Below are 72,089 nucleotides of genomic sequence, written 5' to 3' on the forward strand. Positions count from 1 at the left end.
TTTTCCTTAGAATTAGCAAAATAAATTCTATTAACTATATCCAACTGGTCTTCATAGTTTGGGATGCCTGCACATTTGACGTCAGTGCTCCTGAAGTTAGTAGAAGTACAGCAAGTACAGGGACAGCAAGTACAGTTTGTCCATGAATTCAGACTAGAAGTAATGTATGTCTCTGTCATTACTGGAGTGTGTACGATACAACTGACGAAGGTGATCTAGAAGGAAACTGCTTACAACATCTGCTTTGTGAGGAAGTAAAGGCTTGTGCAGGAATCCATCAGTTCTCTTTTGCACTGTAGACCAACGTATGTGTTACAGAAAAAGTCTGTAACTTAACAGGTCAAGAAAAAAGGCACCACAGCCTTTTGCTTAGGACTGCAATAAACTATTGTAGAATGGAGAGGCTCATAATAGAGCATGCCATGATCTTAACCAAGCCATAATTAGCAAATAGCATATAGTGTGTTTAAGAATATCATGAATATCATGACTATCTGGTCTAGTGGAATGTGTCCCTGCCCATAGCAGGGCAGTTGGAACTAGATCTGTAAGGTCCCTTCCAACCTAAACCATTCTATGATTGTACGATTCTATGAAAGTACATATATTGTGTTTAGCATTGTAAGTGGGTCTGCTTTTTGTACTGAAGGATAATGTTAGCATCACACACTGTAACTATTTGCTCAAGTTATTAATATCAAAGTCAATTCCAAATGTATTTGAATGATTTTTGTTAATGATTTTTTTTCCTTGACAAATAATTATCTAGTGGAAATTTTTGTGCACTTTAGAGGAGGTGAAGTACACTTTACACTTTAAAATGTATCTATTTTATAGCAAAACTTTTGGTCGTGCTAGAGGTGAGACTAATCTGGAACACCTAAATGCATAAAGAAGAAAATTAGGAATAACTTCAAATTAAGGAAAATTTTGTGCTGGAGTGGTGTTGAATTGCACTCAGAAGTCATTAAAAATCATACATACATGTCTACATAATAGCTCTTCAGTATCTCCTCTGGTATAAAATTAGTCCTGCCTTATTGACAAATATGAATAACACACATAAAGGAATAGAAATAGATTGTAATGAAGAAACATAGCTGCTTAAGGTATCCAGTTTCCAGTAAGGAATTCAACAGCAGTGCTGCTGTAAGGATGGAATGGCATGTCGGCTGGTCCTGGCTCAGGACTGGTGCCTGCTGCCCATCTAGCAGTAAAGTGATAAAGCAGCAACAGCTGCTAAAGGGCATGGAAAAGTTAATTTGAAGAGATATGAATGCCTGAAGTAGCTGGTGTAACTGCTTGAAGAAATACTATATGCCTGCTACTCCATGGCTGTAGCAGAATGCCAGAAAGGAGACAGAGGAGGAAGGATAACAGAGGTGACCCTCCTACCATTCTTGACTAGAAAAGGCAGATGTTAAGTGTTAGCACTGGGACTGTACAAAATGATGAAAGCTAACATTTTCCTAAGGATAGATCAGGTGTCTGTATATCAACATACCATGCTATTTCATGAAGGAATGCAAACAACATTGAAAGAATGATTTCAGAATATGTTAAGGAAACTGTGAAAAGCATGAAGAAAATTTTGGGAACTTCTGTTGCACAATCTTAATTTTTAAAAATATATGATCCTCTAATTTTTTTTAAGAGAGAAAAAGAACTCACAAAAATCTAAATTGTATAATAGGAACAAACTGATTTCAAATCCCAGATTTGGAGCAAATTCCCTTTCTGTCTAACTTACCTTTCTGCCTTATTTCTGATCACAAGAAGTAAAAAAGCAAGCAAACACTACATACAGGTTTTATAAAGAGAGCAGATTTAATGTTGGAGAAAGCTTCGTTGCTCTTTCAAATAAGAAGAAATTCTCTACCTAAGTTAGGACTTGATGCAGTGGTTCACATGATCAGTTCTGTTACTTTGGGAAGAATAGTAGGGAAAGACTGTATTTTGAGGCTGAGATCATCTTCCTGGGATATCTGATACACTGCTGATATGTTTATTTTCTAAGGGTATAGCTGGGTTTGCAGGCTGCCTGTTTGGTGTGATGACTTGGAAAGCAGTTTAGAGCAGATTTAATCAAATGTACAGTGTGTTGGATTTAATGTATACATATTTTATAAAGGTAATTTTAAGTCCTTCAAGGGACAGATAGAGGCAATAAAAGCAGTGCAAAGTGCTTATATAGTGTTTTGAGGATGCAAAGTACAGGAGAGCCAGACAGTTAAAAAAATTGTTGTAGCCCAGTGAAAACTGTTGAAATTGAAACTGTTAGAATGAAGAATGAGCAGCAATGGTATAGATGGCTCAAACCCCCAAACAACCACCTTCACAAACAAACTTTAAGTCCAGGTAAAGACTTGAGCTAAGCAAGAGATGAGCTGTAGAGCCTATCAATGGTAGCCTCTTGATGCTTTCAGGTTTTGTGGATGTCTTTGCCTGAACATGTCTACCAGTCACACGTATAACTTTTCAGCTGTTTATAATATTCCTTTGGTTTTTATTGGTTGCAGAAAGCACAGTTTTGTCCAGGATACAGTCAACAGAGGGCAGACCAAAGTACCTACTTACATGACTAAAACCCATGTGTTCCTATGTCTTTGCAAGATCAGGTTTGCAAACATTTCTCTGATTTTATCTAACAATACAATTTGAACCAGGTTTACTAAATAACTGCAGTTTAAACACATGCTTTTGGGTATCAATGTATAAGCAGTTTAAGTCATTCTCAAAGTCAATAAATAGTTTCAACATGTTGAAATATTTTTAAACACAGCTATTATGACTCTGTTGAACCTGGCAAGAGGTGCAATTTAGGAATGCTTGTATCTGAAAGTCCTACTTGCCTAAGCTGTGTGCCCTATAGAGATCTGCTCTATACACAGGTTTCATGTTTAGCAAACACACTAATCTTAATTACTGTGTGCAAGGCTGTCTCTTAGAGTGTTAGAGGTTCCTTCTTCTTGCTAGGGAAAAGCTGCCCTCAGGTGCAGAAAGGGGTGCATGGAGGTTGCCTTGGATAGGGTGGTTCTGGGGCTGATGGGAGCAGTCATGTACAGACCCTGTACTTCTACCCTGTTTCTCATACCTTCTCTTGTATAACTCCATTTAAGTAGTACTGAAAGATTATGTACAGCACCCCTTGTTACTGGGGGAGCAGAGAAATGGGACTGAAAAGAACACACAGCCCTTTTTCTTGTGGTTTCCTATCAACACTAATATTCTTTAAATCCTGTCATCCCTCTCTATCACATCTGACCATTTATTTATTTGTGTTCTGTGTCTATCTCTAAGCTTCCTGATGTGAAACATATGAGTTCCTGAGGGCACACTAAGCCTGCTGAGGACTACTGAATACTTCAAAAGAGAAGACACTCCAAGCCTTTGGCAAAATATTTATTTCAAACCTAATGAATTGCTGTTCGTTCAGCTCCAGTGTGCCCCATGTCAGCTGCTGGAGCAGCGGTGCAGACACCAGAGCCTAGAAGAAGCAGGCAAGAAGTGGAGTTTCCATTTTGCAGTCTTAACACATAAGAGGTGAGACTGTGAACTGTTTTCCAAACTCAGTCATATTCTGCCTCTCCTTTAAACTACACAGCAGAAGAGAGCCAGGCTGCCTATACAACTCTGCCTTTTGGGGATTCTAGTTAAGATGCTCTTTTGCCTGGTGCTAGGGCCATAACAGTTAGCATGGGAAGTAAATTAGGCTTCAAATCATGTTTACACCAGTGTTTCATATAAAATGTGAATGTTCCCTTAGAGGAGGTTTGTAACTCATCAGTTAGTCTAGCTGGAAACTAATAAAAATATAAAATTTAGTAGATACGCTACAACAAAGATTGTAAACATGTAGACCAATGTATTCGAGCTTTGTTGCAGAAACAGTGCCTGATAAGTAAGACAAGTGTTCTGCCATTGATTTTAGAAGCTGATATTTATTCAGTCCTCATCCTTCTACGGAGGCATAAAGACTTGCTATGTTCAATGCCTGCCGGCAGTTACCACATTGTGGTTTCTCAGTTAAAGGAATAACAAGATGAGAAAGGGCTGCTAAAACTTTGCTATGTAAAAGCTAATTATAAATCAAGACAACATGAAAACATAAATCCATGAGCTTCTTTCTGATCTTGGACTGCTGTAACTGAGATCAGTCACCTGCTTTGTACCAGCAAACTTAAACGTGTTTGTTTATCCAAGCCACAAACTCAAATACAATATTGTGCTTCAGTGCTCACTTGAAGCCAACTGTAAAGCTGCTTGATAAAGCTTAATAGTAAAATTAAGTCAAATATTACTGTGGTGTTAATAGAGAACCTTTGGATTTTGGGTTAACCTTTAATGTTAAATATTTTTTACAAAAATCACTGATGTAAAAATACTAGGAGAAACTAACCTCCAATTCATAACCTGTTAGGACTACACCCTTGCCATGGAATTAGTGAAAATGCAGTCTACTTTTCTTTGCTTTGAAACTTAGTCCAGTAAACTTTAAAAGTATATACATATATATATATAAGTGTATAAAGAGACAGATACAGCTTTTACAAAGGGAATTGGCTAAAATGCATTGCTGATGTATCAAAAGGAATGTGACAGTTTGTTGAAGAATATCAAAGTATACTGCTAGAAAGACACAGATGCATGGGAACTGATGAAAACATGACACTAAAGATATGGTAACATTGCCATTTTCCTAAACTCGTGCCACTAAAAAGTGCCCTGAGCATGGTATATATTTAGTCACACTTCTTTTAGTCACTTTTAAGTGGTCTTTCTTCTATAGCTTATCATTTCCAAGGTCTGCAAAGCTAGTCTAGTCCTTATGTACAGTTCTGTGACTTCCAAACTTTAGCCTACTCTGCATTACACCAACAACCCATGACTAATGTGGCCTTTTGGCAACAAGGCCACCATTTCATAGGAAAAATTGGCGGAAGTTTCTTCTGTCAATCTAAGGATATCCTTTTGCAAGGAAGAATCCCATGTGAGTCTTTAAGATGAATTAGCTTAAGTTTTCCATGACTGCAACAGTTCTAAGCAGCTGCAGAAATACTAAATATATAGCTGTATTTTTGCCTTATGTATAGGGATGATTAAGGTTTCTCACTTGCTGTTTCTGGGCTAGGACAACTCTAAGGAATATCATGCAAGACATCATAAATCCTCAGTTCTACTGGAGTGGACTTGTTTAAGATGTGTCACTATTTATATAATAACTAATGGCAGAGTGATGTCTCAAACTCTTCCCTTTAATGTAAATATTTCAGCACGTTGCTTATTGTATTTAATTTCTGTTCATGCCTTACATACAGCTTTAAATAAAATCTGCTTGACATGGTTCTTGTAAAATTATGTATTAAACCATATTTTTTATGTGTAAACATGTATGAACATAAACAAATTCATATTCTGAATTATGCAAATTTATGATAGTATATAAAATTCAATGTTTTTAGCATGATTGTATGGCTCTTATCTGGGAGGCTGGGACTATAAATAATGAAGTTTCTAGTCCTATATGTAGACACCTAATGAATCAAGCTGCAAAATAACACTGTCTGGATTCCCACTCTAAGACTTGTAGTACTCTTTAATAGATATATTTATTGAGTTTTATTGACTCAATAAAGGACATGTCCTTTTTTTTACGACTGTGTCTTTTATTTAAAGATCTTTTCTAATCTAGATAGCTCCGGGTGAAAGCAATACAAGCTCTGCTCCATCTTGATTGATATTTGTCCAAAGAATTAAAACACTGAAGCAATCCTAAACTAATAGTAGTGCCATTTCTTATCTTACACCTCCTGTTTCTGAAACAGCAACTTCAGAACTATCACCTTTCACTGGGAATTTAACCAATCTCATATAAAGCTACCTGATAGATTATTTTCCTTCAGCATACTTCTCATTCACTTTGATTAAACTGTGAATTAACACATTTAAAATAACTACCCAAATTGTGGTGCTCAGGCCCTGGCACCACTGGCAGAATAATTTCTCCAGCCATTATTATGATCTACCAGATTAATTTCTCTGGTCATGGCTTGCTCCTTGCTAATATCTTCCCCCAAATGCTTGCAACTCATTCTGTGTTAAACAGCAAAAAGTATACTTCCTGCATGAACAAAGTGTATTCACCTCCCTTCATATGGATGTAAAGGAATGTACGACAAGGAGTACTGCTGCAGATAAGATGAAAGTACTTCTAGTTACAGCCTGCTGTGGCCAAAGAATGGTTACTCCTGACAAAATCAATGTTGCAGTTCCCACCAAAGGACCTTCACATTAACACTGATGGAATTAAACAGCAGAAGCATGTAGAAGTACCTTGGAGTTACAGCCTTTAACATCATCTTCTCAAAAAAGTCCTGCTTCTTCATCCCAAAGAGCAATTCAGAAATAAGTAAGGCAAGTTTACAGAACCTTGCAGAATATTTTGGCTCCTGATTTGTGGCTTAATCACAGAATTACTGCACGGTTTGGGTTGAAGAAACCTTAAAGGTCATCTAGTTCCAGCCTGCCCTGCTGTAGGCAGGGAGACCTTTCACTAAACCAGGTGGCTCAATGCCCTCTACAACCTGGCCTTCAAAACTTCCAGGGATGAGGCATCCATAACTTCTCTGGCAACCTGTGCCAGTGCCTCACCACCCTCTAAAAAATTTCTTACATCTAATTTAAACCTATCCTCCTTAAGACTAAAGCCATTACACTCTGACGTATCCTACATGCCCTTGTAAAAAGTCCCTCTCCATCTTCCTTGTAGATCTCCTACAGGTAGTGGAAGACTGCTCTAAGAACTCCCCAGAGCCTTGTCTTCTCCAGGCTGAGTCCAACTCTCTAGCCTGTGTTCATAGGAGAGGTGCTCCAGCCCTCTGGTCATTCCCATGGCCCTCCTCTGGACTTGATCCAACAGGTCCAATGTATCCTACTCTCTTGCTTCAGGACCCCTGAAGTGTGGACCAGTTGCATGGGCCTAAATGAGTCATGTCTTTCATTTCAATAAGATGACCCACACAGTTAGCTGGGTGTGTTCGCATGCCAATATTCTTTGAAATAAAAAATGAGACAGGAGAAGCAGAGTTTCAAAACACAAAATAGTGTTGCTCAGCTTTGCTCATGCTAGGTCAAGGAAATATCCTGGATCTACAACACAGACCTGGAAAAAAACACCACATGGCAAAAGTTCTTCAATATCCACAACAATCTATGTAATTATGAGAGCATCTTCCTATAGAAACGCCTTTTCTTGAAGCAGAAGAGTCCTCTGGCTGTTACCCTGTGCCTCTCAGGTTTTACACTGGTTTATTGGCAAATACCAAAATTATATATAAAGAGAGGTAAGAAATTAGTTCAAATGACAGATGAGTTTAATGAGAAACTAGATAACTCAGGAGCAGTTTTGAGAACCATTTAAACCCATACGTACTAGACCTGTAATTTTTATCTCCATTGCTTCAAATAATTTCTGAAGCTAACCAAGGCAGCAGTGCTTTTTTATAGAACAGGTTAGACAACATTTGTTGGAGATTATTCACTAAATCAACTTAACTAACCTACCCGAGGAAAAAAAGTAAGTGCCAACAAACAAAAATCAGTGCTACCTTTTGGAGCACAAAATGTTTGTCCAGGAGCTGTGTATTCAAGAGCTTGTCTGTTTTTCTAAGTGTAGTGATTGGTCTAGGAGAAGGTAACTGCTTTTCCTTACAGAGCTTGCCTTGCTTATATCATCAAACCATTGCAACCGCATCACACATAGTAAGGGAATATATTATCAATCACTGACTAGTAAGGGCGAAAGGTGAACTGTTTAGTCCAGCATTTTGTCCAGCAATCTGCCAATTTGGCACATTTTCAAGGATGTTGTGAGGTTTTTTTTTTCCCCCTTGAGATGGTAAGAGCTTATTGGGAAGGCTCGCAGGTGCCAGCTGACACTGCTCTCAGCTCTGTAGCTGTATCTGCTATGTGCAAGGGAAGGGCTCCCAGCTCCACCCCAGTCCTGCTGAATTCCTGTGGACTCACTTGGATGTTTATCCAAAGATGCTTCAGCTCTTACTCCACATTACTCTAAATCTGACTGCCTGTTGTTTTTCCTCCCTGACCTATTGCTCTAGGGATCTATACAATGCCAGGGTTAGCTATTTTAGGGGAACCTAGAGATTTTTAAGGGAACCTAGGGACATTTTAGGGATTGATGAGATCAAGAAGTTTCAGCCTGCATACTCTTAGAGACTAGAAAAACATCTCCCCCAGCTAACTAGTTAAAATATTTTTATAGTTTGGAGTGTAATCTCAGGATTGTCAGTTAGATAGACTATGATGTTCGTCTTGCAAGTATGTTTTCTGTGATTACAAATACAGACCCTGAGGCTTTTAGGAGCAACAGCAGGCAATTCATTCCAACAAGGTTATACACTTTAAATACAGAAATGTAGGGGCAGCGTAAAGTGTGGAACTCTGATAGACATTTCCACTCAGGCTTTTTCATATTCTGTGAAAGCAACTGCACTGAACAAAAATACACGCAACCTGAAACCACATCAAAAACATACACGCTCTTAATATAAAACCAGAATATTTTGTCTTGGTTTTCTACTAAACTTCCAGCCATCCCCAGTTTACTGAAATGCCTTACTGAATGTACAAGCATGTCAACCACCCTTTACAACCCGCAGTGTGGGGCATTATTGTAATTACAATAATACTATTATTATCGGATGTATGCCCTGTGTTTGCATTGTAAGGAAGGAGAACACACAAAATCAAATGCTCACACTGGGATACAAGTGACAGTAAGAAAGCAGATTATGCTGGAGATATTTATCTGCAGGTCCCTGTTGTACAGTGTCTCCCAGGATTGTTTTATTCTGCTTTGGTACTCAAAGACATCTGATATTTTCTTAGGCTGATTTGTTGGACTACTCATGCTGTATCATTTCTAAATGGCATCCTTGGCAAGTGAATGTATCTGCAGTATACACAAGATATGCTCTTCATTTTTTTTCCAATCACTCTTTAACCTTTACAGCTCCCACACACAGTCTTGTTTTATATATGCATGCAAATTTCCTAGTGGAGGAATGTAACGCTACTGGAACGCATAGTACGTTTAAGTGTTGTAAAGGAAACAAAACCCTTTCTGCACTATACAGCTTCTGTCATTAGTAACGCCAGAGCAACAGCCATCTACGAAGCTGCCGAGCCTCGGTGACGCTTCAGAGAAAGGCCCCCTGTGCACTGATCTCCGTATTCAGGCTGTTTTATTCTACCAATGGCTCAAAATTCAAGCTCGAACAGTCCGAAAGCGTGTCTGAGCCTTCAGGCATGTGAGCTAAGCCGTCGGGTGGGTCAACCCGCCGCGATGCGAGTATCTACTCAGAAGCGCTTCAGCCACCCGCTCCTCTCACACAAAATCACCGGCTTCCCAGCGCGGCTCCTCTCCTCGCTGCTGCCTGCAGCTCTGGACGAGGGCTGCCGGGAACAGGGCAAGGAACCACCACCCAAACCCTCCACCGCCTTGCTCCCTCGGGCGAGGAAAGAGGCCCGCGCAGACACACCCGCCTCGGGGCGGGGCGGGGCGGAGCGGGGGGCGGGCCGCGGCGCTGCCGCCGAGCCCCGGAGCGGGGCTGGGCTGTGCTGCCGCCGGAATTGAGCCGCCTCCTTCTTCGCTGCGAGCGGCGCCCGGGCTGCCACATCGGCACCGCCGCTGAGAGAACGCGTTTCGCAGAGGGGAGACCAGCGCGCCGGGAGATGGAGCTCCGCTGCTGCTGCTGCCGCCGCTGCCGCCCCCCGGGACTCGCGCTCCGCCAGGGCCGCCACTGCCGGGACGGAGAGCGCGGCGCTGCCGCTGCTGTCTAACTCAGGGGGGAGGCAGCTCGGAGGCCGCCGCGGACCGTCCGCCTGCCGGGCCCGCGCGGCGGCGAAGCGCGGTCCCCACCTTCCCGACCGCCCCGCTGCCGCTTCCCCGCCCCCGCCCGGCCTTCGGCTGGGCTCCGCCGCCGGCAGCCGGGCCATGGCGGGGCGATGAGGGAGCAGCCGCCCCTGCCCGCTGGCTGCCTGCGGAGGCGGGAAGCGACGGGGCTGGGCGGCTCCGCGGCGGTAGAGCAGGGCGGCGGGGTGGGGGTATGTGGGGCGCGGGGACCGCGGCGCTGCAGCTGCTCTCCCGAGCCGTGAAGCAGGCGGCGGCGCAGGGGGCCCGGCAGGACCTGGGCCGCTGGTTGTCCCGAGCCGCTGGGACGGCGGCAGGAGGCGGCGGCGGGGGTACCGTCGGCTTCGTCCCAGCAGAGGCGGCGGGAGCTGAGGGGCTGCTGCTCCGGCCATACGTGGAGCAGGGCGGGCTGCCGCCGGCGGAGCTGCTGCTCTGCCAGCTGCCCGAGGCGGGCGGCGGCGGGTCCGGGCTGGCCGAGGCCCGGGGCTGGCGCTGCTCCTGCTGCCTCCTGGGCACCTGCTGGTGCAAGAGCTGCCTCAGCGTGTGCGTTCTGGCAGCCCTCTGCTTCGCCTCGCTGGCCCTGGTGCGCCAGTACCTGCGAGACCTGGTGCTCTGGGCCGAGAGCCTGGACAGCCTGGCAGGTGTGCTGCTCTTCACCGTGGGCTTCATCATCGTGTCCTTCCCCTGCGGCTGGGGCTACATCCTGCTCAACGTGGCCGCCAGCTACCTCTATGGTTTCTGGCTGGGCATGGGGCTGATGGTGCTCGGCGTCCTTGTGGGCACTTTTGTCGCCCACGTGGTCTGCAAGCGGCTGTTGGCCCACTGGGCGCGGACCAGGATCCAGGGCAGCGAGACACTCAGTGCCATCGTCCGCGTCGTGGAGGGCGGCAGCGGCCTCAAGGTGGTGGCTCTGGCACGGCTGACCCCGATCCCCTTTGGGCTGCAGAATGCTGTCTTCGCGGTGAGTTCCCGTGTGGCCAAGGAAGAAGCTCTGGCTGGAAGGGTGGCGGCCGGTGTCAGTGGTGGAGGTTGCCTGCTTTCCCTGGAAGAAACCTTGGTTTCTTTCTTTTCTAACAGCATTAGAAGTAATATTCCCTTGCCTGCTTTTGCTAGTGGCTCTTCTGTGCTTGTGGATTGATGTCAGGTTTTCAAGGTGCCTTGTTCGGTGTCACTGTGTTAGAGCTGCTGTCTGTGTTTCAAGACCTTATTCTGATATTGGAGAGAAGCACCAGTGTGCTGGTTAGCAAAATCTGTGGAGAGCACAACAGTTTTTAAGTGCCTGTGTTTTCAAAGTGATTGGAGTGGGAGGATAAGTTGTGTTTTTAAGTGGTAATGTCAGATCTCTCTGAACTACTTAATATAATTACATTGGAAAGAAAGAAATTGACAAAATTTATCCTCTGCTTGGTGTTTGTAGGATACATGTGGCAAATCCATACGTGGTAGGTCCATGCACATCAGAGAGGCCACATATCTTGGGCAAAGTAGGACGATGTAGCTTTAGAGCTGAAAAGACTGTACACCACAGTGGTATTGAAAGTTGGTTTAAACTTTGACAGGGGGTTATTCTGGATGAGAGGGGGTTATTCTGGCTTTTCTTTCTACTTTTAAATGCCAGTAAGAGCAGCCATGTAAAATTTATAATCTTACTGTTCTCTCTGGTAATCTTAAAGGAGGGGCCCCTTTTTGAGCACCATCATGCTGATGATGGCAATTTCAGACCCTCATCTCTTCCTGATGCTTTGTCTGAAGGTTTTGGTTTTGGCTGTGTGTTATGCCTTAGTTGTGTCTGCTAACTCTGTGAAATCAAAACAAAGCAAACCAGATGGTGAAATATTTTAAGCGTTTAACAGGAAATCATAAGTTCTTTAGTGTAAGAGACCCTCTAAAACAGGGGTTTGGTCTGCCACTTTGTTACAGTATACTTTCCTTCCCCCCTTCTGCAGTCCAGGTCCTGTACCTTTCTGAAGTGCTTGCTTAATTCTGACAAAATCATCTGATTGAAATGCATAGATCACTGAATACCAATTTTTTTATTTAAGAAAAAATCCACACAATTTTTAGGGGTTAACACCCCCATCAAATATTTGAAGTTGCTATGTATAAAGCTATATATGCTGAGGCGTTCATCTCAAGAGCTGCAGTCTCTGTCCTTAAAAGCTGTAGCAACTTATAATTTCTTTTTAAGCAGGTCATTTAACTATTTCCTTGTCATTGAGAAGAAACTCAGCTGTTTTATTTCCCTATATTACTGCAGGACTGAGGAAGCTTAGACCCATGCATCTGGGAGCAGAGTCCCCCCGGAGTCAAAGTTCCCGGTGTTGCAGATGAGGTTTCTGCTGTAGTGTGACCCTCCTAAAGTGGGGAGAGCTGTTGTGCTCCAGTTGTTCACAGCTTCTGGATGTCACTTGAAGTAGTTAGCAGATGTAGAGTAGTATTGAATCTTGAGAACTGGCCAGAGAATTACTGGGTTAAAAAGATTTCCTTCCTGGCAAACCATTTGGTTGGAAACACAATTGAGCAGAGCATTCAGCCCAGTGCAATATTAAAATGATGCTGTAAATCAGCATTTTGTATTCTCTGAGTACTGCAAGCTAAATAATTTTCTTTCCAAGGGGAAGGTTTCAGTGTTAAAATAACAGATAGGAAATGAAATGAAACCAGATTCTTGATATGCCAAGTACCTTGGATATTCCCTGCTAAAACTACTTTGGGTTACGTTTATTACTCTGGATTTACTACTGCACAGCATAGTCAAAGCACAATGTGTTCAAATTTTAACTGAGAACGTTTAATATGAACTGCTAGATAACTGAAAATTAAAGAAGTTGCATGCAAATCTGGGAATTCGGGGCAGTTTCTCGCTGTTAGTCAAGTGTAAACTATGTATATAATACAAAATTCTACCTGCACAGGTCAAGTTGTTAATTTCTTTGAAATCTGATTTATTTGAAAAGTTAAAATTGCAACGGGTTTTGGGGTGCCCTAACCATTTATCCATTCCCCATCCCAGCAGCTTTAGAATGAATTTGAAAAGGATTGCTCTTAATAGTGGAGAAGAGACCAGTGGTCTTAAGAAAACCTATGCATCTTTAATTTTCCAGCAGTCTGGTCTGTGTGCATACGTATAAGTAAACGGGAGATACTGAGAATGCTTAAATGCGAGGGAAGGGAGGAAGTGACACATGAAGTCCAGGGCAGAACATAACCTTGATGTGGGAGTGGTCATCTGCAGAGCTGGGATTAATGGATTTCCACAAGTATTTATTCAGTGGTGTGTACCACCTGCGGAGGGGATTGAGGAGGTTGAATTGCCAGGGAGTGTACAGTAGAGAGGAAGAGCTTCCTATCATTTGGCAAGTGATGGGATTATATTAGCTGAAACAGCACAAGAGGAAAATTAACACAAGTTCCTTAGTCTTTCACCAGCCAGACATAAGCATCTTGTTTAAGTTCATTCTGCTGCTCTTTGGGAAAGTGCTGATAGTAGGAGCAGTAGGGTAATGCATTTACTTGCCTTTATGAAGACCTAGAAACTTGTTAACTGAAAGCATGTTCGTATTTCTCTTTGAGTGGGTATTGTTTAATTGTTGCTTCTGTGATGCGAGGTTGGCCTCAGTTGCTGGGGTGGGCTGATAGCTGTTACTGGTGTGTTTGCCCACCCACAGCCGTCTTCCCTTGGCAACTCTTGAGTGCTTTGAAGGCAGGTCCGTAAGGAGCCGTGGTATGCAGGTTATCACCTCCTTCTTACTAGTAGCCCCCTGGAGCAAGGTTTGTGCAAACTGATTATTTGTAGTGCCAGGTGTAGGTTAGATCAGAATTTATCTTTCTTTATTTCTTCTCCTCTTTGAGAGGAGTATCACGTGTATGAAATAATCTGTCTAAAAAAAGAAATCTAGAGTGTCCAAGTGAACATCTCTGGTTCTAGAAACACACAACGTGAAATCAGATGTGAAGAAATGGTACCTGCTTTGCAAGAACAGGCAGGTTGCTTACTCTGCTTCTTGAAAAGTTGATAGCTATTTTTTGTCTTGTTTTTTGTTTACTACTTGGTGGCATTGCAGGTTTTATTCTTCCCCCCTCTCACAGCACATTGAACCTCAACCCCCACCCCAAGGAAATAAAAGAGCATCAACACTGTCCTTTGTACTCAGTTGCTAGGCCTACCAGATCTGAAACACACAGGTTTGTAAGCTGAGGGGAGAGAAATCTACTGCAGTCCCTAAAGGCATGTGAAACCCCCAACAAAGTCCCGACACAAGCATTTATTCTTTGATAGTACTGAACCAAAGTTGTGAGCTGCAAAGACTACAGAGAAATTTTACCAGACAAAGCCTGTCCAAGGCTTACTGGGACATTTTCTGGCTAATAGTCTTGTTACCAGAGCAGTTAGGTAGTTCTTAATTTCATTTAAATATGTCAGTTAGGCCCATAACACAGTTATATCCATGCACACTTTGGGATTTCACTGTTAATTTTTCCTGGCTTGAGCTTTCACTAGAAATGGAGTTTTGGTAGCTTCTGCCTGGCAGAAGCTGTGTTTGGTCACACAGACCCCAGTCCAGCAGGTTTGTAGAATAAGTCAAGTTCATTAAAGGAAAGAAATGGAAAGCTGTAAGTTCTATTGCAGATTTCTTTGCTTTTTTAGGCAGGGACACTGTTCACCTCTTGTGCCTGCTGGGGGAAAGAATACTACTGTAGGTCTAAGCCTTGCAAACCAGTGGTTAAAAGGGCACCTACAAGATTGCACCCTGCTTTCCCTAGCTTTCATTTTAATGGAAGCACAGGTTGCAGTTCAGTGTGTTCATTGGCAGCCTCTCCTTTGGAGCCTCTTTCATGGCTCAGGAGGTCCAGTTGCTTCAGGACAAATCCAGGTGTGCATATGTGTTGCTCTGCAACCAAAGTGTCCTTAATGTGTGTTCAGAAATGAGAGAGGTGCCTGGGAGCATTAAAACAATCTTTGGGAAGTTTCCCAGCTCCATTACATGTAATGACAATGCCCTACTTAGCAAATCTTGCCTCAGCATTAGTATTTCAGAGACTTTTAATAGCAGCTCCTTCATTCCCTTGGCAATATGTTAAATTTTGGTTGTGCATTCTTACTGCATGGCCCAAATTACTATTCTGTTCAGGGGGAAATAAAAAAAGTTTCAAAGCATTGGTCAAATTAAGTTTTGACATAATTGGAGAGGGACTTTTACAAGGGCATGCAGGGATAGGAGAAAGTGTAGTGGCTTTAAACTTAAGGAGGATAGATTTAGATTAGATGTGAGGAAGAAATTCTTTACTGTGAGGGTGGTGAGGCATTGTTAACAGGTTGCCCAGGAAGTTGTGGATGCCTCTTCCCTGGCAGTGTTCAAGGCCGGTTTGGATGGGGCTGTGAGCAACCTGGTCTAAGTGTAAGGTGTCCCTGTCCATGGCAAGGGGTTGGAACTAGATGACCTTTAAGGTCTAAGCATTCTGTGATTCTATGAATTATGTAGAGCTTTTTCATTATAAACCTAAATTAATCTTGTGTAGAGAGGAACTGTGTTATTTGCGCTGCTGGTGTATATTTCAGTCTGTGGGAAGAAGAGTTTGCGGCATGACGTTTTGATTTGAGTTACTGGATCTTGTTCCAGTGAATCAATCTTTACGCTTCAGTGCATTTGCCTCCTCCATTGCCCTTCCTTCCTCCCCAAAACTTTCCACTGATGGTGCTTAGAGCTTTAAGAACTCAGCACTGTGACTTTCATAGTAACCAAAGTTTATTTTAAGAATAGCATGATGAAATGAGTAACTTTGCTGCTATTCTCTTGTCTTTGACATTGTACAGAACTGTCAAGGTCAATAATTTCCGTGTAGGCTCCCAGTGTTAGGGGCTGTTCTTAATTAGAACTTGTTTTATGACTATGTGATATACTGAATTGTCTGGAAAATTCCTTAGCCTGCTTCTTTCAGAATCACCCTTTTTGTACTCGTTTTTAACCTGTAGTTTTCTCCTGTTTCTGGTTTTCTGAGTAAATATCCTTTGGCCTCTTGGTTCTTTCATTTAATATTTCCTAATGGCTGATGATACTAATTTAGCTAGTACTGTGTATTTTTTCCCATGTAAACTGTCCACATATTGGCTGAGAACAGAAATTTCAGCAAAGAGAGGAAAATATTTTGATGTATTGTTAGTGTTTTTTTCCAGAGAAATTAACAAAAGCCGTAACTGTGTACTAAGTAATGAAAGTGTGATGTAAAACATCTTGGGTAGAGATTCTTAATGATACCCATATATCTCAGGGCAGATACAGATAAATATCACTGATGGAGATCACTGACAGATACATGTATCTGGATGAGATATATAACTTCCTTTGCAGAGGCCAATTGTATCTGCTGCTCTGTTTACCTAGATATTTAATACAAAAACATTTTAAGCAATTGCCTCTTATCAGTTGCCATATGTGTAAAATGCAAAGCAAATAGGCTTTTGCTTTAGACTGTCACATTTGATAAAGTAATTTCTTCCTGCAGGCAAATGCTCATAAATTATAGGCCTCTGTTCAACATGAAGAAATAAACATCTTGAATGAACAGTGAAATTGCATCCTTAGTTAATGACTTCTGCACAGAGATGTTTTGTACAGTAAGGTGAAACAAAATAAAACCTAAGAACTTTTAAAAGGCTGGATGAAAACTAGCCCTGTACTATTTTGACTCACACACATTAGAAACTTTCAGTGAAGGAATGTGAGAAATTCTTTCATTATTTTGCATGGGAGTGGCAGTCTGGCTGTTTGTGCACATAGACTGTGTTGGAACTGTGCTCCATTTCTTATGCTCTCTTTTACTCAGATTACAGATTTGTCACTACCCAACTACCTGATGGCTTCCTCAGTTGGACTGCTTCCTACTCAGCTCCTGAACTCATACTTGGGCACTACCTTGCGCACCATGGAGGATGTGATTGCAGAACAAAGTGTTAGTGGCTATTTTATATTTAGTTTACAGGTAAGTTAAAAGAATAGCTTTCATAGACCTTGGTACCAATAATGTCAGTTTCTTTATGACTCCTTGGGTAAGCAGTTACTCTTGGCAACAATCATCTTTTTGAGTTGGTTTTTTTTTTTTTTTCTGTATCCCCCTGATTTCTCACCCATCTACTGTACCAGTGGGATTCAAAGCAGAATCTTTCTTCTGGAGACAGTAGACAAGTTTCCTTCCTGTAGCTTTTTCTCCTCAAATCATTCAGTCTCTGCTTTGGAATGCATACAGGAATGTGTGAGACACAGATTTGTCTTTCACATCGTACATCCTCAAGTAAAAGGTGTGTGTTGCAGTTGGTTTGGGGGGAAATGCATGTCTTGGGGGTTAAGAACTGTTCTCTGTTGGCATAACAGATCCCTAGTCTGAGATAACTGACCTTGTACAGGCTGAGCCAAGTGAATATGGCATGTGGTATTGAAAAGTAGTGGATATTAAAAAGTGTTTGTAACCGTTTTTGGTATTTTCAGTGGATTATGTAAAGCTGAGCTGGCGTTTCTTTTTTTGCAGCCTTATTTACTGCTAGGTACCCAGAGATACTAGTTTCCAGTGTACTGTTTTCTTCTGATTTTGTTCTGTTAGCAAAGTTTTATTCTCTCATACCTTATATGATGCAAGCAGAACTTGCTCAGTGTTCTCTTTTCTGCCACAGTTTTGTCAAGTTTTCTTCTTTTGCCCTCTGTGGTAATCTGATGGATTTTAGTTGTGTCAGTTCCCTGCTACACAAAATCCCATGTGCCACCAGCTGTGAAGTAGCATGTTCAGGGTGCATGGACCCAACATGTGTGCAGTGGTCACTGTAAGCACTGAACACTCCCAATTTTTGCATAGGTATTCAGGATAGAAAGTGTTGTAGAAATAATATTTTCCTAAAGCCAACATCAGAATATCCTAATTTTTCAAGTGAGTAAATTCATAAGTATATAGTGCCTTTACGTAAGCTTAGCTGATGAAATAATTTGTCAGTAAATCTTTGGGGTAAGTGTTAAGTCTGAGACTATTACAAGCATAGAGGTCATGAGTATTTCAGAAACAGATTATATACTAAAACCTCCTCTCACAGTGTCAGTACTTCAGGGTATGTTTGGCTGGCAGTTACTGTGTTTTGCAGACTTTGGTACTGCAGTCATTTATCTTCCTCTGTTTTTACAATTGTAAAGCTGATGTTTTAACAATGCTGAGTTGTAAAACTAAGTCTAGGAGGGCCATTTTAATACTCCTTCCTTCCCAACTTTTGTGTTCTTAAATGGAACATTTAATGTATAGGCTTCATAGAGCAGGGTTATGAGTATTAAAATGCCTTTTAAAATGTGGGGTAAATAGATCAAGGATAAAATAAATGGATACTTGATAATCTTTCGTTTTAGTTGTGAAATGTTATTTCCAGACTAGTAGACTAGATATGCAGAGTAGATATGCTAGCAACAAAGCTAGCATATCAGAACATAGCCATTATGTCATCATTATTTATCTAGGGAACTAGGCTACTGGTAGTAATATTTCTAAAACCAGTAAAATTTAAATATTTGGATAAGCTTTTAGAATAGGATTTTTACTATGTATTCAGAATTTTGTCTTCATAGTCTCCTTTTGACTCCTACATTGGCCAGCTTTTGAACTGTATAATTTGAATTAGTGAGAAACATCTTTTTTTCACCACAGGGATAGGCGAAGTGGTGAAACCTTTATCCTTGGAAGTTTTCAGCACCTGACTGGACAAAAGTGCTGAGCAGCCTGGTCTGATGTTCCAGCCAACCCTGCTCTGAGCAGCAGGTTGGGCTAGAGACTGCCACAATTCTCCTCTGACTGTACTTGTGAATCATCTTACTTGGGGATATTCTAGCATCTTTTATGCCATGCCAGCAGATGTTTTAAGTGGTAGTCCTCAAAGAAAACATAGCCTTACCAATTAATAATGAAGTTCAGATGTTTGACTCAAACCTTTAGGTTCTGTTATAAACAATACAACCTTTGTTCAGTGTTTTTGGAGGTTTTGTTTGTTTGTTTATTTGTTGTAAAGTTGGAGACTAGTTTCATAAAATATTCTTTAAAAAGGCAAAGCAGTTCTTTCAAAGGCACTCTCACTGTGAGACAGCTTGATTTTTATTTAAAGACATTATTATTTTTCTTAAGGAGGATCTCATTTGTAGAGCTTAACTGATGTTTTATTGAAACCAGAGGCTTCCTCTGGGGAGTGCAGTGCATGCTGTTGTCATTGAATGAGTAATTTCTAAGAAAAAATTGTCCAGGTTTATTCCTGACAATAGTTGTGGTGGAAGTTTAAAATTCTTAGTAGTAAAACAAAGAGCAAAACCCTGAACAAAACCCTAGTTTTGGACAATATTTTCTTCTTAAAACAAACAAAACCCACACCACCAATGTTCTGTCCCCCTCCCCGCGCCATCGTCTAGAAGCCAAGTTCTTCCCATACAGACTGCTGTAAGTTGCTCAGTCGTGTTTAGTTGTTATAGCCCAGAAGCACAGTGATAATGCTGCTCTCTGCACTCTTCCACACCAGAGGGGCAAGGACAAGAAGCTTTATTTCCTTTCATCTGCATTATCCCCTGTCTGTTAATTTGCAAGTTGCAGATGCCCAGTACAATTTTGATCCATTATTCACTTGGTACATGGGAAAAGAGCCCTTTTGACTGACAGAAATACACCATGTTGTTTCTTCGTGGAAGTATTTTTGCCAAGAGAGAAAGTGAAGGGATTGTTTTTTAAGAAGTATTTGGATGTCAATGGAAACAAAAAAAAACATATTTTCAATTTGTATCAATATTTGAGGTCCATGTAATGTCTATGTTCTGATATGCTGTTATGTTGTTAGCATGTGTAGATTTAGAGCTGCTCACTGACCAAGTCCATCTCCTACCTGATGTCTTGACATGGAGTCAACAGATGCCTCCATGAATCTTCGCATCAGTGCCTTTTTTTTTGTTCCGAACAGTTGGTTTGTATTCATGCTTGCAGTTTATGTAGCCTACAACAGTCTTTCTTGGTTTTTTTGCAGATTATCATAAGCATAGGACTCATGTTTTATGTTGTTCACCGAGCTCAAGTGGAACTGAATGCAGCTATTGTAGCGTGTGAAATAGAAATGAAGACATCTCTTGTTAAAGACAGTCAACCAAGCATCAGTGGTTCAACCACATACTGCAACAAAAGGACAGTAGCGTTCTCTGGAGGAGGTGTCAATATTGTGTGATTTCAAGTATTAATAGAGTAAGGTTTTGTGAACCTAAGCTATTGCCTAGAAATACCTATGGACAATTCAACTAGTTTAAAAGAAAAAGAATAATAATTTACCAGTGGTTACAGGTTGTACTGTGGCACAAACCAACCGATCAGCTCTTCAATTGCACATGGGGTGACTTCTAGCAAGGAAAGAAAGATAGCGAAGTAACTCAAGATGTAAATGCAAATTTGGCTGCACCTTTGGTCATTTATTATGCCTGTCATGGCCTGTAGTCTGCACTTTAGGTTTTTTTTTCCTTTGCTCCTGTAAACTGAGAAATGCTTCTATAAACTGAGAAAAGTAGCACAGAGGTAAATATTTTTCTGCTTAGTATTATTTATAAGGCTGAATAATTATATGCAGTAGAATTTTATTACTGATAAAGATGAATGAGAAAGTATGCAATTCAGTGTATTTTATTCTTGAATGTGCTTTTGCTTTGGAATTGCTTCCAGAACTTGGAGTGTATTATTTAGCTAATGATGGGACCATTTGGCTTTTCCTTCATTTTTGGGTCAAAAAACCCCCAAAACAAAAGCCCTATACAAAGTTTTGATTGAATGTATTTTTGTAAGTCATTAAAAATGTCACAGAGCCATGCATACATATTCATACAAGCTTAAATCCTACGTTGTGGGACTGAAGTGCTCTTAAATAACATTTTAAGTTACACTGTGTAATATGCAAAGTAAAAGGGAAAATACATAAATTATAATAGATTGCAATGACTAATTGAAAGAGACTTCATGACCTAAATGTTGCATTGGTTTTGCCACTTTGGTGATTGTAACAAAGGGCTGTTCCATGTAAGTCCTATTTGTAGTATTTTTAATTGTTAAACGGAGGGCGTTTTTCAACTCTAATGACTGCTCGTAATAGTGCTTCCAGAACAGGGAGCTAAATCCCTCCTTTAAACAGAATGATGGGATACTGGCAGTACTTATTCTACATGAAGGTGGCCTTTATTTTGTAAATGAATCCTTCCCCGCCTCCCCCCGCTTTAAAAATTCACTTTGGTTGGCATGTTTTTTTCTAAAAGTTTAACTTTTTTTTTTTTTAAAGGATGCAATCTATTATAAACTTCATCAGCATGAAGAAATGAAAACTAGAGGTTCTCCTAGGAAAAATAAATAATCCAGTAAGGGAGGAGGACAGTAATGTCTCTGAGACTCAGGAATTCTGACTCCTTTTTTGCAAGATAACACTGTATTGGATAATGCTTCTTTTACGTGTGCTGTGGACTGTTTTTCACTGAGTTTGAGTAGACCGGTTAACCCGATAGTAATTTGTGTGTGTGTGTGTGTGTGTGTGTGTGTGTGTGTGTGTGTGTGTGTGTGTGTGTAAAAGGAAAACAACAATAATGCCTGAAGGTGATGTTCTGTATGTGTGAATTTCATGTAGATATACATACCAAGGTTTAATTGCTCTAACACACACAAGTCATCTGATACAAAAAGTGACATATTGCCTATTTTGTAGTTATTTTGCGTGTTTGTAAGGATGCTTTCAGTCTTCCAAGGTTTGTGTTACCTTCTAACAGTATGATTTTGCCTCCTTTTTGTAAGGCTGTTTATAGGGTCCAGGCAGTTTTCATTGTGTTGAGAATAGCAAGCCTTCAGGGTTGTTGGGAAGCAGAGATTTGATAGCCTCTAGCAGTCTTACTGTGAGGATGTATGGTACTCACGTAACTTGGCATCTGCGCCTTCCCTGATAGTGGAAGTTCAGTTTTATTCTTTAAATATGTATCCTTTGCAGACTGCTGTTCTTGGGCCTTGAGACCTAAAGAACTGAACTATTTAAATGAAACAACAAAGTTCAGATTGTCTCCTTTTTGCTGGTTTGGGGTTTGGGGTTTTGTTTGATTGGTGTGTTTTTGAAAAGGCGATCTGTGTATACCTGGAAGTGTTCATTTACACATCTCTGCCTCTGACAGCTCCTGTGTGAAAACAAGAGAGCCAGATAACTCTTTGATGGCGTTATTTGTCATCATAATAGAATTGAGCCCTTTCTTAACTAAAAGTTGGTTGGTTTTTTGCTTTTTTGTTTGTTTGTTTCTTGGAAAGAACAATCCATCAGTAAATGAACTGATCTGAACTTTGCTCCATCTTGCCAAATCAACAGTATTTCGAAGAGGGTATCTCTCTCTTTGCATTTTTTAACTAACTTCAGGTTGTGTTGATTGTTTGAGAACATTTCCCGATTACGTATTTTGAAGTGCTTTTATTTCCATCACATTTTGTAACCAGAGTAACTTCACTATGTGAACACTTTTGTAGTATGGAATTAGTTCTTAAGACTTTTGCATTTTGCTTGATACTTGTAATATTTGTGTACAAGTTAATGGGAAATGTGCATTAAAAGGAATTTTTCTGTACCATGCCAATCATAATTTTATACAATAAATTCACTGAAATTTCTTTAAAGGAATATGTATTAAATGCTTAAGTTGCTATGAAGAATTTTGGAAGAAGGTTGGAAGGAGCTGTTGTCTACATATGCATGCAAAGGTAGTTGTCTGCATTGAAGGAGTAACAAGTTAGTACGTAAGGCTGATTTCTGGGAAGGGGGAGTTCCAAGGGAAAGATACTTGATTTTTATTAAATTTTAAAATTCATGCTTAATTCTGTTAAATACTTTGGCGGTTAGGTACTTGTAGCTGCCTTTTTGATAGAAGAATTAACCACAGGGGTGTTTATGAGAAATGTGCTACCAAACCAAAAGGCAGCTGTTATTTTTGAATGTACAAGTAATGCGATTTTTTTGGTTTTCTTTTGGATGGTCTCCCTAACTAGTGCATTTGAAAGGAAAAAGGGTATTAATCCAATTTAAGTATTGTGGCAAATGAGCTTCATGAATATTTTCTGAGTTGCCATGATGGTGAAATTTCTACATCTCGTACACAAAATGTACCTAAATTGCAGGTCATTCATACAGAAGAAGGAATCTCAGCTGCGCAGCACCAGTTTTTCTTCCTCTTCCTTGTGGTAAGTGCAACTGTAATAAATTTGTCAAAAGTTCACGTTATACAAAGCACCTGGGAGGAAAACTGTTTTTTTTTTGTCCAAGAGCTTTATGTACTATTTTCACACTGATTATTGCACAAGAACTTCAAGAAGCATTGCTGAGGTGAGGTTCAAGTATGGAAAAATTCCTCTTCCATGGTGTGTGGCTAGTTTCACATATTGGATCCTTTGTATTTGTTTTAGTTTTCTGCCCGAGGCTGGTATGATACGGACTTTGACTGGCCAAGCTTACTGGGGTCATCTGCGACCTTGCAAATGATCTAGAATACGATGCTTAAAATGAAATACTGTGAATGTGTTCCTGTTTACTGCATGATCATTCTTAATGACAGAAGCAAATAGCTTGAGTAGCTCTGACAGGCTTTCTCGCTATAATAAATCCAAAGTTGGTTCCAGTCCCATCTACATAAGAAGATGGTTTGGGCATGAGGGAATAGGAAGTCAAGAGCAGAGGAGGAGCTGATGTAAATTCTGCCTCCACTGAGGAAAGTGTCTTGTCCCTGTCCTCCCCAGTCCTGCAGGATTAGTGATATGCCTGGCAGCACTGGGCTGATGACATCCTGCCTTCAAGAACTTTAGTGTTTGTCTCAAACTATCCTGCAGTATTGGTTTTTAAATTAGTGGTGTTAAGAAGCAAGGAATAACAGTCTAAAGTTTCAATCCTGTCCATTCCCTCCTTCCTTAGATTATTCTGGCATATTGCTAAACTTGAACTACATTTTAATGCAGTCTGGTGTTCATTAATGTAAGTTCAGTCTTGCTTGCTAGCCAAGTGACTAATGGTTGGATCTGGAGTCTCAGTTCATTTGGAAAATGAGGTGGGCAAGTTTTCCTGTTGTGAGTGCAACGTCCTCTGGCTTTCTTTCTAGTTAAGACTTTAGATATATTGTGAAGTAAATCAGGTTAGGTTTATTGAACAGGGGGGTTGTGTTATTAGCAAGATAGCAGAAGAAAGATTTGCTTTGTCCACATCCTGAGACTTGAATATTGGGTGTCATCCTTCTTAGGAGATGAAAATGTTGCCAAGATGTAGCACACATAAGTAAGGTGAGTCAAGGTAATTAGTTGTTTTCTTTGGTGAAGAGTATGTAAAACCCGTATCTTCAAGTTAGCGTGGCATGTCTGTCCTTTTCATACAACCTACAGCAGTTTTGTATTGGTGGCTGCAGTGCTTTGCTTCCCATCCCTCCTCATCTGCAGGAGGGGCAATCTAGATAGTCGCAAGTCTTTCAGAGCTGAAGGGGAATAAATAATAGTCTGATCATAGCAGGGACACTTTGAAGAGGTTAAAATAACATTTCCATAACTGAATACATGCAAGTGTCTTGCTTTCTTAATTGCTAAATCCTTCAACAGCATCCACTTCTTTCCACAGAACTGCAGCTGGGTGGCCTCACCTAGAGTTTTCTGGAGAATTTTGGTATGCTTTTGACTCTCAGACCTCTTAACTTCTGAAATAGTCTTTTGACAAATTTCATTGATGTTTCTCTAATCAGGATTGCCTCTAATCAGGGCAAGATTGGCTGGGGTGCAAACATGTATGTACCAAGTGGTTTTCATCCATGTGCACCTGGCCCAAGAAGGAACTTCCACAGGATATGAGCTCGATTTTGCTGTGAGGTGCTTTCCTCTGTTCCCTGTGAGCTACAACTGTTTCGCTTGAAGCTTGTGGGTGGTTGGGTAGGAGGAAGGAAGGAAAGCCTGTGGTGATGGGCTATTCTAGTAGCAGATTTTCACTCTCTGCCTTAGAAACATGATTGCTTAAGATCACAAATATTCTCCATTTAGTGTGAAAAATGGTAGGAGGGTGAGAGAATAGACTAATGAATTCTCTGTGATTTTTGTGAGGGAGTAACAGTTTGCTTCAGTACATGATGAAGTACCCAGGTGATAGAGGGGTGGGTTTTTTTGTTGGATTTTTGGGAGTGGGGAGGGGTTGGGGTGGTATTACTGGAAGCAGCTAACACTGAAATTGCAATGATATGACGTTAGTGCTCATTCTTTTGAACCTTAACTTCCTGTGACTGTTTCAGATGCCTTTTACATCTATGGGAAATAACATCTCAGAAGCAACTAGAGCAACAGCTGTAACTAAGAGCATCTCAGCTTCTGAGGGCTGCTGAATATGTTACCTACCTCTTCTTCCAAGGTCTGAGTTTATCCCTTAGGCTAGCAAAGTTGAAACCAGAAGCAGTGGATAGCTCTCCTCAGAAGAGTTTAACATCGTTGCTGCCATTTTGATACCTTACGCAGCAGAGTTGTATAGCAGATGGCTTGCCTGCCTGAAATGCTTCGTTTTTGCCTTTACTTTGCCTAGTTGAGATGGTGGCTGGGTGAAAAAGAGCTGTGTACTTGTGCATCTGGGGAAGCAGAGGTTGCAGAGGTGAAACTAGAGGTTGCTCTTTGTCATTCATTCTCACACCACTTTGAGTAGCTTCCTTTCCCTATGCTCTTAAAAAACCCCAACCAAACCCACCCCCACTCAAAAAAAAAAACACAGAAAAAAGACCCCAAACAAACAAACAAAAAACCCCAAACCCCCAAACAAAAAACCCAGTACCACCTAAGAAACCTTTGAGACTGGTAAAATTCATACGGAGAAATTAATATCCTATATATTCTCCTGTGGATGTAAATTGATGTACAAGATGATTTGTGCTCAGCTGGCTATAGTAATCTCTTCTGTGCTCAATGACTCCTGCATGAAATGAAGCTCTCCAGCTCTTGAGCTTGCTAGGATGCAGTACTTCAGAGCCCATGAAGGGTTCTCTTTGCAGCTCACACTATCAAATCACTAATTTCCAGTCATCTTAATGTTGCACTGAATTTTAGATGCAGCTCCACTGTCACATGAATAGGTACTTTACAAGCATTTTGTGTTGTCTGTTGCATTTTGTGGGAAGGCTGTGCTGGCTGTAAGATGATGTGTGTCTTGTCCAGGTTTTGGCAAGAGTGAGGTTTCTTGGTTGGTTGGTGGGTTTTTTTGGTGCAGTGAGTTGAACTGTCTTTCACTGGATACAGCATGCCTCTTGCCTCCTACCCCCATATCAGACATGGTGGTTGACCAGATGTTTTATGGTTATCAATTTGCAGTCAAAGAGGTGTTTCTGCTGTGCAATGCGTTGGTCCAAAACTGAACAGGGGGTTTCTGTGGCTGGCTCCTTTCAGCTGAGCAATCTGTCTTTTCCAGCTGTATCAGTCAGTCTAATGAAATACGTTCTCTCTCCTTGCAACTGATGCTTTCTTAAAGTTGGGGTATGACAGTGCTTTTTCAAACAAGCTTTAAGGTGCAAAAATGGCAGGGTCTGGAGGAAGAACCCTCAACTCCCCAGAGGCCTTTTCATTTCCACTGGGGAAAAGAGTGTTGTGTTAATGAGTTCTAAAAATGTTTCCATAAAGAATCAGTTTGGAACTGAAAACTTAGAGGAGGAGGGGGGAGAGTTGCAATTAGTGCAAGACTATTAGTATACTTACCGGGAGGTAAAAAGCCTGGCAGCTCTAATTAGACGAGGTTATTCTCCCCTTTTCAGTGAATCATTCCTTAGAGAATGGATTAAATGTACTTTATTTTTTTAAAATCCTTTTCACTTCTTAAAACCCAAGTAGAGGGAGGAGAGGGAGTTCCAGAAGAATGTATTAACAACGCAGAAAATGCAGACTCATAAAGATTACTGAATATTAACCTCAAGGCAAGGCAGAAATTTGTTTTTATATGTGGCAGTTGTGTTGCTACAAATCTCCTTTTCTTCATTATATCCACTCTGATAAACACTAAAGGAAAGGTAGCTGTGTAGTGAAGCATAGATATATTAGTATCATGTGGATGTATTGTTTTGGGGAAAGGTCCTTGGGATTCAGTTTTTAGGGGTTATGTGTAGCACTGAAGTACCTAATGTCCTCTTCCTGTGCTCCATGCCACTTGTGTGTCTTAGAATTGGCCAAATGTATAGCATGTATAATATGCTATAGCATGAGCCTGAGCAAATAAACCCACCCTGTTGTCAGCATCTAACTAGATCAGAACTTGAATAAAGGAAAGTTGGGAGATGCACCAGTATTTTCTGATAATGGATGTTCATTATCTTTAATGGTATTTACAGTGTTCAGGTACCTTAGGTGGGAGCCCTGTACAGGTATAATGTATGATTGTATTTGCTTAATTAAGAGATGAATTTTCTCCTAAAAAAAAAAAAACAAACAACAAAACAACCCACCCTCGAGAGTTTTTTTTAAGCATCATCATATGTAAGTTGCAAACTTCTGTCTCAAACAAGTGAGATCATATTGATCAGCTGAAGCTCCTGAAAAGCTGTTTGTCTCCATGTTATAGCATTGTAGAGTAATGAAGATTGGAAGGGATGTCATCCAGTCCAACCCCTGCTCAGATCACATCCGGTTTTGTCAGATTGCCCAGGGGCTATGTGTAATTGAAGCCTGAATATCTTCAAGGGTGAAGGATCCACAAAGCCTGAGTGACCTGGTCCAGTCTTTGACCAGCCTTATAGTAAAAGAAGTTTTCCTCCTACTTGGTCAGAGTTTCTTGTGTTGCAGTTTGTGTTCTTTGCCTCCCCTCCTGTCACTGAGTGCCTCCAAGAGGAGTCTGGCTCTGTCTCTCTTGCCTGCCTGTTAGGTAGGCAAAGACAGCAGCTGAACAGGAGCTGGGAGCCATGGCTGCTCCCTCATGTCTTGCTGTGCAAGAGGGCAGAGGATGCTGACACGAGAGCTGGTGCTGTGAGGTTGGTGCTGTGATGGGGAAACTTGGCTTGGCAGAGAACAGAAGTGAAAAGGTTATATTCATACATGCAGCCCTGCAGGTCAAAGAAATGCATAGTTTGTTGAATTTGTTGTCCTCACGTGGTTATAATGAAATGCATGGGCTTTGCATATTTATTTTGCAAAACGATCATGCATGAGGAGAAAGCTGTCTCCAAACCCTGAGCTGGCTAAGTTGCAGCTAGAAAAAAAAGAAAATTATGAAATCCCACATGACATTTCAGACTAATTTTGGTTTTATCTTGCTGCTGAATATGCATTTTTGCTATTTTATTAAGTAACTTAGACATATCCCCAAAACTCAAATTTTTGAATTATTGTATTTAATTGCTTAAATGAAGTACGTGCATAATATATTATTTCATTCCAAATTTTTCTTGTAAATGACATTGAAATTATTAAACTGTTCTTTTCAAAGTATCAGCTTTAAAAGGTAAAGGTATCAGGTAAAAATAATACCAGAATATCAGCTATTCAGAGAAGTGTTCTTCATGGTAGTAAGCTTCTACAATGGTGGCAATTAATGCAAATGCCTAAAAACTGAGATATTGAGTTCAGAAAAGGTCAACGAAGCTGGTGAAGGGCCTGGAGCACCAGGACCTGCTGAGAGAACTAGGGTTGTTCAGTCTGGAGAAGAGAAGGCTCAGGGGGAACTTATCACTCTCTACAACTGCCTGAAAGGAGGTTGTAGTGAAGTGGGAGTCTATCTCTTCTCCCACGTAACAAGCAATTAGACAAGAGGAAATGACCTCAAGCTGCGCCAGGGGAGGTTTAGACAGGATATCAGGAAAAATCTTTTCACTTAGAGGGTGGTCAGACATTGGAACAGGCTGCCCAGGGAAGTAGTGGAATTGCTGTCCCTGGAAGTGTTCAAGAACTGTGTAGATGAAGCTGTGACATGGTTTAGTGGTGGACTTGGCAGTCCTGGGGTAGTGGTTGGACTTGATGATCTTAAAGGCCTTTTCCAACCTCATTGATTCTACAATTCTATGAAATATTTATTTTAAGTACTGTGCAATTGCTGTGAGTCATTTTACAGGTCTATGCAGTCCCAGCAATGCTTTATCTTTTCTATTGTTTAAGGGTAGTGTATATTTAGCAGGACAACATTAATGCCACCAACACAAGAGAAAAAAATAATTTATTTTAGCTTATCAAAGAACACTGGAAGTCCTGTTATGTGTAATAAGTATTAGATACCCAGAGAACAGTTTTCTTAAAGTACTTTGATGCCTAAAGGATGCGTGAAGATGTGTACCAAGAATCTCCAAAGCACTTCAGCACCCAGTACCACTGAGTGTTGCTGATGTTTGCCAGTGCTTCTGCGGGTTGATCTGTGTCTTTGCTTTCTGACCTACCAGATTCTGTATAACTCTGTCTTGCCAAGCATTCAGTGAGGCCCAAAAGGATCAAAATGGGAGTGCTCTGGTATATTCTGCAAAGCAGCAAGTTCCCTGATCCTGATTCCTACTGATTTCTGAGTTGGGCAGCACTTGGGAATCTTCACTGATGATGAATCAAGATACTGTGATAAAGGCATCATGCGCCTTGGAGAAGGGTCTGTCTCTTGCTGAGTTGCCTTAGGCATACTTACCTCTAGTTTGGAACAAAAGAGTTAAAATTAGATAGACTTTTCTTGAAATCTTGCCAAATCCTAATCTACCTAGATGCCATCATTTAAATACAGACTGCAAGACAAGCTCAAAAGTACACTAGATGTAACATAAATCCTGAGTGAAGGATGTGACCCTACTGAACAGGGGACAGTGAACCAGACCTTCTCTCTACATCTTAAATTACTCAGCCTAAATCGTGTGAGGGTTGTGAGCTGGAACTGCAAGATAATGCAAAGCCAAAGTGCTGCTTGCTATATATGGTTTCACTTTGCTCTAGGATCTCTCAGTGTTTCTGAGATGTGTATATGAGATCATCTCATTATGAGATCATCCTGAAGAAGGTAACGCTGACGCATTTTTGCTTGTACGCCTTGTACTACATACAGGAAGAGAGGAGGCGTGGAACAAAGAGGTTAGGAAATCAGTTCATGTATATATATGAGACTGCAGATTAAGTAGGCTCACAGCCTTGTGATCTTGGGCAGACAGGCATTTTGGACTTCAAAATACATTCTTGATCTGACCAAAGAAACATCAGCAGAGCAATTTCAATCTGCAAAAGGCTTTTTGTAGGATGCTGTTTCTGTGTGCTTACAAGTCAGAAACCTCAGATTCTTGTTCTTGTAAAATCAGCCTGAATGTCTTGGCCCATGGGAGTACTTCTGTGAAACTAGCTCAGAGATGATGCACCTCTATCTTTGCAGGGAGGATTGTCAGGAAGACATACTGCCAAATCAGGCTTGCAGTTGTGTTCAGTAGCATCCTAATTTTGCCCCTCAACTCATTTGTTTTTCTAAAGATGTTTCTGATTCACAGCAGATGAAGGGAAGTACTTGCTGTTTAAGGCCTTGCCACTAGTTGCCAAAGACTGGCTTCTTATTTTCTTGTGCTACACGGAAAGGGTGAAATTTTACAATAAGAAAGTAGTATCAGTAGTATCAGTAAGCAATAAGAAAGCTTTATTATCTTGTGCCAATGTTCTCACAATATTAGCTTCACATGGATTCCAAGAACTCTGTGTTATATTTAGATTTGTGTCCTCTGATGTTTAATTAACAGTTTGGGGACTTTATAATAAATTAAAATACAGATGGCACTGACTCTGGAACTAGCTGGATTATCTCTTTGCAAGAGACTGGAACCAGAGCAGATAAAAACAAAACCTGTTTTAAATTTTAAATGTAATTTCATCTTATATAAATGTAAAGCTGTTTTATCAGCATGCCCATGTATAGATGCATTAACTCTCTAATTCCTCCTTAAAGGCTTAGGAAAATGCTTGGATGAAAAAAGCGGTATGCTAAACATTCAAAACTGGAGAGATGAGAGAACTCCCCCACTGTATCTGACATCTCCCCTTGTTCTGGATAACCAAAAAACCCTCATTTTCCATGTGTCTTCATGCATTCCAGAGTTTTAGATCTAATAAATCTAACAGGATGCAGGCACATTGCTTAAAACATATTTACATTCATCTTCAGAGATGGCAAATAAATTCAACATTTAGTCAATATTAATGATTCATAAAAAATAATCATAGAAAAGAACTACCTGTCTCTCACTTCATCCTTCCTCCCCTTTGAATATATATGGATGAATTTCCAATAGCATTTCTGGAAAATGTCAGAGTTTGGATTTAATATAATTAAGGTCTGAATCTAGCAGAGAGGTCTGTACAGGAAGGCAAGTTCATGCATCTTTTCAGAACAATGGCTTAATAAAGTAGTGTCATATCCCCCAAAGAAGAGTCTTATGTTAAAGGCTAGATTAAATTAAATATATTTTAATCATTCCACTATCTAAATACTATTCCTTTCATAATCAGAATAATATTCACAGGAGAGAACTGAATAAAAAATAATAAAAAGGTATGTTGATTTCTTGTGGGATGCAGAAGGTGAATCCCTTTATCTGCCTCTTGCAGAAGAGTATCTTACAGTTTAGGTCAGAATGAATTAAAAACCCTACTGATCAGTAAAAATGCAAGGAAATTTTTAGGTAGATAACCTACATGGAGGCAGTCAGGAAGCTTTTCATACAGCCCTCATTTTGAGCATCTTTCTTCCACCATTTCCTATCATGAAATGAGTTCTTTGTATTGATAAGGTTAAAGACTGTTAAAGACTCATTTATTTTGGTTTTTTTTTCCTTTTGTTTTTGAAAGGGGCAGGAACTTCTGGGGGTTAGGAATTTTTTAAACTCCCATGGCAGCAGGACTTGCTCTTCAGTGGAGCTGCTGCTTCTTTCATGGTTTGTTTAGCCTTTGTAATGCTATTTTGGCTTTTCACCTGCAGCAGAAGAAAACATAAGGCTTTTCACCTGCAGCAGAAGAAAAGGCAAAGATCTGATCAGCTGCCACATGCATGCTAAATTTGCCTGTAATAAGAAAACAAACTGATGCGAGATTGACCATGATTTTTCTTCAAGAAAAGTATGCTTTGGTAAAGAAAACTGCTTTATATTCTATCTGCTAGCTTGACCTATTTGGGTGCACTTCACTAATGATCTCTCTTTAGAACTAAAAAGCTGCCTCTGGGTCTTATTAGGAGCCTCCTCATGTTGATAACCATGTTTGGCAAATTAATGAGAGATATTGATTAGTGTGGTCAGAAGGGAGAATTCTTGTCTGAAGTTTGTAATCTCCCTGACCACCTCTTCCCAAACAAGGGTTTGTGCAGGAAAACAAATTACTATTGACCTTACAGTCTGTGGTGGATGCAAGAAACAAGGAGAATTTGAAAGAACAAGTTTCTTTTCTTCCCTGTGATCTCTTCCACTAATGATTTATGGTGATACGGTTTAGAGAGAGGTGTCCCTGCCCCTGGCAGGGAGGTTGGAACTTGATGATCTTAAGGTCCTTTCCAACCCTAACTGTTCTATGATTCTATTTCCACTGGAGCTGTCTGAAGAGGAGCTTAGGAGAAGGGGTAATGGGTTCAAACTTGAACAGGGAAAAGTTCAGGTTAGATATAAGGAAGAAATTCTTTGCTGTAAGGGTGGTGAGGCACTGGAATGGGTTGCCCACGGAAGTTGTGAATGCTTCATCCTCGGTGGTGTTCAAGGCCGCGTTGGACAGAGCCTTGGGTAACATGGTTTAGTGTGAGGTGTCCCTGCCCATGGCAGGGTGGTTGGAACTAGATGATCTTAAGGTCCTTTCCAGCCCTAACTATACTATGATTCTATGAACAGTCCATGTTCATACAGTTAAACCCTCTTGTCCTCTTAAACAAGATGGACATGCCCAACCCAGATGAATTTTCCCCAGCCATACCAACTCCTAAACCCAAGTTGGAAGCTTTTTGGGAGAGCACCAGGTAGCCTGGAAAGACTATTTCTATTACTAGGTTACATGTGGGCCTGCTAACCTTGGTCAGGCTGAGGCAGATGAATCTAAAATGGAAGAAATAGCTGCCAGGCAAGGGGATCCTTCTCCAGCTGTGGTTGAGGGAAACCTCTTCTGCTCTCTGGATAGTTACCGGGTTTTTCTTGCCAGGTATTACAGACCCTTCTCTCTTCAGGCTGAGTATCTCTGTGCCAGCTCTTAGCCATCTTGTGTGCCCACAGTTTTCCTGTTAGAGTACAGATTTCTTCCTCTGGGGACAAAGAGCATGCTCTGAGAACTGATTAAAAAAAAGGCAGATCTGAAAAGAAGCCTGGTTAACTCGCCTACAGAAGAGCTGATGGAGTGTGTATGCTGCCTGGTAGAGTCTGCTAGACAAGAAACAAGCACAGGTTCCTCCTGCAGCACTTGTGTGCTGCAGCCATACCACTGTAATTACAGCTGAGTGGCACCACCACCCCCATAAGCCTCACTTGGATAGGCTTTCTCCTGCTGACTAATTCTTTATGTCTCAAACAGTGTCATTGCTTGGTGAGCTTCAAAAACTCAGGTCTCCATAAAACTCAGATGTATTGATTTACAAACAATGTAGTCCATCCTTCTGGTGAAAGAAGGACAGACACACAGTGGTGATGCTGTGCTGAGAGCAGGAAATCTGAGGTTGAGCCTCTCGTGTTTTGGGGGAAGTATCTCTCAACTTTAGTTCCTCATCTGTAAATAGAGATTGTTTCCTTTTTCTTACATGCTTAATGCTGTGTGCTTGTGACAGTGTGGGCTTGCTCACAGTGCCAGCAGCATAGAGCCACTACAGAGGGATCCCATAGCTGTAGGAGGACTCCAGGCACTGTGAGAATTACAAGAAGTAATCACCAACTTTATGTACCTCTCTAGATGATGGTGACTGGGGGATTTGCAATTTCTCAGAATATATAGAAAATTCTCTGTGGAGGAGTAAGAACTGTATGTTTCATTCCTTCAGTGTGCAAGGAACCTTCTCTGGTTTTAAGTAAGGAAGAGATTGATGCTAGGTGTTACTATATGAGAAAATGCTTGTAACAGCAGGAGACTGAAAAGTAAAAGGATGGAGAAAGCCATGTTTAGTCCAGCATGACTGTGATCTGTCATGTTTGTGTTTATACAGAGAATTTAACTGCTTGTCTATAGCTATGCAGCACTGAAATTCTGCAGATATACAGTATTCCTATCACCTCAGAAAGGAAGCACTAAGTATAAACGTGTGCTATGAAATATTCAGCATGTCTTCCTACTGCAGAGCATTTGAAAAGCATGCTGTTCGTGTTGGTGTAACAGCGTTTCATTTGATTTCACACTCCCTAGGGTTTTTGCTAGATGAGGATGCTACATGGACAGCTGATGTCTGTCAGTAGCTTGCTTGGGGACTGAGAGTGGTGAGCAAAGGTAATTGAAAGAGTAATTAGATTCTAATTAGTAGCTGTTAAGGCATCTGCTTTCTGTAGCTTGTTTTCCCTTGCAATATTATGCAGTCTTCCTGCATGGCAATCCACAAACAGATCTAATAACTGCTGTATGTTTCAGATGACTTGAAGCTTCATGGTTCCATGTTTTGTTGACTTTTTGCAAACTAAAGTATTTTGCATTTTGGCTGTGACATAAGAAGCAGGTAATGAATGATGTCAGCTGTGTGTAAAGCTGAATACATGTATTGGTAGTACCAGCACCTCTCACATTGTGGTATTGTCTTAAAATAGGTCCAGGAATATGAAGTGAAAACGTAAATAGCTGCCCCAGTCTCCCTGATTTCCTGAAATCAAAGCATATAATGTGTGCTCGTGAGCACAAGATGCATTTCTTACTATCTGCAGGCCTGATCCTGCATTATCTCACTAGCCCTTTTCTGACCTTTCTACATGCCATAGTAGTATCTGATTGACCAGCCTGAACTCGTGATTTCCTCAAGACATTGATCGGTTTTGACTATCTGTAGACTATAAGGAGAATAAGGCAATCATTCTGGGAGGTCAGCTCCACAGTTATCTTACTACCTGAGCATGTGTGTATAGTTACACTGCAAACTCTAGTGCCTGAGAAGCAGTGTCTTTGTGCTTATATGGGAGAAAATGTATGTTTTAAATATGTATCCTTCATAAAGCTGAGAATGTTTCTGTTTTCTGAATGTCTGAAACTGTTTTAGCTTTCTGCAGCCCACACTGATTGATAGTGTACCCCTGAAGCCCTCAGGAATACCCATCTATCAACCAAATACCTTTTCTGACTGCAAGTTAGTGTCCTTAATGTTAGTACCAATTAAATCAAGTCTGAGCAAAGAAGGGATATGCCTAGCCCTCACGTACAGAGTAAGCTCTAGTATCTAACCTGTTGCACCAGACTCAGCTCATATATACCTTCTATAAGAGTTTGCTGCAATGACCCTTAAAAACAGTTACTCTGGTTGAGCTCACCTGACTTTAAGTGTTGTGTTGTTTTGATTCCTAGCAGAGTCATTGGAAATTAAAGTACAATTCACAGAATCATAGAATGGTTTAGGTTGGAAGGGACCTTAAAGATCACTTAGTCAAACCACCCTGTTGTGGGCAGGGACACCTCCCACTAGACCATGTTGCTTCAAGACCCATCCAACCTGGCCTTGAACACTGCCAGGGATGGGGCGTCCACAGCTTCTCTGGTCAACCTGTGCCAGTGCCTCACCACCCACATTATGAAGAATTTCTTCCTGTATCTAAATATACCTGATTAATCTGATCATATAAAAGGTGTCTGCTTCAGGCTGAAGAGAACAAGTCCCTGAACTGTTCTTGATGTTCCCGCCCAACTCCCTACTCTCTGCTGGACTAGGAAGGGATCCTACGGTGACTTGACTGAAATATATACTAGGCACAGCCCACGCCTAGCTCAGTGAGTCCCATCCTTCATTGTCTGGAGCTTCAAGATCCAGAGAGTAAGCTTTCTAATCAACATCAAGGACATGAGATCATGGGCTTACCTGATGACAGCACAGGGTAAATGTGCCACTGGAAGTAGAACCCGTCCTGTTTCCTCTTTAATCTGAAGGATTCAACCTAATTTCTACCTACATTCCTGAACCCTGTTGTTTCTGTTCATAGCTTTCAGACAGTCAAAAGAAAATACTAGGTTCTGCCATCATCACAAGTAGGAGCTCTTTAATGTTCTAAGTAAATACATTGTGCTATTTGTGTTTCACTAGTCTCTATTCCAAATATGACTGTGTCCCTAACACAGCAAGCTGTCCTTAAACTTTGCTAATGCAGATATACTGCTGGCTTAGCAACCAGCTGTTTTGTATACTCAGACTTACCTGGGAATACACAGGGATAGAAGCTGTGCAAGAGTTAAGCACATATGGAACAAAAGTGCTCAGATGTAATGAGGACAGTAATGGTGATAACATAAATATTTAATAAAGTAAAAATGTATTTTTTCGAAGTATTTTCAAGAGGATTCTAATGCTTTTCCCCCATGTCATAAGTACTCATCCTTTGGAAATTCTTTATTTTCACTTTCTATTTCCAACAATACAACCTTAGTCTGCTGCCCTTTAGCTGGAGTGACAAAGTAAATACTGTAGCTGAAATTATGGTTTGCAAGGAAGTTTTTCTTGCAGGAGAAAATGTGTTGCGGAGTCTCCCTGGACTCCTCCATCTCTTGGACTGTTTATCAGTCCATATGCTGCTGCTGTTTATCAACTGCTTTGAAAACTCTGCAAGTCACATTCTTGTAATAATTTTAGCTTCAGGTGCCTATAACCTGGAATATTTGGCTATCTCAGTATTAATAGACTAAATATGTCTGGGCATATTCTCCAGCACTAAGACCAACTGGCACAGAGTAGCCCAACTGTTAAAGTAGTTTATCTTCCAAAAAAGGGTGATTGCTTCCAAGCTGCCTGTGGGGAGTAGTCATGATGGGAGCTAACTCCTGACATGTGCTAGTAAGCTGTTTGTGAAGGTACTAGTTGGTCCTGGTCAAAATAACATCAGGGACTTTTCTAATAGTTGAACATACAGAAAATTGAGTTAAAATGCCTGGGAATTCTTCTTGGCACTGTTTAATATTTACCAGTAGACATATAATTTTTGTTACTGTCAGCTTTGCTGTTGGTTTGTTTGGTTTAACTACAGCACTTTGTTTGGTTTAGCTACAGCACTTATTCTGTCCGCTAACAAGGTGCTATTTAATCTAAACTCACAATTTGTGTTTGCTTACAGACCTCGGTTTGGCTTGGATTTTTATTTTATTTTAAATCTTCACTGTAGATGGTCTGTACTGGTTTGGATAGTACCGTGAAAGCCTTTCCCAGTGAAGCCAACAATATTTCCAGCTCTGTGGTTTTTTTTTGTTGGGAGGGTGTTTCTTTTTCAGAAGGTCACTTTCAGCACTTCTGATTCAAACTGGTATAGGTTAAATCAATATCAAGCTTCTTCATTAACGTATATTTACGTATGACTTATGTTTATTTCTTTTAAAAGCATAAGATAACCTTCACTGTGAGTTAAACCAACATATCAGGGCTCATGACACTCCCTCAAAAATCTCATCCATGAATATTTTCACACACTGCAGAAATCCAGTGCCCTCCTTTGGACATTTCGCATTTTCTCCATGTCAGGGATTTAACTTTTTCTCAAATTTAGTCTTTAGGCGTGTGATTTTGGCCTTCTACTGCAGGGTACAACTTTATAATCGCTTTTTCCTGCTCTGAATCTCTTCTGTTCAGCTATTGTGAAGCTCCAGCAAGTACAGATTTACTGTTTGCATTCTCCAGTCAGCATAATTCCAGCAAGGCTACTGCAGTGCTTTTAGGATAAATGTTAAAGGTTGTCTGGCAAGGAGCAGTGAAACAAAGTACTGTTCTGTCTTCAGGTGGATTTAAACACAAAATATCTGTGGTACTCCTCACTATAGATGCGTGAAATGCTTGGATTATTGCACCTGGAGATCAAAACAAGTGTTTCCATCTTGCTAGTATTAATTTGAAAAGTTTTGAAACCAAAATGCCAATTAAGAAAATATCCAGTGTCCTCAGCAGGTTTTCTTGTTTTGTATATAAAGTAGTAAGAGCCCAAGGCTGAGATCTTAAAAGGTATCTAGCTTCCTACATCTGACTATACTGTGAGTCAGGAGCTGAAATACCTGTAAGTATGTAGGATGGAGTATCTTTTCCTAACCAGGATGAGAAAGAAAGAGCTTGCGCATTACTGCAACATGAATATTTGTCATGTTTTGATGCTGGTAGGCATCCAAGCCCAGACCAGGTGCTCACTTCACCTGCAATGGGATGCAGGTGAGAATCTGAAGACAGTTCAATAGGTGAAGCAAAACTGTGCAAATAAGCAAAGCAAGAAATATACTCACTACCTCCCATAAGCAGGCAAGTGTTCAGCCATCTTCAGGACAGCAAGGCTCCATCACGCATAGTGATTACTTGGGAAGACAAACACCACCACTCTGAATATCCCCTGCTGCTCCTCTTTCTTCCAGCTTTTATTGCTGAGTATAACATCTTATATGGTGTGGGATATTCCTTGGGTCAGTTAGGGTCAGCTGTTCTGACTGTATCCCCCTCCCAACCTCTTGCCCACCCCCAGCCTACTTGCTGGTAGGGTCAGCGTGAGAAGCAGAAAAGGCCTTGACTCTGTGTAAGCACTGCTTAACAGCAGCGAAAACATTACTGTGCTATCAACATTTTTTATTGCAAATCCAAAACAGCACCCTACAAGCTACTATGAGGAAAATTAACTCCATCCCAGACAAAACCACTGCAATTTTTCTTTGTATTCAGCATAGTTAAAGTTTGAATGCTTATAATATAGTCTATAAATTCTTGACAGTGCAGGGACAAAAGGAATCACAGAGCTTGTTAGATTTACTTTTCAGCTCTGCCTATGGATCAAAGCAATCTGGTATTACACAGTTTTCTTAAGGCTGCAGTGTAATGATTGTCATCTAGGGGACAAATAAGGACGGATAATATGACAGCTGCTTTTATTACCTCTTAGAAAAACAGTTTGGAAGTCTAAATCAAGAAGGCTTGAGAGAAAACCATGACAGATTTAAGCAGAGAGGGGATGAGGCAGCTCAATGGCAAACACAGTTAGATCTTTATAAGTCAGGCAAGTTAAGAGAAAAATTTGTTCATATATGGACAGCAGTTTGACTTCTGAAGTGGGGTTGAAATCAAAACATTAACTTCTTTCGTGTAGTGATTCAGAGATCCACTGTTTCTATCAAACTCTGAGTCTATAATTGATACATTTTTCCCTTGACATTTTCAGTATAGTGATTTTTCAGTCTTTTGTTTCTCAGACTGAAGAGTTTTGGATGCCCATGTAGTAAAATTAAACATAAATTGCCTTTTCTTAATTAAAGGCCATGCACCCTTTACGATAGTTCTTGGATGTCCGTTGTTCCAGCTCGTTGTCTCCAGGCACTTCTGGAATCAGGATGTTAGTACAGATGCATTTTTATCTTATCATTCTGGTCAAATTTCTTTAAACTAAAGACCATACAGCATGTAAAAGCAGTTCCAGTCTGTAAGAGAACTTTCCAGGTATAATATACATTTTTCTCATGATCTGTGGTATATTGGTCAATTTAGGACACCCAGAGAGACAGGGGACCCAATAGCTTCTTTTTTCATCTTCTAGAAGTCTTTAGGGGTATAAAATACGAGTGTGAATTAAGGGTGCTTTTAAAGTACTTTAAGTTTTACCCAGGAGAACAAAACTCTTCTTTCTCAAGCTCCAGTGGGAATATGCTGATTTAAAGCTGCATTGCACTTGGTTTTGTCTCATCTCGCTATCAAAGTCTGAGACAACAGTAAGATAAATGCTGGGAAAGATAGATTTCCTATCGTGTAATTTCATCATACTCAGAACTAACTGATGAGTGGGATGAGAACCTTAAACATACTGCAAGTGTTTGCAGGATCAGAACCTAATCAGTTTTCTGGAATGCATTATTTGATTAAGGAGTGGAAAACAGTAGGGAAAACAGTGCTTTTAAGACTCTGCATGTATATTATTTTTCAATTTCATGTCTCTGCTGATTTATATTTATGCAAGTATTTATGTAGCTGCATTCTCATTTCTGCCACATGAATAAATACAGGGAGTATTAGACTTTAAGCCAATCCTTGCTATCTTCCCTGACAGAATAACTGCATACTTGAGAACAGTTTGTGCTGCTATATATTCTGTGGAATTAAACCTTAAATTTATTTTCTGAATACTAATCCCCACAAGATGGAAAAAATAGGCCTAAAACAAGAAGAAAATTAGGACAGCTAGGAAGCTGCTGAAAAGAATTATTTTGTCGTTTTCTCTGCATTTGTCATTATTTCAGAACATTAAAATAAGCTTGTTGTTTCCAGAGATAGTAAATTAAACTTATCAATGTGAAGGTTTTGTAACCAAATTGCAAAGTTTGCTTTCAAAAGAGTTTCACAGTCCGGTGAGTTAAAGAAGAACATTTACAATGCATGGCACTTAACACTGATGCTAGAGAAATGCAGTGAAGGAATCACTGTTTGACTTTTCTATGATTGTATTTCTATTCATTTTTCTATGTCAGGTTACCTGCTGTCAGCTCAAAGAAATATGGAAAAATGGGAGCTGTATAGTGACAAACATGTCTTCTCATCTTTGCAATCAAGCTCTTTCAATGGTCAGCAAAAATGAGAAGCTGGATGTCACTGTCTAGCACTCCATGTGGGGCCATACAAATTGGAAGTAATCAGCAAAATATTCCAATTGGGGTGTTAAATCAGGCCAAATATTTCTTTGCTTAATTGCTATATGCATTGTTGACCTGCCTGAGGAGCATATTCTAAAATAAGTTAAGGCTTATTTGGAATGAAATAGTTGGCTTAGTTTAGGAGATCTCTTTGATTCTGTTCACGTGTTGCATAAGTATCTATAACAAAACAAGTCTTAGAAGTACACTTCAAAAGCAGTTCTTGTGCTGAAAGTAGTCAAGCAGTTTGAATTATTGGAGTATAAGGAAAATAGGCTAGATGACCTCTTAGGTTTCTCCCATCTTTACTTGTCAGCTCTCTTAATGATTAATAATTTCTCCAAAACTTACATTATTTTTGAGCAAATCATTTTTCTTTCATTTCTCTTTATTTCTGACAGAATATTGTTGTTTTTGTTTAATTTGCTCTTTTCTCAGAGCTGCTGTCTGATTTACATTTTTTCCAGTAAGTCCTGTCTACTTTGATGTCAGGTTTTTCTTCTGTTCCTTCACTGCACTTCATTTTGCATTGCGTATGAAGTTGCTGCCTGTGTAAATCCTGTGGTGTGTTTGCTGACTGTCTGGAGAGTAGCTAGGGGGAATATGGAAAGAATCAGAAGTCAGAAGGTAGATTTGTGTAGGTGCTTCTAAGAGCTTATCTTCATATTCTAGCTAACAAAAGTAATTACTTTTTGGGAAAATAAATTATCCCACATATACCATTAAAAAATAGGTGTCTGACACAGCTGATTTGCTGATGGCCTGAAGAACTTTGCCCGGCTGCTAGAGTTTAGCTACTGTTCTTATAGAGGTGCATATGTACAGTTGATGAGGCAGGACCAGGAGATTTGTCAAGGAGGTTGGGGGAACAGAATCAGACTCTAACGTTGAGATTAATGTGTTTTGCTTTACCTCACCTTAACCACCCGTATGAGTCATATTTCAAAACGGTTACAACAAAGTTTATTATCTATTTCACCGTGTTCTGTCCTTGAGCTCTTTTTATGGTCCGTGAACTCCTTGGATAAGGTTTTCATCACCACTTCTTTACTTTTTAAAGATGCATAAACCAAAACAAAAAATCTAAACCACCCACAAAAAAACCACTAAGGTGCTCAGAAACCTTGGTTCCGGCTCTGAAGGGTCAGGGAGGGAGGGAGAGGGAGGCATTTCCCCTAATGTAAGTATTACAGAGGGCAGCTTTACAGCTTGTCTTCCAGGTAACCCGTTGCATGCCCTTGTGTCTGTGGGGAGGCAGGTCACACCAGCACACCTCCCAATGCCATCTGCCTTCTGGGTTACACTTGCTATGTCTATTTGTAGGTAATTTAACTCCCTGCCTGTGAGAACTGAAATAGCAGCAGCTGTTCTAACTTTTCCATATGAACGGAGTGCGATTAAAAGTTATATTTGTCATCCCTGAACTAGTCTCTGGGGCATGTCACAGTTTTGAATATGCATCCCATCTATATAGTTACAAACACGGGAGGCTAGTGCTACATCTGGTGGCCTGTATATGTGGATGTGAGGCAGATTAGGCTGTTTAGAGTGAAGGTACTGGCATTAGGGCAATGCAATGCATCAAGCAAGTGCAGAAAGCTGTTATAGCAGGGGCTTGCTGTAACAAGGGCCTCATTTCATCCCCATAGAAGGCCAACGTCCCCTCAGAATGACTCAGTGTTACATCAGACACAAAGATTCTAGTGAAGGTAAAATACTGCAGACTTCTTCCCTATAAAGTGAACCACTGGCAGGGATGTGCACTTCTATGCATTTAATTTTGGCTCCTCTTCTAACTTGCATTCTGGAAAGGTTTGCCTCTCTCTTTATTAACATTAGGAGAAGACTATCCTCCCAGACGTATCTGACTCACCTAAAGTTGGCCAGTGGCATAGCTCCCTCTCACTTGTGTTGCTATTATCTATCAATCTGGCTGTAGTGCCCTGGAACTGCAGCAGTCTAACTATTGTGCAGTAGTTATCCTGCTTTTAAAACAAAACTCAACCGCTTCTCTGCTGAAAGTAGAGTGTTAATGTCTAGTGCAAAACAACTCCAGAGAGGGAAGCCAGAAGGTACTAAGCATCATCTGGACAGAATGTCCTGGCCATCACCTCTCAAACACACAGAGTCAGACTGTTGCTTATGATGTTTACCAAATCTTTGAGTAGCTTATCATGGAAGCATTAGTGTTGAAACTGGCTCTTCTCCAAGGGACAAAGTAAAAGATGTGTCCAAAACCCACACAGAGACTGTGACCTCTTCTGTGCTGGTGTGTAGAGCATTCCAGGAGCACCCTGAGGCTGGAAAGAACCAGGTGACAGCATCAGTACCATCATATCACTGGAGCTACTGCCCTTAGAGACTATAATCAGAAGTAAAATAGGTCACTGTAAATCACAGAGAAGCTGTAATGTTATTGCTCAAAGTGCTGGCTATGTTTCTATTCACTGATTGCATTCAGCTTACAGAAATTCCCCTTGCAGCTGTCACTAGGTAGGATCCTTTGCATCTTGATACGTACTGCTGTGTAACTTAGTCACTCTCTGTAAATGACTGCTGTGGCTGTCTCTTAGCTGTGTGACTTGACAATGAAAATAGAAGAAAGCCAATAACCCATTAGCACAACAAAAGATAATGTTCGGTAAATGCTGAGTTATACAACTGAGCTCAGGTATGCATATTATAACTCTGATAAATTATTCTTTATGTCAGATACTGTAACAGGAATAATCCTAGCAACAAGAGAAGCTAGACTTGCAGTAAATCTTGAAGAATGCCTGGAAAATGGTGTTTTCACAAAATCGGTAATTTCCCTATGTTTTCTTAATGCTTATAACAGCTTTTGCACTTTACCTGTGTTCTACTCTAAGTACTAGAGATTTCACTCATGGTACCTAGACTGGAATGATAGTAGAGGTTAGTAAGAGGTTAGAAGTACTGCCATGGTAGTAAAGGTCAGTAAGATGCGGTGCTGCAGCAGACCACATTCCTCTTTGGTGTACCCCCATGGTGCTGCTCTCTGAATTGCTGTATATGTTCCACACAATGTATTCATGTATGGAATGCAATAGGCTCATTCAATGGGTTTGGTTTTCAATTATTAGTATGTAAATATATCATCCCATCTTTTTGGGAAAAAAAATATGAATAGATTAGAAGAGCTGATTTCTTTAACTTCTTGCAGGTATGTAAATGAATGTGCAGTAAGCCAGTTTTAGCATGTACAGTGCCTGACCTACATAAATCAAAGACTTCAGCAGTTTTTTTTATTGTTTGCTCCTGGTTTGTGGGCAGCAAACTGATCTCTGTGTTCCCTTTAAATTGCTTTTCTTTCAGTGAAGACAAATAAAAAGTCTTATATCTGAGTATTCTTTCAAATTCACATCCTCCTTTCTTCTTAAGCGAAGAGGCAAATTCAAATGTGTGTAGTCCATACATGCAGGGAGTAATCACTTTGTCACCAAGAAGATTTCTGGCTTTACAGTCTGTGGGCATCTGGCACAGCTGTCTTTGATTCTCAGGAATTCACGTTCTGCAATGATTACCTTTCCTCTCTGCTTTCAAACCTGCTAAGTCTGAAATGTGGGTTTTACTTAAAGTGAGGAAGAAAAAAATTGTTAATGCAGAAAATGTAAAGTGCTGTGGGATTATCTCTTCCAACCCAGAAAGACATATTTATGGGGAGATTTAACTCTCAACAAAGTTCATCCAGCAAATATATTGTTCCAATGAAATGCTATCTAAATCTGATACCAGAAACAAAGACCTTAAACTTCCTATTGATGGAGAGAAGGGAAAAAATAGCACAGTTAGCAGAAAATCAAATCGGAGTTAGACAGCAGGTCAAATAGTGGCAGTAGAATTATTGCAGAGAAACAGAGAATAGTGTTAGTACTAAAAGAAATTGGTAGTTTCATCCACAAAGGACATATTTTTTGTTCCTTGGTCAACTTAATGGGAAGCGTTACTGATTTTCTATAGAACTAAGACAGTTGTGTGGGGTTTGTTTGTTTCTTTTCCTCAGCTGAATTTTAGCTACAGAGGAAATGGTGAAGTTGATTTAAATAAAGTTTATGTATATTATCTCGCAGAGCAGCATATCTCTGAAGTAAAGGATAAATTGCAACAAAGATAATCTGTTGCCTTTCAAAACCAACAAATGTTAACGTGTATTGAGAGCAGCGCTTACTGCATGTGAAATAGTAGCTTTACATTTCAGCTGAAATTCTGAATCTTCAGGTGACATTTTGGCTGTGTTATCATTCAGAATGAAAATCCAAACACCTGCATATTTTAAATTCAGCTGAGATTTGACAGTATTTTAGAGTTCCTGCAGCAAGGATGTGTTGGTGTAGATAGAACAAAAGATGCTCCCGCTACTGCTAGACTGTGGGCTCGGAGAAGTCACAGAGCTAAGGCTTGTTTCCTGAAATATGTTTGAAATTTTCCAGCAAAATGGAACCAAAATTTCTCTTCAAAGTATTTTCTTAATGTTGGATTATGCTTATAGGAAATTCTTTTCCAATTCTTTAGCAGAGGTCAAAAGAAATATCAAGGCTGTAAGCATTGTTATTGGGGTGGGTTAGGGCTCTCCAAAACTTCTAGACTGATTTTTGTGTGTGTGTTTTTGTTGCTGGATTTTTTGTTTTGGGTTTTGGTTTGGTTTTTTTTAAAGTTTATTTTAAGACAGTGTTATTTCACATGTGGATGCAGTTCACCCCCTTACTCACAGACAGCTACGGTATGATTGTGCAGCATGTTAGCATACTGGAAACCAGGAAGGATATTTTACTCTCCTAGTCCCCGGTCTACTGAAGGCAATGGAGTTGCAAATCTACACCATTCTGAATGCTTTGGAGCACCTTTGGAGATGTGAAGTTAGAAATGATCTTGCTCAGTAATAGTGCCCTGCTGCAGTTCAGACAATAAGCCCTGAAGGCAGACGTTAAGGCAGTGTCAGCATCTACTGGTGCAGAGGATTGGCTTTGGAGGTTTGACAGAAATCATTACTCCTGGATGCCAGGGTGGGAACTTGGCATTGCCTTTTCAGGTGTGTATTTCCTTGGAAAAGGCCCTTCCACTGGAATTGGGTTACCTTCAGCCAAAAGGATTTTCTCACTCTGTAGCTGCAAACTTCTCACCACACTTTCTTCCTTCTTCTAACTCAGATAGTACCCTTCCTTATGTTTAACTAGAAATGCCTTCAAATAAGAAACAACGATGCACATTTTATGAATCAAATGGTAATATACCAAAGCAGAACACAGGGAAGAAATAAATGGTACATGTCTGCAGAGATTTTTCAAACAGTACAAAAAAAAATCCCGGAAGTAAGAAAGTAAGAGCAGGGAAGTACTAAATAGATCCTACATAGTCCCCATCACTAGTGAGGTTTTTTGAGAACAAGCTTAATGACTTGTGGAGTAGATGTAATCGGAAAATAATCCATGTAACCATTCATGCTTTGGGCAGGGGAAGAGACTAGTCTAAATGACCTCTTGACATCTCTACTAGTCCTATTTTCCAAACCTGTAATAGGTCTCTCTTTACCACCCACCTTAATATTAGCACTATAAACAGGTCATGACTCAAATTTATTGGTGTAGCTGATGTCTGTGAACAAAGCCACTGAGTCATTTTTGTTTATCACAGATTCTTAACCTAAACGGACCCAAATGCACTGCTATAGAGAGGATGTGGTTACTCACCTTATCTGGGCTTGCCCTGTGAGCAGCAGAGCCCTGTGAAGTAGACCATATGCGAGTGCAAGGTTGCTTTTTTCTCTGCCCATTAAAATCCTATTATGACCTTGTCATTGTATCAGATTATGCTATGACATTGCAAATAAAGGAAGCCTTATCATTATTTATTTGGATATTGCTTAAATTTAATGGCCTGAGGTAGGGAAGACCCCTCCTCTGCTGGAAGGCAGTGGAAATACCACTGATGACAATACCTATTGCAAAATGTGCATTGGGATACAGGGGGGAAATTTGCAGCATTCAAATGCAATAACCTGTAGCAGAAAGTAATGCTGAGCTAATTACATATATTTGATACTATTCTCAGATTAGGAGAGTTAGGAATCTCTGCTGCCACAAATTAAACAAGAGGGTTAAACTAGCATGCCAGGTCCCATTAGCCTGGACCAGAAGAATAGTCCTTAGGCTTTGGTTTTGACCACTTCATGAATTTAGATTTGCTTGAAATAAAAATGACTGACGTAAAGTGCATTTGAAGACTGAATTGTTATCCCTTGCAGATAAGATGTGCAGCTAGTATCATTATAAACCCATTGGACTTTTGCCCTGAAAGTATAATAGATTAATTTCTCATCAGCTGCTTGAGCAGCTGAGTAATGGCTACAGCATGTGCATAGCAGAAGGAAGGCATTCTGCAAACATACAGAAGTTCCACTGCAATCAATGGGACTATTTGGGTGAGTAAGTATCTGCAGGATTAAGTGTTTGGTGTCAGAGCAGAGATGCCAAAATCCATCAGTTTGTCAGAGAGGGGGTGGGCTAGATGTGCTGGTTGCCTTGACAGCTCCGTTCTTAGTGGCAGCCTTTAGTCTTGTTTCTGATCATAAAGGGGAATAGTGTAGATGATTAAATGAAGAAATAGGGCTACTTTTGTAGAGAGAACTTTGTACAGAGCTTGCCAGTGGCTGGCTGACATCAGAAGGACCTTAATGTGTGCAATGGTAGGATGGCAGCAGATGTATTTTATGAGCCCAGGCAAAATTGAGTTGCTGTGCTCTGGAGGCAGCATAGCTTCCCATTTCTGAGTTATTTTACTGAATAAGGTTATACATGGATAGTTAACAGTTATAATGTGCCTCAGCTGGAGCCAGAACATTTCAGGTTTCTTGTGGAGATTTTAAATAACTTTTTATGAACGTTTTGATTCATCTGTAACAGCAGGCTAGTGAGTTTCACTGATTTATTTCCAGTCATACCTTCTGAGTTTGAGGTTTTATGGAAGTTTTACTCCTGGGGGGCCTGAACTGTTTCAGCCATTTTGATTTTTAAGGAAGTTTACATGGTTAAAATTAGTGTCTCAGTGTCATGGTTTAACCCCAGCCAGGTAACTCAGCTGCACACAGCTGCTCACTCATTCCCCCTCAGTGGGATGGGGGTGAGAATCGGAAGAGTAAAAGTGAGAAAACCCATTGGTTGAGATAAAGACCCTTAAATAGGTAAAGCAAAAATTACATGCACAAGCAAAGCAAAGCAAGCCAAGGAATTCTTTCACTACTTCCCATCAGCAAGCAGCTATTCAGCCATCTCCAGGATAACAGGGCTCCATCACATGAAACAGTTACTTAGGAAGACAATCACCATCACTCTGAACATCCTCTCCTTCCTTCTTCCCCTAGCTTTATATGCTGAGCATGAGGTCATGTGGTATGGAATATCCCTTTGGTCAGTTGGGGTCAGCTGTACCACTGTGTTTCCTCCCAACTCCTTGTGCACCCTCAGCCTGCTCACTGGTGGGGTGCTGTGAGGAGCAGAAAAGGCCTTGACCCTGTGTAAGCACTGATCAATAGGAGCAAAAACATCCCTGTGTTATCAGCACTGTTTCAAGCAGAAATCCAAAACACAGCCCCATAGTAGCTTCTATGAAGAAACTTAACTCCATCTCAGCCCAAACCAGCAACTCAGGAGTACAGATCAATGCAGTGTGAATTCATTTTCATGTTGGCCAGCTGGCAATGTATTGTGTTTCTCTCTCTTCCAGCATTGCATTTACACAGTAAACTGGCTTCCGTCAGCAAAGGGTGTTAGGAGCATGATACAAACTCAACATAATTTAGCATGTGAATGAGAAAAAAGGCTGTTACCTCCTTTATTTGGCTTGAAAGATTTTTGATCAGTTTCAATGTCAAGGCTGGAATAGAAGCTGAGGGCTTGTTATTTCAAACAGATGAGGTCCTATGGCTGTTCAGTAGTACAAAAGGAAAACAAACCCCATTGTGTCTGTGCTTACTTACCAGGATACAAGTGTATGTGCTTGGGATCTCCTTGTGGAAGAGGAGGGAGAGGTTGTTTGAGAGCTCATGTATTGCTCTGATACAGAACTGGAAGCTGTCCGGGTATACCTCCAGACATTGAGAAAGATTTTAGTTTCTATAGCCTAAACAGAACAAAAAGCAGTTTTCCCTCCTTTTGCCATGTTGTTCTGCATGCAGGCTGCTAAGGCTGGCTAATTTGATGCACCATACCTAATTAGTACAGCTGATTTAGTATAGCAATGGAGTGCAAGGTGAGTGATTTTCTAGACAGTCTGGAATGGAATGAGACTGGGACAAAGTCCAAGACTTAAATTACTAATTTTTCTTCAAGTAAAATGTTAATTCTGCTAATGTCATTGAGTTAGCTGTTGGTTTCCCAGCTGTTTTATATTATAGAGCATTGGCTCTGAAGTAAAAGCAAACCCAGTCATTGCATCACATTTATATATCTGCATTAATCATTCTCATTCAGCATCATAGTCTATTAAATATTCTAAATGCTTAAAATCTGATGTATTTCAGCTTATATTTTTCTTGTCCTAGAAATGTGCAAGTTTTAAAACCGAGTCATAATTGCACTGACTTTGTGAGCAGTACCTCAAACTGGCACACGATGGCAGGATGATAACATTTTAAAGCTGCTACCTTCAAGTGGATATGGTAGTCATAGCAACTAGTTTGAAATGTAGTTTTGCAGAGGAAAATATTTTTCATTTCGCATTTTGGGTGCAAATGGTATTGCCTTTCTTTCCTTTATTTATTTATTTTAGTTATTTATTAGTTTGGATTGAAGTCAGCTACATCATACAGGACAGACTTTGCAGTTTAATTGGAAAAAAAAAACACTTAAGAATACAGTGCATGGAGTTCTTGCCACAAGACTTTAAAAGCATTCAATGCAATCACTGAATGTTTGGGTTTTGCTGTTGTGGGGTTTACCCCCACCCCTTTTGTTTTTTTCCCTACAGGTCTTTCTTTTTGGGAAGCTGTCATAGTTTAAACTCATTCAGCTGTACAGTCTCTCTCTCACTCCCCCCTTCATCCCCTCTGCTCCTGGAGGGATGGGGAGGAGAATCGAAAGAATGTAACTCCCACAGATTGAGATAAGAACAGTCCAGCAACTGAAGTATAACACAAAAACACTACTGCTACCACCAATAATAACGATAAGGGTAATAACAAGGGAAGAGAATACAACTGCTCACCACCCGCTGACGGATACCCAGCCTGACCAAGCAGTGATCAACCCTTCCAGGTAACTGCCCCTAGTTTCTATACTGGGCATGATGTGCTGTGGTATGGAATACCTCTTTGGCTAGTTCGGGTCAGGTGTCCTGTCTCTGCTTCCTCCTGGCTTCCCCTCCTCCCTGGCAGAACATGAGACTCACAAAGTCCTTGGTCAGAGTAAACATTACTAAGCAACAACTAAAAACATTGGTGTTATCAGCACTGTTCCCAGGCTGAAAGCACAGCACTGCGCCAGCTAGTAATAATAAGAAAAATGACTGCTACTGCTGAACCCAGGACAGAAGCCTTTTGCTTATTGTATTACAGTGGACTTCTGCTTCTTCCCAGGAAACCAGAAAGCTTGAGTTTCTCATCAGTAAAGAGGATCTGTGGGGAAGTACTTTCTTCTGCTTCTGTGGAAACTGTCACAGAATCACAGAATCCCAAAGGTTGGAAGGGATCTCAAGAGACCATCTAGTCCAACCCCCCTGCAAGAGCAGGGTAACCTAGAGTACATCACACAGGAACTTGTCCAGGCGGGCCTTGAATATTTCCAATGTGGGAGACTCCACAACCCCCCTGGGCAACCTGTTCCAGTGCTCTGTCACTCTCACAGTAAAGAAGTTCTTCCTGATGTTAACGTGGAACCTTCTATGCTCCAGTTTACACCCATTGCCCCTTGTCCTATCACTGGATATCACTGAAAAAAGCCTAGCTCCATCATCCTGACACCCACCCGTTACATATTTGTAAACACTGATGAGGTCACCCCTCAGTCTCCTCTTCTCCAAGCTGAAGAGACCCAGCTCCTTCAGCCTCTCCTCATAAGGGAGGTGTTCCACTCCCTTAATCATCTTTGTGGCTCTGCGCTGGACTCTTTCAAGCAGTTCCCTGTCCTTCTTGAACTGAGGGGCCCAGAACTGGATGCAATATTCCAGATGTGGCCTCACCAAGGCAGAATAGAGGGGGAGGAGAACCTCTCTTGACCTACTAACCACACCCTTTCTAATGCACCCCAGGATGCCATTTGCCTTCTTGGCCACAAGGGCACATTGCTGGCTCATGGTCATCCTCCTATCCACCAGGACCCCCAGGTCCCTTTCCCCTTCGCTACTTTCCAGCAGGTCAGTCCCCAACCTGTACTGGTACATGGGGTTGTTCTTCCCCAGATGCAAGACTCTACACTTGCCCTTGTTGAATTTCATCAAATTTCTCCCCGCCCAACTCTCCAGCCTGTCCAGGTCTTGCTGAATGGCAGCACAGCCTTCTGGTGTGTCAGCCACTCCTCCCAGTTTAGTGTCATCAGCGAACTTGCTGAGAGTACACTCGGTTCCCTCATCCAGGTCGTTGATGAAAATATTAAATAGCACTGGTCCCAGCACCGACCCCTGAGGCACTCCACTAGTCACAGACCTCCAGCTAGATTCTGCACCATTGACCACAACTCTCTGCCTTCTTCCTTCCAACCAGTTCTTGATCCACCTCACTACCTGATCGTCAAGCCCACACTTCCTTAGCTTATCTATGAGAATGCTGTGGGAGACAGTATCAAATGCCTTACTGAAATCAAGAAAAACCACATCTACTGCTCTACCATCATCCCTCCACCTAGTCACTTCCTCATAGAAGGCTATAAGGTTGGTCATATGCAGCCAAAAAGTCTTTGAGCTAAATGGCAGTCAATGCCTCTCTGCAATTATCCATGTAGACAATGTTGCAGGACTGTGATCTTGCTCTGCAGGAGAAAGGATTGAGAAATGATTATTTTCAGTAACAAGGGATACATTCACCGGTGTGGGGGAAAAAGAGTTTTCAACAAGCTTCAAAACATTTGATTGTGGAAAATCCAGGCACTTAACGATGTTGGAGCATCTTGTGATCTCAGATTGCTGAAAACCCCACGTCTAATGTCATTTGGAATGACTGAAAATCACTTAAGAACTGCCCTTCATGATCTGGCATGGCTGATTCTGCTCTTTCAGAAACCTGTAAATATCTATATATCACAGTATTTTCAGGATGCTTTGGTTCACATTCAGTTTGAGAGGAAAAAGGGTAAGGTTCCGAATGAAGTTCTTGTTTATATATTCCTCTCCATCTCCTTTTGCCCAGTTGCTCTAGCTTTTGCCATATAGGACTGTTATGCCAAATATTTATGCACAAAGACAGATTATCCTTTTCCACATTGTCATGTTAACATTATTTTTAACAAACCCACACATTTTCTGAAGATAGCTTTTGGGATCAAATGGTGTGATTTTGGGGCTAGCCCTAACCAAAGATGAAAGGCAAACCGAGAAAACTCCAGCCAGTGTATTCAGAATGGCTGCAGGGGCATGATGCATCTTGCTTTTTAATGGAAATCCTCAACTCTGTGTATCCAAAACAAGCTGTAACAGCTTCACAGTAAAGTTGTTTTGAGGTTTTCTTTTAAAGTTTCCTACTCCCAGGTTTCATTTATTCAGTCAAACATATGCAAAAAACATTTTAATTATTCAGATAGTAATTTGCATGAACACCAGGGCTTTATCTCAAATGTCCGTGAAGAAAGCTGCTCTTATGTTGGGTCAACTGGAAGTTAATTTCATTTACTGTAGGGCTTTCAGTTAATTAAATTCAAAGAATTTTTTGACTGTTAATTTCTGTTATAGTCCAGATAAGAATAAAAAATATACATTTTTCATCAGTCTGTGGGGAGAGACTCTGCTAATGCACCTCCTGAGCTGTAGCCACAATGCACATTTAAATTTAGGCAGCACTGCCTGCCTAAAGGTTGACTTAATATTTCAGTGGGGCATACCCATCTGTGATGAATACAAAATGGCTCTTCTGATGCATTTAAAATACAAAACTAACCACATTTCTGAACTTTTATTGAAATGGAGGTTTGTCTGGAGTATTATGCTCTGCATGTGATTTAATTAATTTAGGAAAAAGAGGAGTGAGCCGTATTTGCCATAAAAGAGGCCTTTACTGAATTATCATTCCAGAAAATTGATTGTTCTTTTGAGAGTCAGTAAGAAATTAAGGTAACATTGTTGGGTTTTTTGTTTGGTTGTTGTTTTTTTTTTTTTCCCTTTGATTTCCACTTTCTGACTTCAGCTTTGGTTCTGTTGACTGGAGAAGCCCCAGTAGCAACATCCTGACTTCATATGTACTAGTATAAGAATTCAGATGGAAAACTAAGTAAAAATCAGGTAACAGTAGACCCAGACATTTGAAAGTGATGTTAGTCAGGAATCCCTTAATGTCTGACAGTTCTGTGTAAGTCGCAGCTGGTAAACTGGGACATCGCTTACTAACAGTAGAGCTGCTTTTGTTCTATACTGTTGCTGCTATATATGTTAATGGCCAACATTTTCTCACATGCATCTTCCATAAATCCTTATATGAGACTCTCCAAAAGGAGCTAAGCTATACTTTTAAGGACAAGAAAGCTACCCAGTTTAAGAAAGGGAAGTAGTAGAAACCCCATTCTTTAAGGTATTTAATAGCATTCATTGAACCATCAGTAGATATTTTTTACTTGGTAGGGAAAACCAAAGTCTTGAAAAACACTGAAACTAAGCAGCTGTGACTGAAACTGATTTTCCATCTTTGCTTTCAAGAGTGTTGTTCTGGGAGTTTGAAGAAAGGTCACCTTTAAGCTGAATGGAAGGAATATGGACAGTACCTACTGATCCCAGAAATTTCATAATTAAAGAGTTATAGAATGGGTTGGTTTGGAAGGGACTTTAAAGATCACCTAGTCAAACCACCCTGTCATAGGCAGGGACATCTTCTACAAGACAGGTTGCTCAAAGCGCCATCCAGTCTGGCCTTGAACACTGCCAGGGTTGGGGCAGCCACAGCTTCTCTGGGCAACCTGTGCCAGTGCCTCACCACCTTCATTGTAAAAAAATTATTCCTTATCTCCACTCTAAACCTATCCCTTCCTAGTTTAAAACCGTTGACCCTTCTTCTGTCAAAACAGGACTTGGCAAAAAAACCTTTTTCCATCTTGTAAGTTCTTTTTATACCTTGAAAGGCCACAATAAGGTCTTCTACTGGCTCAACAATCTGAACTCTCAGCTTTTCTTCATAGGCCTTTTCTTCCAGCTCTCTGATCATCCTCCTGGTCCTTCTCTGGACTTTTTTTTAACAACAGTTGCCTTGTTGCCTACAACAACTTTTTTTTAATGTCTTTCCTGTACCAAGGACTCCAGAGCCGGACACAGTACTCCAGGTGGGACCTTATCAGAGCAGAATATAGGGGCAGAATCACTCCCCTTGACCATGCTTCTTTTGATGCAGCCCAAGGTATGATTTACTTTCTGGGTTGCAATCACATGGTGCCAGCTTAGGTTCTATTTTTCATGCACCAGTATCCCCAAGTCCTTCTCCACAGGTCTGCTCTCAAAGATAATTCTATAATTTTTTTAAGGTTTCTCCACATTCAGCTTTTATTTTGCTTTAGACATTCCACAAAAAGACACTACTATTTACTATTAAAACCATTTTTGCACATCTTTAAATATTTTACAAAGTGAATTAATAATACAGAAGGCACGCAGGATCAGGGAGTGAATTTGTACAGATTTTTCTGGACCTGAGGACTTGAAAAAGACGTATTTCTGTCTTTGTTTCAAAGAGAGAATCTGAGACATTGGTGGGTGGAAGAAAAAGAATTGATTGGTGTAGATTAAGTAAAGGAGATATGAGCTTGAAAGCCTAAGGTGGAGACGAAATTCGAAGAAAAAATTACAATACGAAGAGAAAATTACAATTGAGCAGAAACAGAGAACAAAAAAATCATCAAGAGACTTCTCTTAAAAGAGAGAGTAGAATGGAGGTATATTTTATAGGATGCTATATTGGATTAAAGGAGGTCTAAAATGAAAAGCTATGTACAACAAAGGCATGTGATAGATAGGTTTCTCCTTTTTCATGGCTGAGGGCTCCCAGCCCTTTTTGTATGTGGTTGATTGCAAAGTATGAAATCTCAGAGAGTCGCAGTCATGTTTGGCTTTTGTTGGTTAGAGGTACAGAGCAGGCCCCATCACACTTTGCTCCTGTTATAATAAAATACCTTTCCCTCATGAGGAGTAGGCAGAAAGCTGGGCAGGCTCCTTTTATCCATGTAAATGGTAAAAATACAAGAACCGTAGTGTGGGCATTATTTATCCACTGGGACAAATGCACCCTGGCATCACTGAAGGGGACTTACACTGAAGATTTTAGCCAATATGGGCTTTGATGCAACGTTCATGTTCTTCTTTTCTCTGTCATTTTCACCCTTAGACAGTCAGATCCTCACAGAGTGCCTGCTGCCTGACATAGGCAGTGATGTGCTGGGGCTGCTGCTGAGGAGACGTCACAGGGAGAGGCTGAGCTGTGGGGAAGGCAAACAATAACATATAGAAACTATTCCAAATCAGTTTTGCTAGTAATATGAAATTGTAAATGATTTCCCTAAGGAGAGTTTGCCTGCATCAGGAGACAGCTCCATGCAGAAGCTGACAGACCCAGCACTCAGAAATGCTTAAGAGCTGCACTGTGGAGAGCAGTGTGGCTAGCAACATATAGAGCTTTTGCTTTTTAAGCCCATCCTACATAAAAAAGCCCATCCTATGAAAAATTCCCCTTATGTTGAAGGAAGCCTGGAATTGGGGGCAATATGGTTGCAGCCTCTGCAAGCGTACTTCTAAAATCTCTGTCTCTCCCTTCATCCTTGCAGTTTAGTTATTGCAACCATCTCTTTACCCTGGTTTCTAGCTTTGCACTCTCCTCTCACCAGCAATCTGCCCACGTGCTGTTTGTCCACAGCAAATGCCTCTTTGGGCAATCAGCTGAAACTTGACTGAGCTGCACTTCACCTCCATCTCACTTCTGCTCTTCTGTCCCTTCCCTGACCCCTCAAGTCACTGTGGTTTTGCACACTGTAGGGATGCTCAGTGCTTTTTTTCAGCACCTCTGTCCTCATTCTGTTTCATGCCCTCTTTTGTGTTATGTACTCCAGGAGTGCTGAGACAAAAGGCTGGGACAGAGCATATTTCCTTCACTCTCTTCCTGGAAGATTATTCCAGAAAACCTGTTATTTTGGTCTCACTATCTTTTTTCAGTTGTTTAATATGAAGCACTTACCCAACAGCATGGATTGTAATTAACATTAATTATAAGACAGGACATTTTCTGCCCTGATTTTCCCTAATTCATGTAAGTACTAAGCTGTAAGCTCATTTTGTCTTCCAAACATTTTCCAAGTTTACAGATAAGAGCTTTTGAAAACCTTTGGCTAAGGACATGGCAGGGCATGAATAAATTTTTCAGTTTAATACCTAGGCCTTACTTCATGGCCATTCATGATGTCCTGCTGTAGCTCATATTTGGGTTAGTGAGGGGCTTGGAGAAGGTATGGGTTGTTGAACATACAGAGCATGCTGATTCACAAGACTGAAAGCCTGTTACAACTGTAGTGGTTTTTTTCTGCTTGTATCACACAAGCCAGCTTTTATGTAATGTAAATATATCAGGACACATATTTTGTCTGAGTTAGAAATCATGCCTCTGTCTAAGCATGACATCCTTTTCTATGCTGTGTGTTACCACACTCCCTGGAAAACACTCATCAAGCAGTCTAAATGCAGCATCACAAATTCATTTTCAAACAGATATTTTCAAATCCTAAGTCTGGGGCAGTGTTTTCTTGTCTGTATGTGGTACTTTTCCTTTACTTAATACAGTGCACACTGCACTTCAAAATCTCTCATTTGTTCCTGCAAAGCTGAGATGGTGATGCTGTTTGTGCCACTCTTACATTACTGATGTAAGAAATGTGCTCAGCCCTGGCCTGTGTGGTGATGCTGTTTCATCTGGAGGCATCCTTCTCTCCAAGCTATATAGACCTAGAGCTCTAATGCTATGCTTTCTTCAGCCTTTAGCTGACAGCCTAGCATTTATGAGGGAAATGTGTTTGGTATGTCATTTGTGAAACCAGTTTTTGCAGCAATTGGTCTCCTTTCAGAAGAAGAGTGCTGTATATATGTAAGTCATTAATGTCGTCATTACCAAAGAACAGCAAAGTATGAAAATGTGATTAGATATATTTTTAATGCTGGTGTAACTACAGCATTCTATAAGACTTTAAACATTATCTGTTTGGCATAATGGTTGTGATTTATTGTTAAGCAAGAAGGAAAGCAGTTGGTTTATGCTTTAGTTACATTTTAATACAGTATTATTAAAGAAATTTTAGATTGGAAGGAGTGGAATAATAGGAGTGATTTAGAAAGAGCAATGACATAGAATGAAAAATGAAAATAACTCCGGTTACTTAGAGATACTATGTTTTATAAAGTAGCAAACAGCAATAAAACTGTACCTGCCTCTACCTTTTTCATCTGCTTCTACTTTTTTCATCCTGAAACCCGTGAAGCTTGAAAGCATAATAGAAACAGCTCATGAAAAATCTGTGAAGTCCGTCTCTATCTACAATAGGATTATTCATCACCACGTGTTTTCCCCATCTGGCAGTAAACGGCCAAAATGCTGAGACCACCACTGTCTTACTTGCAAATTGTTGCACAGTCTAACCAGTCATGCTATTGAGAAGATGTGCCTCCAGTTCAATCCAAATTTTCTGCAATCATATTGCTTCCTTTCCCTTGTTATCCTGAGTAGTTCCTCCCCACCCATGTGTTTAACCTCTCTGAAGTATCTGTGGATGGCAATCAGATCCCTCTGAGTCACTGCTTATCTAAGCTGTATGCATTTTGAGCTTAGTTCTTTTTTTCCATGTAAGTCTTTTCAGACATTTAACCATTTTCCTCCACTCTCCTATGAAATCCTCAACATTCACTAAAGTCATTAGAAGAATTGCTACTGGCTAAGCACATGAATCAATGGGGAGCCTTACACAGATGGTATCTAGTAGGCTGTGTGGCTGGAACCACATTATAAAGCTAATATTTTAGCTACATTATAAAGAAGTAAAGTCCTAGATCTGTTGAAAGCCAATACCCACATTCTTACTAGCTGCAGCATGGCCTGATTTAATCACCCAAGGTAGCAGAAACTGTACAGAAAATAAAGTCCTGTGTTTTCAGGTCTTCAGTGGCAGAACAACCATTTTATTAAGATCACTGGTCTGATGAACTGTGTGTTACTAAATGCCCATGGAACCTTTTCCATTTTCAATTTGTTTACCATTTTGATCTGGACCAGCACTTTTGAAATGTGAAATGTTCCGTGGAATGCAAAGGTTTTGGAATTTTTCCCTAGGAGAACTAATGTAAAACGTTGTTTTTAGAAAATACTGTGTTTGGGGAACTGACTCTTGGCCAAGTAAGGAGCCCAAGGAGCCAGGCAGCTGGTCAATGCTTTTAACCTCTCCCTTCCCAGTAAGCCTAGTGGCCAAAAAGCCATCTATCCTGAGAGCTAAGGAGCCTGGACAGCAAGGCAGGTCACACCCAGCCTCCCTGCCTGCTTTCCATCAAAAATTTAGACAGGTCCCTACTGAGTGTTGTTATTAAATCAAACCAGTATCAACAGCTAGAAAATGCCTGTCAGAATATATTTTTAACAAGCTGAACTTTAATTCTTCAGCTGTCTGTATGATAGGCATGTCCATAACAAGCAATTTTTTTCATTTCTCATTCCATTCAAATGCTTTCAGTTTGACATGTCAAAATAGCCTTCTGAAAAAAAAAAACAAAACCCAAAACAAGCCACATGCCAAAATAACATTCTCCAAAAAAACTTCATGCCAAAAGAAACTTATTCTCAAAAAAGACCAGCAACCCACCAAAAAAGAGAAGCATCTTATATAGCAAATAGAGGTATAAAATCACTTCTTACCTGTCCTGAGTTCAGCAGTAGCAGTCATTTTTTCTCCTTCTTAGTAGCTGGTGCAGTGCTGTGTTTTGACTTTCGGCCTGGGAACAGCACTGATAACACGGATGTTTTTCGTTACTGCTCAAATGTTTGCTCTGACCAAAGACTTTGTGAGTCTCATGCTCTGCCAGGGAGGAGGGGAAGCCAGGAGGAAGCAGAGACAGGACACTTGACCCAAACTAGCCAAAGAGGTATTTCATACCACAGCACGTTATGCCTAGGATGTAAACTGAGAGTTACCCGGAAGGGCTAGTTCACTGCTTGGTCGGGCTGGGTATTGGTTGGCGGGTGGTACTGTGTTCTCTTCCCTTGTTATTTCCCTTATCATTGTTGTTGGTGGTGGTGGCAGTGGTGGCTTGTGTTGTGCCTTGGTTGCTGGATTGCTCTTGTCTCAACCCGTGGGAGTTGCATTCTTTTGGTTCATCTCCCCATCCCTCCAGGAGCAGGGGGAGGAAAGGGGGGAGTGGGCAAGGACTGCATGGCTGATTTTACGACTGAGCTTAAACCACGACATTACCTTTTGCTCCAAACCTAGTTTTAAGAGAAGAGAGAATAGTGCTCAAATGCCTAAGTACATTGGGGAGCAGTACAACCAACTCAGATTAAAAAAAAAAAAAAAAAAAAAAGGAATCAAATAGATAAGCTAAGGGGTTTAATCTCCAGGGTTATTATTGGACAACTTATTGAAGCTGTATAAGGAGAAAGTATGAAAAGTTGAAATGATAACACTGCCAGGACCGTGAGTTAGGTAAAGTAACTGTGGGAAACTGCTGTAGTGTACGTGAAGACCATCCAGCCTCATTATGTTTCCTTCTTTCAGGCTGTGTTCAACCATGGTTTATTGCCACCCTTCAAAGAAAGACCAGACAATTTAGGCTTCCTACTGATTTTCAGTGCCTTCCATAAGGTGCTCTGCAATGATGGACCTCAAGAATAACTCTCTAACTCTTGTTTGTCCAATGGGCCTAGGTAAGGAGAAACAGGCAGTGGACAGGGAATGCACAAGGATAGATTCAAACCTGTGTCCTTTTAATCAGAACTTCAAACCTGTGTATCCTTTTAATCAGAACTTCCTTCAGGACTACGTTACGTCAAATAATGAAAACCTTTCCCACAGCAAAGGAGTGAAGAAGCAAAGGGAAGCGCACAGGTAAATTTTTTATTGTCTGTTGAAACACACTGTGACAGAAATTTCTGGTCTATGCTGATACACCAGTTTAAAAAACCCTATGATAATGCAACTAGAAAAGCAGGTAGCTATGTTAAACTTGTAGACAGTGAGTCAGGTTCCTTGGACTCCAGGGAGGACTGACAGCTAGAGGAAGTGGATAGGTTGCAGATCCTTTGGTATGGAGTAAAGGGAGGGTGAAGGTGAACTGGGAGAGTGAGGGGATACCAGTGGACAAAGTTCCCTTGTCTTTGAGGCGTTCTGAGTGCATGTGCAACCTACCTGGGCATAAAAATAAAGCCTGAGGAAGTCATGTCTATATATAAGTCCATCAGGCTCATGAGTGTCCAAGAGGCAACACTACTCAAGGATGGAGATACAAGAAGTTTCAGAGAAAAGAAAGCCAGGACATAAATTCCTGCCACCCTTTAAAGCTTAGCAATATTGTGTTATCAGTTGGTGGTTCATTTAATTTCAGTGGAAAAGATAACTGTTACAGGATATTATTCAAAATTAAAATAATTCTCCATTAAGGTAGGGGAGTTATGTTAGGTGTGTTTTTTTTCATATCAGGGACTTAGTGAATTTTACCAAAAAGAGTTTGTATGAAATATCCTCTCAGTTCAGCTATTATCTCTAGCTGTAGCAACGACTCATTTGCTCTAAACCGAAACCCAACAGTATCAACATAGCTATTCTCTTTCAAACTAAAAGCAGAGTGCTGGCATGATCACTGCAGCTGCTTGCTTCCATTAAAGGCATACAATGTCATAAATGGCTGCAAGTGTGCCATCTTCCTGTGCTTCTAGTGCCTAATTTGACATATTTAATTTAAAACATTTCTGAAGTAGACTGATAGTCACTTATTGATAGCTTACTTTTCCTTCAACCTATTTCCAATACTCTTCTTCAGATCCATGGGGTTGTCTGTGATGTGATACTGTGCTTAGAAATGTGACTTTCCTTGGCTATGCTAGGAAAAGAGTCTTTTGCAAGTTCATATTGATAAGTTCATAGAACACAACCTTCTGTCCTAGTTTTATAATGGACTTTCACGAGGGGAGGAGCAGCAGAAGGGAAATAGAGCTATAATTAATGCTCTGGTCTGACCAGTGAAATGTGGAGGAGCAACACCCTGTACCCTCCTTTTGGGAGGTGTGGTAGGCCTCCTTCTGAAAGGGACCTATATCACAGGAATGACCCCAAAGCTTAAATGTTACCTGTGACACAAGTCTTGTTCTAAGAAGACTCTGAAGGTAGTAGACTTCGTTGGGGAATAGTATTTGGAGGGTATGTATTTCTTTTCTTTGCTCTCTTTCTAGCAAACAGCAATATTTTCTTAGCCCTGGACATTTACAGAAGCAACCTAATAAAAGACAGTTCTTATTCTCATTGACTTTGGAGCCATGTACTTTCTATTTCTCACAGTTGTTAAATGTCAGGTGCACACAACGCATGTACTTTTTTTTTTTAATAATTGAGAATTGATAAACATAATTATCATAATTGCCTCCCCTTCAGAAACCAAACCAACCCAACCCAAGCAAAAGCCTTTTTCTTCACTCATTTCCCCAAAACCTCATCTATCCATTGAAACAGTGGAAGAAAGCACAGAAGAATGAATGTAGTCCCAGAGAACAAGTGAGAAAAAATTGAGTTCTGTTTACTTAAGGAATGACGAATAATATTTCAGTATCTTCTTGTGAGATATGAGACCACAGGAAAGTTTCTGAAGAGCAGTATTGCAATGAATATGCTCCCTGAGGGAAATAGCCTTTGAATTAATTACAATGGCTGTTAACAGAGTTATACATAAAATAGGTGACTATTCAAGAATTGAGCTGGAAAGCAGATCAGTACGAGTAAGAGTTAAACCTTTCACTGTTCTTGAAAATCTTATTGATAACTAAGAAACTATATAAAATACTGAAGTACCTTGCCAAAACATGATAAATAATTCCTTTTCATCCATTGCTCTTATTGGAAAAGCCATGAAAGAACAGATGAAGTATGACCAAGTGATTCTTAGCTATGCAGAATGGAAGGAATTGATGGCTGATGCATTTACAGAAACACCTTAAAATCTAAGTGTGTTAAATCTAAATTATTATGAACATCCAGTATCTTGTGAAAAGAAACTAGTGTGTACTAAGATGATGGGGAAAAACTCAGCAGTAAAAAGCCTGTAAGTGTGAGGAACTGGGAATTATTCAGAGGGACTGACCCAGGGTATTTTGCAGAGCTATAGAAGCACACAGCTTCAAATCTAGATCACCAAATAAAATACGGATCTGTGGGAAGTGCTTAGAAACTGTGATCTTACTCTTTTATAGATAAAGCTCATTACTAAAGTTATGACAAGAGAGATCATTTTAAAAGATGTTTAAGGTGTGGGAACAAAACTGGGGGCCTCCCTTAATTCTTACCATAAACTGGGTACCAAGAATAGAAATTTAATCTGACTTTTTGAAAGTGATCCTTTTTATAGGTCAGTAATTTGAAGACTTAAAAAAACAAGTCCCAAATGTTCAAAAGTATAGAGCTAGATACCTAAATACCCCTGAGGTTGTTGATTTTATTGTTCAACTGTGCTACATAAGCTCATGTAAGCTTATCTAAAATGCATATATGACATATACGTTCTTAATATTATTTTTAGCTAAAACAACATGTTCTTCTATAACAAGGTCCTTTAGAGTGCTCATTTCAAGATTAATTTCATGTTTCAACTTCAATCTATAATGCTGTGAAAGAAAAAAATGGGGTGGTGGTATCAGTATTCCTTAAGAATTGAAATTTCCTTCTTGTCCTGTTATATGGCTGTTTTTTTACCTATTTATCAAGTAAAATAGCAGATCACCCTGGGCAAAACTGAAACTTAAAAGAGGTCAGACTCCTAGAGAGAATGCCAGAAAGTTACGGCTTTTAGGAATTAAAGGATTATTAGGTATGAACAATCTTAATTGAGCAGATCATAACAGTTACTGGTCTGGATTTATTAAAGCCATCAGAATTTCTTCTGTGAACTGAAGGTATTTCTCAGTGACTTAATATGCATCTGAGCAGTTTCCATGCATTTCCACTAAAGGCTACCTGTGATTGTATGGGTGAGAAAGCCATATGCACAGGTCACATGAAGACTGGTGATGTTCCTGCGTTTGCCTTACTAAACCCACACAAAACAGACTCCCCATTTACAGGCAGAACTTTCCATGTTACTGTAATTCCAATGTCAATGTGTTTTAGTGTATTTCTGAGGTCTAAACCTTTGCCAGAATACGTGTGGGGAAAAGAGACACAGTATTTGCAGATGGGAGCAAAGGAGAACAGTGATCCAATATTATAACACTATCACAATGAAACAATCTTTTCTGTACTTTGAGAATAAAAATGATATCTCTACTGAAGGACAGAGACTTTCATTCAAAGTAAAGATAGTTCTGCATGCAAACCAGAATAAATACATTTGAGATTTTACATTTATCCATAATTCTAAGAAAATGTCACTAATGCAGCTAGATGTAAAGGACAGTGGAAGGAATAAGGTTTTCTTTAATGATTAAAGCTGAAGTAGTCAAAGTTTTTAGAAGTGATGCTTAGCTGCATTTTCTTAAAGGCTAGGATGAGCTGCCATTCCAAGCATATATTCCTTATGCTTAAAATACGATGACGTAGGGTCTACTAAGCCTTGAACACTCCAGTTTCTTCAGCGGGGCTTAGGTATGCCATATGAAGACTGGCTCCTGGAGTTATAAGTTCAGCTCTTGCTTTGTCATTTTAGCAGGGACCTGTAATCTGAGCATAATGCAGGTTGTGATGCATCCTGGACCTGGAGACAGCATCTGGGAGCAAAGGAACAGCCAATATTGAAGTGCCTGTTCTCCTTGAGCAGCCTAGGTGGGCTCCAGCGTGGCTTGATAGAGGGCAAAATTTACGTGGAGATTTGCATGTTCTTGGCTCACTAAATATAACTTGATCCCGAGTCTTCAACATCCAGATTAGCTAATCTTCCACCTTCTGTCTTAACACACACAAGCTGTCCCTTGCACCTGTGGTGTTCCCTTGCAGCACTCCTTTTTATTCTGTCGAATACGTGAAAAACATATTTGAAAAAGTATATGATGTTCACAATTGTAAATGGAAACTACTCTGCTCTCATGAGAGCCCACTTGGAGTACTGCATACAGTTCTGATGTCCTCAACGTAAGAAGGACATGGAGCTGTTCGAGCAAGTCCAGAGGAGGCCCAAGAAGATGATCAGGGGGCTGAAACACCTCCCATATGAGGACAGGGTGAGAAAGTTGAGGCTGTTCAGCCTGGAAAAGAGAAGGCTGCATGGAGACTTCATAGGAACCTATAAGTATGCCAAAGAGGGACTCTTCATCAGGGACTGCAGTGATAGGACAAGAGGTAATGGGCTCAAGCTTAAACAGGGGAGGCTGGATATAAGGAGAAATCCTTTACTGTGAGAGTGGTGAGTCACTGGAACAGGCTGCCCAAGTAAGTTGTGGCTGCCCCATCCCTGGAAGTGTTGGATGGAGTTCCCCCATCGCCAGGTTGGATGGAGCTTTGAGCAACCTGGTATAGTGAAAGGTGTCCCTGCCTGTGGCAGGGTGGTTGGAACTGGATGATCTTTAAGTCCCATCCAACCCAAAACCATTCTATGATTCTGTGACTCTAAGTTCCTGTGTGTGTGCATTTAGGGAAATGTCACTGTGGTGAAATAGGTATTGAGAGCTCTTTTGACTCTTACTTGTCCTGTTTGACAGTTACCCCGGTATCTGTCACGTTGGAAGGCACAGAGTTGGCAAGCGTTTTCGTTTCAGTGTTCCTTTTCTCTGAACTGAGGATCCATTTTCAAATAAAAGATTACATATTAAAGTGAGGTAAAAGTGAAAAGTGAGATAAAAGTGACCTCAAACAGCCAAAATGGTTTGAGGAAGGAATTCTGTTAATGATTGTTTAAAGACACTGCTACTGCTCAAAATATTTTCTTTCAGCTGTCAGTTGAGGAGTTGCTCAGCCACAAAGGCCAAGGAAGCCCTCATGCTGCTGCCATCCCCTCAGAGGCACGCAGACAGCCATCATGGCCACTGCAGCACCATACAAGTGCTTCTCTCACTAGGTGAAGCGTTGACCTGCCAGTGGCAGAGCAGGGACAGGGGCTGATCAGAGGTCTCTAGGGAGGGCTGGCCTTGCTGCCTGCCCTGGGATGGTGGTGCTGGCCCAGGCAGGGTGGGAGGCCCCTCTCACTGAGGAAGAAAATTACTCTGTTTATGTTTTTTTCCCATTCTGAAATGAACATGTTTATTTTTCATTAAGAAAATTGTAAAAATCTGTGTAGCATTGTGGAAAAATGTTTATTTGTATCAATTTTTCACAGAAAATATTTTCATGTAATCTAGACATCTACTTTCATGTACGTCATGCTTTGCTAAGAAAAGTTGGACCAGATGATCCCTGAGATCCCTTCCAACCTGGTATTCTATGATTGACTGATTTTATTTCTATAGTTGTACGGCTATTTCACAGTTTTAAAAGTTGTCTCATCTAACACCTCACCGTTCCATAAGGATTGATAGAAGTTTTATTATTTTTTTTTAATAAAGTAACTTATTTATCCCCAATAAAATAAGGGATAATTCTGGCACCTGCAGAGGATCACTTCTCAACTGAGATAAGTAATTTAGGAATACTTACTGTAAGTTATACAATAAAGTTTTATTCAAATGTTAGAATCTGGCAGCATGGTTCTTGTTTTCAATTATTGTACAGATAATCCAGTCTCTACATTTTTTACACTCACATTTTCATATTTGTATATATCGTGCACCTTGTTTCATTGCCTCTATGCTGTGTTATTTCAAACTCCCTATTTCTGTACTTTGATAATATTTTGAGACTGCAGTTTCAAAGTGATTTTTATGCAAGTCAAGTGGTTTTTATGCAATTACCCTTTAACTGCTGCTTCATTATCTTTCCAGAGTAGAAACACCTGCATGAATTTACCTGGACTTCAGTAATGTGTATACAGGTGCAAAACGTGAACCTATCTGTGCTCTGGTGCGTGGTGTTATTTGTACAGTCCCAGGTGCTCAGAAAACTTCTTAAATTTGCAAAATCCTGTCCTCCAGAGTTTATTACCTTGAGAGAACAAGCATTTCTTAATGATACACAGTATCACAGTATGCTAGAGATTGGAAGGGACCTCAAAAGATCATCTAGTCCAATCCCCCTGCCGGAGCAGGAACACCTAGATAAGTTTACACAGGAACGTGTCCAGGCGGGTTTTGAATGTCTCCAAAGAAGACTCCACAACCTCCCTGGGCAGCCTGTTCCAGTGTTCTGTCACCCTCACTGAGAAGAAGTTTCTTCTCAAGTTTAAGTGGAACCTCTTGTGTTCCAGTTTGTACCCATTGCCCCTTGTCCTATCATTGTTTGCCACTGAGAAGAGCCTGGCTCCATCCTCTTGACACTCTCCCCTTATATATTTAAATACACTAATAAGGTCACCCCTCAATCTCCTCTTCTCCAAACTATAGAGACCCAGCTCCCTCAGTCTTTCCTCATAAGGGAGATGCTCCACTCCCTTAATCATCTTAGTTGCCCTGCGCTGGACTCTCTCCAGCAGGTCCCTGTCCTTCCTAAATTGAGGGGCCCAGAACTGGACATAATATTCCAGATGAGGTCTCACCAGGGCAGAGTAGAGGGGAAGGAGCACCTCTCTCGACCTACTAACCACCCCCCTTCTAATACACCCCAGGATGCCATTGGCCTTCTTGGCCACAAGGGCGCAGTGTTGGCTCATGGTCATCCTCCTATCCACTAGGACCCCCAGGTCCCTCTCCCCTACACTGCTCTCTAACAGGTCGTTCCCCAACCTGTACTGGAACCTGGGGTTGTTCCTGCCCAGATGCAGGAGTCTACACTTTCCCTTGTTATATTTCATCAAGTTCTTCCCCGCCTAACTCTCCAGCCTGTCCAGGTCTCGCTGGATGGCAGCACAGCCTTCTGGTGTGTCGACCACCCCTCCCAGCTTAGTGTCATCAGCAAACTTGCTGATAGTACACTCAATTCCCTCATCTAAATCATTGATGAATATATTAAATAATACTGGTCCCAGTACCGACCCTTGGGGCACTCCACTAGATACAGGCCTCCAACTAGACTCCGCCCCATAGACTACAAGTCTCTGGCTTCTCTCCTTCAGCCAGTTCACAGTCCACCTCACTACCCGATCATCCAGACCACACTTCCTCAATTTAGCTTCAAGGATGCTGTGGGAGACTGTGTCAAACGCTTTGCTGAAGTCAAACCACATCCACCGCTCTGCCATCATCCATCCACCGTGTTATTTCCTCATAAAAGGCTATGAGGTTAGTCAAGCATGGCTTCTCCTTGGTGAAGCCATGTTGACTGCCCATCATAACCCTCTTATCCTTGATACGCCTTAAGATGGCACCAAGGATAAGGTGTTCCATCACTTTCCCAGGAATGGAGGTGAGGCTAACCGGTCTATAGTTGCACAATTAACAGAAAATCCATGGAATTGTTAACTCATGAGAAGAATATTGTGCTCTACATTTTTGTCAGCTAGGCAGATAATTAACTGACTCGGTTTGGTACAAGTGGGAGATTAATAAAGAAAAAGATGGGAAAAGGAACCTCAACAAAGATTGAGGATGATGGAAGAGCTGCAAAGGAGGTCACCTCACCTCAGACTGATATCAAGGTTAGTTTTTAGGTTTTCATATGTGTGATGAGCACCTGTGATTCCTAGCCAAACAATCAAAAAATTGGAAATCCTCTCGGAATAAAAGAAATAGCTTACAATGCTGCAAGTGTATTAAGCTGAGGCACTCCAGGCATCAGAATAATACTGAGATTAGAAATAGTTGTGTGAAAGCCAGAGGTGTCTATGTCTAAGATATGTATGCCTTCCATTTTCATATGATCAGACAAAAACTGGGAGCTGCTTAGAACTAGTTTTCATTATTGGTGTAAAAATATGTCGGTGACCTCTCAATGATTTAAAGAAGAAAAGCTGCAAGGCAAAAATATTCATTATTTTTTTAATAGGAGAAAGAAAAAAAAAAGTTTAAAATTAAAGCTGTGCACTTAGAATGGGAATCATATTACTTATTTTTACAGGAGTGTGAACAGAGGCACACAATGGTATTTGATGTCCTAGCATAGCTGGACACCTGCACATCTTTGAAAATGTTATGCAGGATTTATGGGAGGTCTTTGCACTTCTGAAGGGGTAGTTGGAAGCCAAACGACATACCTGGTAGCATCAAATGTGCTTGTAGACCCCGCTGCTGAGACAGCTGATTCTCCTTTGATGCCTAGGAGTTAGATGTCTCAGCACTCTTAAACTTCCTTCAGGGGCAATAGGGAGAAATAGAGACCTCCAGAAGTCAGCTTTTCTAGTCCTAAAATATACCAAATGTATTTCCACCTGAAGCTGCCTGTTTGTCTTCACTGATGACAGGGACATTCCTAGAGTGACTAACTCAGACTCTTAGACGCCTATAGCTCAGCTCATTTCCCTGCCCTGCATATGAGCTCCCAGTACTTGTGAAATGCCTCAGGTCCTCCACCTGATTCCTTAGAAGGGCCCTTTCCTTGGTTTTGCCAGCCAGCTCAATAAGTGGCCTTGGCCTTGTGGCGTGAGGCCAGGCAGGAAAGCCTGGGGCACCTGAAGTGGCTCTGATTGCCTCTGCACTAACAACTGAACCAAGCCTGTGATATCCACTTTAGGATGCTAAACCACACTTTAGGCTCTACAAAAACTATCACAATTCTTTTATTTCCCTTGCTGCAAACCTTCTAATTCTACTCTATATTTAGTAGAAGTTCGTAGAGTTTATCAGAAATGAATGCTCACTCTGTCCAGATCCGTCATTTAGGAAGGGAGTATGTGGAATTGCATGGGAACACTGTCTTGCTTAATGACACAATACATGCAGAAAATGAAGCAGAATAAAATTCCAAAGATAAACTTTAAATCAGGTGATTCCCAATGCTTTAGTTTATATCTTTACTGTCTTTATTTCCTTTGCAGAACCTAGGTACAATTGTAGCAGAATCATTTCAGTGATAGTTGTGGCTTCACTGCCTGTTTTGGCTTGTTACCTTGACAGTCTCAGTTATGGGAGGCAATTACAGGTTTTCTCTGGGGACCTATGGCCAGGACTGAGTAAGCTACTAGAAACCTGCTTTCAAAACAGTGCATTTACATATTCATGGCTCCTGTGGCAAAAAAACATGTAAACCAGAGAATAAAATCAAACTAATCAAAAGGACTCTGAATCTTGATCTTGATTCTTACTTTCAACTTGTCCTGGTGGGGAGAAAGACATTGTGCAACCTGGAGTTGGCTCAGTATCATATTGGATTCTGTTCCATCCAACAGTCCTCAGCAGACAAATGCTTGCAGGTAAATACTTTTTCTCCTACACACATCACACCCCCTAGGGCACAACACAGTCGCTCTGTGGAAATGATGCATGGCATGTCTGTTTGGGTTGTAGAAGCTGAAAAGGGATGAAACATACTTTGAGCAGATGGTGCCTCTGGAAACTGCCATCACGTAACAAATCTGTAATGACCATACTTTTTCAAAATCTTCTCATTTGGTCAAATTTGAGTGGATTTTCGTGGTGTTAAAAAAGGGCACATCCCTGACATCAGGAGGATTCTTGTCAAATGTCAAGTGTTTCAAATGTACAGAGCAGCCTGATCTTTTCAGCAAACAGTTCTGAATTTTAAAAACCTTATAATATAAGCACATTTCCTCTAGCTGCAGCAATGATTCAATTGTTTTAGTGGAAACTTTCCCAACAAAATCCTGCCTGAATCAGGATCTGATATAAAACTTCTGAATTAGGACAGTTTAAATCTGACAGGATTACAAAGAGAAGAAAATCAGCTGAAAAAATAATTTAATAAGTATTTAATAATAGTTAAAGAAATTTGAAGTTGTATATTTAGTTTTATTAGGTAAATGAATATATTTCAGTATCTGAGAAAAGATTCAAAATATTAGAAACCAACTGCTGAAATGTTGTCTGGACTGGCAAAATATGGATGAATTTAGTACTGTTGGTGGATTCCCTGCTTCAGTCAATTATTTCAGCTAGGAGTGACATCTGAAATATCAAGCAGCCACAAAAAACAGTGGTTGAGGTTCACACTTCCAATAGTATTGCACACAAAACTTCTACAAGGATAAATAATAGAAAATAATTTTATATTAAAAACAAAATAAATTTCAGAGTTCTTTGTTGTTCTCCATTTAGGATGTTTTTAGGTTAATCTTGGATAATTCTTTGGGATTTTAAATACATAAAAAAGTTATGAAGAATAATTTTATTGTATCAAATCAAGGAAATAAACTTGATTTAATATAATCATGAAACAAAATGTCACCTACACCACCTGCAGAGCATGCTGTTTTGTAACTGAAATGTCTTTGTCTCTTATCTCCCCAAGGTTTTCCTTTTATTGGCTGTTGGTTGCATGACCTCTGGCAATAAAGTATTTAATAGTATTATTCCCATCTGTTCACCTGGCTCAGTTTTGTAGTAACATGTTGGAGTTTTGGGGGGGGGGGGGGTTGGCCATAATTTAAATAATGATCTAATTTTTAAGACAGTACTCACTAAATTTTTTATCTATTTGGAAATCTCAAACATAATTTAAATAATTGGTATTATTTAATTTCTTTTACTAAAAGTCAACATAAGGCCATAAGCACTTTGATAACGTTTTTACTTTCTTAACAGAAGGGCTGTACAGATTGGAATAGGGATGAATTTATATCCTCTTTTTTGTAGATTTCAGATATTCAAAGAAGAACCAAGGTTCCTGAGTGATTCTGGATCACTACAAAGTCAGAGCTACAATGAGCCTCAGAAGTTGGTCTAACCATTCTTTCTTCCCCAAGGCCAGTTCACTTACCTATGAACCAGTGGCAGACAGATGGTTGTACAATACCATAATTAAATATATTGATGACAGTGAGAAAAGTCGTGGGTTGAGATAAAGACACTTTAATAGGTAAAGCAAAAGCCACTCACACAAGCAAAGTTCAGGATTTCTTTCACCGCTTCCTGTTGGCAGTCAGGTGTTCAGCCATCTCCAGGACAGCAGGGCTCCATCACAGGTAATGTTTATTTGGAAAGACAGACACCATCACTCCAAACATGTCCCTTCCCCCAACCACTTCCTTCTTCTTCCCCCCAGCTTCAAATGCTGAGCATGACTTCGTATGGTATGGAATATCCCTTGGGTCACTTGTCCCAGCCATGTCTCCTCCCAGCTTCTTGTGCACCCCCAGCATACTCCCTGGTGGGGTGATGTGAGGAGCAAAAAACCCCTTAACTTTGTGTAAACGCTGCTCGGCAATGACAAAAACATCCCTGTGCTATCAATCCTATTTTCAGCACAAATCCAAGACATAGCTCCTTACTTGCTACTGTGAAGAACGTTAACTATATCCCAGCCAAAGCCAGCAGAGTGTCTTACTGGCTTCTTAACTTACGAGCTTTTATTATTGTGATTAGGGTTCTTGGCAAAGAATCAAGTGAACTATGTCGGTGGTCATACTGCAAAGCTCATACGTGTGATATGTCCTTTAATGTGGTGTGCCCTTTAATCTGATTTCTGACATCAGCATGAAACAGGTCTTTACATTTCAAGCAGGCCTAATTTTTTTCCCTAAAACCTAGAGAAATTTTACTCAAAATATGTTATTCTGTCCTGAAGTAGTGTATTTGATATCCAGATGGAGAGGGAAAGATGACACCTATTGTCCACCTTCTTTCTTCAAAATACTATGTGGCTTTGCACCTTACATTGCCTGAGAAATGTAGTTCCGACACTTAATCAGAATATAGGCTTTTGATGGATAATCACACTATTTCTACCAACACACATTTTCTAGACTGTCCAGTTGTTCAGGGAAGACTTTCGAAAACAATATGAGATATTTTTTCCATCCTGAAGACAGGTGATGTTATTAAGGAACAGACAAGTTGCCATGCAAACAATGTAGTTGCTGTAAGGTGCAATTCACCTAGTGTTGTCCCTTGAAGAATGGTCAGTCATACATGCTT

At 40.6% G+C, this 72,089-nt stretch overlaps 2 protein-coding genes and 1 long non-coding RNA gene across 3 annotated transcripts; all 3 read left to right on the forward strand.

The window, feature by feature from the left end:
- The first annotated feature begins 8,319 nt into the window (after positions 1-8,319).
- LOC133208726 (WAS/WASL-interacting protein family member 2-like) lies at positions 8,320-10,030 on the forward strand. Its single transcript, XM_061346815.1, is given in 3 exon segments — positions 8,320-8,337; positions 9,432-9,666; positions 9,669-10,030. Coding segments are annotated over 3 exon segments (615 nt in total).
- Positions 10,031-10,127: 97 nt separating this feature from the next.
- On the forward strand, positions 10,128-20,720 carry TMEM64 (transmembrane protein 64). Its single transcript, XM_061346796.1, has 3 exons — positions 10,128-10,892; positions 16,757-16,912; positions 19,959-20,720. Exons 1-3 carry the CDS (start codon positions 10,128-10,130, stop codon positions 20,151-20,153), a joined length of 1,116 nt encoding a protein of 371 aa, XP_061202780.1. The 3' UTR covers positions 20,154-20,720.
- Positions 20,721-21,186: 466 nt separating this feature from the next.
- On the forward strand, positions 21,187-22,610 carry LOC133208715 (uncharacterized). Its single transcript, XR_009724500.1, has 2 exons — positions 21,187-21,485; positions 21,531-22,610. It is a non-coding gene; the product is annotated as an uncharacterized LOC133208715 (long non-coding RNA).
- The last annotated feature ends 49,479 nt before the right edge of the window (positions 22,611-72,089 follow it).

The sequence above is a fragment of the Neopsephotus bourkii genome, unplaced genomic scaffold (assembly GCF_033783945.1).
Source record: "Neopsephotus bourkii isolate Nb327-2 ecotype Australia unplaced genomic scaffold, CSIRO-AGI_Nbou_v1 NB_275, whole genome shotgun sequence".
Lineage (NCBI taxonomy): Eukaryota > Metazoa > Chordata > Aves > Psittaciformes > Psittacidae > Neopsephotus > Neopsephotus bourkii.

Excerpts from the sequence above, each read along its gene's own strand:
- TMEM64 (XM_061346796.1), top strand. The coding sequence starts at position 10,128 with ATGTGGGGCGCGGGGACCGCGGCGCTGCAGCTGCTCTCCCGAGCCGTG. Across the intron at positions 10,893-16,756 it reads TGCAGAATGCTGTCTTCGCG|ATTACAGATTTGTCACTACC; the intron begins GTGAGTTCCCGT and ends TCTTTTACTCAG. Across the intron at positions 16,913-19,958 it reads ATTTTATATTTAGTTTACAG|ATTATCATAAGCATAGGACT; the intron begins GTAAGTTAAAAG and ends GTTTTTTTGCAG.